The sequence below is a fragment of the Castor canadensis genome, chromosome 8, assembly GCF_047511655.1.
Source record: "Castor canadensis chromosome 8, mCasCan1.hap1v2, whole genome shotgun sequence".
Taxonomy (NCBI): domain Eukaryota; kingdom Metazoa; phylum Chordata; class Mammalia; order Rodentia; family Castoridae; genus Castor; species Castor canadensis.
The window spans coordinates 36,369,884-36,441,972 of NC_133393.1; positions in this window are offsets into that span (position 1 = coordinate 36,369,884).

A 72,089-nucleotide genomic window follows, 5' to 3' on the forward strand; every position below is an offset into this window, starting at 1 on the left:
ATGCCTTAATTACTCCTATCTTTGAGCCTTGAGTCTTAAAGGGGTTTGAGATAGGTTTGGTATCATCAGTTTTTAGACAGATAGTCCTTGAATGATTTAACATGTCTTCTTGCAGGAGTCTGATCCACAGTTTTAAGACAAAGGAGGCAGACTCAAAATAAAGGCAAGAATGCCAGGCTATTCTCTGCCTTTTAGGTAACTTTTATGCCCAAGTGAGGAGTCAGTGCTTTTTAGCTAAAGAGGTTTCTATTTACTTATTATATAAACATATAGAAGATAAATGAAATAATAAGTCAATAATCTTAGCTATCATTTATTCATAAGCAATCTTAATTAAGTCATGAAATGTTTATAAGAATTGAGTTTTTAAATTAAATTTAAAAAATTTTGAAAACTATATTTAATTATTTTGGCAGTACTGGAATTTGAATTCAGGGCCTCACACTTACTACTCAGATGCTCTACCACTTAAGGCACATCCCCTAGTCCATTTTTTTTCCCTCACTTAGTTTCCAAAGAGGCTCTCAAATATTTCCCTGTGTTGGCCTGGACTAAAATCCTATGTACACCTTCCATATAGCTAGGATAACAGGTGCATGGCAGCACTTATTGATTGAACTTGGGCTTAGATAACTTTTTGCCTGGGCTGGCCTTGAACCATAATCCTCCCCATTTGTACTCATGAAAAGCTGGGATTACAAATGTAAACCACAATGCCCAGACTTATTTTAAATATTAAAAAAAAACCAAAATACTAAAAATAAAATTACCATATGATCCAGCATTACCACTCCTGGGCATATATCTGAAGGAATGTGCCCCAGGGTATGATAGAGCCACTTGCACACCCATGTTTATTGCCAAACCATTCACAAAGCCAAGCTTTGAAAGCAGCCTAGCTGCCCTACAAATGATTGATGGATTAATAAAATGTGGTATATATAGACAATGGCGATTTATTCAGCCATAAAGAGGAATGAAATTATGTTGTTTGCAGGTAAGTGGATGGAACTGGAGAACATCATGTTAAGTGATGTAAGCCAGGCTCAAAAAGTCAAAGGTTGCATTTTTCCCCCCTCATATGTGGAAACTAGACCTATAAGTTAAATGCACAGATAAACACATGATCATATATATAATATAGTATGTATTATATATTACATAACATATATTTTCTGTACATGTATATATGTTTTATATATAGTGAAAGAGAGAACAAGATTGTATTAATGGATCTGTCTGAGGAGACTCTGGGAGGTGGGAGATGGAAAGAAAATATTAGAGAATGAAAAATATTGAAAGATCTCATCTATATGAATATAATATGCAATACACTGTAAACTGTTGAATAATAGGGGTGACCCAGAAAAAGCATGTAATGGGGGCATAATCTGATTAAAGCACTATATGTATATGTCTGAAATGCCAAGACAATCCCCCCCTTGGACTACCAATATACACTCAAAAAAATGAAGGATGGGAGGGTAAAACGGGTCAGTTCCAGAGGTGGGAACTGACCAATTAGAGGGCATAAAGAGGATGAATGAGGGTGAATATGGTGATGTATTTTGTATTCATATATGAAAATAGAATGAAACCTGCTGAAATTGTTCCAAAAGGGGCAAGGGGGAAGGAGGGAGAAAAATGGAGGGGGTGAATACAACTAAGATATATTGTAAGATATATATGTATATAAATGTTGCAATGCATCCTTTGTACAACTACTATGTGCTCATAAAAAGAAAATCTTTGTTAGCTTTTCTGTAAACAATGTTCCAGACATATCTATTCATGGTTAGCTAAACTAAAATTTTCAGTAGAATGTGCTGGGATCACTTTATGCTTTCCAAGTGTCAAATTCTTTAAGATGCAATATGACCTGATAGCCTTATAGTTAATCAACTAATACTATATTTTCAAACTGTTCTGTCATTTTAATAAAATACACCCAAATAACAGTCCTTTAACAGAATCCTTTGCTGCCACTGGGACATTTGCTAAAATGAAGAGCTCTTCTTAGATCCTTGACATTGATAGCTATTAATCCATGCAACAGCAATCAAAACCTTTTCTGTTTGGCCTCTTGCTTGAATGTGTAGTATCTGTTGTTTAATCCTGTATTTTGGAAAATAAGCTTGGATGTTTATTTTGCACTTTGCTTTTCTGGCAGTACTAGGGTCTCACGCTTCACAAATACCACTCAAGCCACACCTTCAGACTTTTTGACTTTTGTTTGTTTTTAGATAGAGTCTCCTGCTTTTGCTTGGGCCAACCTCAGACTCCAATTCTCCTACTTCCGCATGGCTGGAATGACAGGCATGCACCCCCATCCATGTACAGCTTGTTTTTTGAAGTAGGGTCTTTCAACTTTTTGCCTTGGCTGGCCTCTACCTGAGTTCTCTTATTTCTGCCTCCAGGATAGGTGTGGCAGAATCCACTTTACCATTACAAAAGGATAACCAGTTATGTTTCCATCAGTATGTGAAATGAAACAAAAGCGTAGGTTCTAGGAGAACCTAGGAGAAGGCTTACCTTCTGCTCATCCTTTCTAGGCCATAAGTTTTCTCTTTCACACCCAAGCGTGGGAGAGTCAAGTACATAGTCAAGATGGACATGGCTCAGAGTTGGTCCCAGGTCCCAGCTCATTAATAAAAAAGCTGTGGGAGCTTTGAGGGGATGGATTTCCCCATCACCTCCCTGTATCATGAAGGCCCCATTTATGAAAGTAAGCTTTCTTTTTGCAATCTGGGCTTTCTCCATGCCACATCTACAAGTTCCCCAACTCTGGTTGCTCTCAGTGTTAATTATACCACAGCTAATTACTAGATAACATTTAATATGAAATTATTAGAATAATGCCTCACATGGGAAAAATATTCAAATTTCCTTAAACAAAAGACGGGGTTAATAAAGTATTGATGGCAGATGTCCATTTCTTCCCTAAGAAAATTAACTGAAATATAAATAAAACTGAATATTAAGTATTTTTACTCATATTCAAGGGAACAACAGAAATGTAGTGGCTGCTGTGGGCATCCTCTGAGCTCCTCAGGTGCTATTCTCATGGTGTCGTCCATTTTTGTAATATCCACATTAGCACTATAAGGTTAAATATTGTCTCCACCCCATTACCATTGTGCTCATAGCATAAAGTTTTGGTTTTTTAGGACGGAGAAGGTATAAATAAGTCTCATGAAGGGGAGGGAATATTAGTATAAAAACTGTCTTCTTATAGATTTTTAAATAATATCTCTAAAGGTCTATTTTTGTTATTTATAATGTTTTACTATTATAAAATGTGACTTATGAATTACATATGTAGTTGGTTACAGCAGAGGGGGGTAGCCCAATGCAAGGAATATAGCAAGTCAGCTATAATAAAAAAAAGAAGAAAAAAGTCCTCAATTGCAGCTCTTTCTGCTGTATCTTCAGAGCAGAAAAGACAAACTGCTTGAACAGTGGCACTTAGCCAATCTCTAAATAAAATCAATTGCTTTGCCAACAAGGAACACAAAAGATGTTCATTATTTGCAAACCGAGTTTCCTGCAAGGGTACCTTTTCTCCAGGCTAGCAAAATGGGAGATCCAGACATTTTCATCTGCTGCTCCTTCTTGCTGTTTCTCTTCTCCTGGTGTTCTGAGACCTTTCTAGAAGAAGGCAAGTCTGCATCTAATCCCAGAGGATAAGGAGACTTCACTTCCAGCGTGATCTCTTCATTACACTGTGAGACCACAGCATGCAATCGTTCTGAAAGACAGCAGCTGATATTATAATTATCTACATAAAACAAACCACGGGGTAGCCTTTGTTTTTTGAAGTTTTTTTTATTTGTATACAGTCTTTTTCTCAACCTGATGTAGCCAGATAGATTTGGGGAATGGGGGGAGAAAGGGGGCTGGAACCTGAGTGCAATTGAAAGGAGCCAACTCTAGGAGGAACAGAATGGGAATGGGAAAACAAAAAGCTCTCCATCACTTTCAACTTCTCCCTTCCCACTCTTTCTTTCCTCTTTCACTAACCAGCAGAGTGAAAGTGAAACTGACAAAAGACTCACACTGCAATATAGCCTCTCTCTCTCTCTCTCTTCCTCTTCCTTTTTTTCCTTCCTCCCTCTCTCTCCCTCTCCTTCCTTTTTCTTGGCACCATTCAGCACATTTCCCTTCTTTGTCCGAATAATCCTTCCCCTAGTTTTTCATCCTTCTTGCCCTCTAGGTCCCTGGGAAACTTGATAACTAAAAGGCCTTCTGGTTTGGCAGTGCCATTAGCTCCATCCTTAAGGCCCACTGGCATCTGTATATTAGTGGGAAACCTTTCCAACATTTACAGCATTGTTTCCATGGCAAACATGCGTCCTGAGGACCAAATTGCCTATCAAGACAAACTTTTTTGGATACATCTAGGTTATAATTTAGAAAAGTATAGTATATCTTTAAAGAAATCATATAAAAGGACTAGATATTCAGTGTGAAAATTATAAAGATATACAGAAATAATTAGAGAAGTAATGGCAAGGTCCCAAACAGGCATTTTAAAACAATGATCATTTTATTATTTCTCTATGATTGAAATGTATTTAGGAGAGAGTATTTCCCCATAAATGGTTTTTGTTTATATGTCAGACATGGATTTATAACACTAAAATAGTTATTGTATAGAATAACAATAGAAGTGATACTTTCTAGTTTATTATTTTTGCACACTTTGAGGAGACCAGTAATTATTATCTGTAGAAATCTGAAAGGTATGTAAGTTTCTAGAATGTTTTTTGAAATAATAAAGCTTTTCTTAATGAATGGGAAGAGGTTGTAAGAAAGCAAATACTTATTTCATTGACAAGTGAAAGGATGTTCATATTATGCTAAAATTAAACTTATTTAATGTAGAATACCATCCATCACTAAAATGCTCTTTTGGAAAGACACTTTAACTTAGTATTTGAGAAATTATTAATCTCTAGTTGATCCAAAATATAACTAGCTCAAAAATTTAAATAATTTCAAAGCTTTCCAAAACCATATAAAATGATGATTGATGTTCAGTGTTGGATATATTTAATTAAACTTGAGTTCTTTGAGGTTGTAAGGAGTTAATACACTGTTATGAAATTTCTACTGATGAATACAAAGACTGAGCAAAGTAGGTCTTGATGCTATTTTTGTCTGTTTATTTGCTGATGTGCCTACCTAATGCCCTATTACTTTCTTATTTTTCCCTTCACTGTGCTACAGTCAACTCAAACCCAACATCCCTAAAACAAAGCGGCCTTTCACATTCTTCTTAAGTTGGTGACACACCTTCTTCTACCTACATGTCTAGTCCAGACACCAGAAAGTTACTCTTTATATTGCATCTAATCACATCTCTGGTCTCCTCATCACAGCCCCTGAATTTGTCTTCCATGGAGCTCTCTTCCTTTTCCATCTTACTTACTCTAACAACTTATCTGCTGGCTTAGCTTCAAGCCTGAGCCTCTCCACCCATCCCAAACACAGCCGTCTGAGTGGTGGCTCTAAAGGAATCTGACACATCGTCCTTGATACTCTTCACCACTAACTCCTTTTTACCTTCAGGCTAAAATCCAAACTACTTAAGATGGCTTATAAAATCCTCCACATGTGAGCACTGTGCCTGGTTCATGTTTTAGCAGCCCATAATCTACAGTTGGACGGCCTGGTAGGATAGCCTCTAGTCATAGGTGGTTGCTTACATGTAATTTGAAATAAATTTAAATGAAATAAAATTTAAAGGTCCCTTCGTCATTCATATTGGCTAAATTTCAAGTTGTTAGTCACAAGAATCTGGTGGCTATCATATTGGAGAAAGGAAAATATGAATACTCCTACCACAGCAGAATTTCTATTGCACACCACTTGGTATGCAGTTGAATCATATAGCCACTCTTCAACTTGGTTAAGAGTTCCCTAACCAAATATACTCTTTTCTCTTCCATGTCATTGCTTATATTCTTCCCTCTCTCTACAGTGTCCTAATTGTCTTTCTCTTAGCTATATCCTACACATTTTTTCCTTATTACTCTCATTCTAACTTGGATTAGGTACTCTCCTTATGGGTTTCCATAACCCATTAAATGTGTCTTCAGAACAGAAAACTCATTGTACTTTTCTGTTCTCTTTACTGTCTCCTTACTAGACTGTGAGCTTCTTGCTATCAGAAGCTATATTGTTTAATATCCAGTGCTGTGCTTGATTCATAGAAAGCACTTGAATCCCATATCTAAGGATGAACCAAACATTAAGTATCAACCGAAAAAGTTTCCTTTCTGATCAGGACTAACACTGATAGTAAACATTAGCATTTACAGTGAAGGGCAACTGAATTATAAATTCCAACTTTCTTCTCTTTCAATTTTTTGTGTCTATTTATCCTATTAATTTATCTTTAAAATCCAATATAAAATTAAAAGATTAAACTACTCAGAAGTAAATAGCTTGTAAAATTCTAACTTGAAGTAAAAAAATACTTACTGCTACTTTGAAAGATCTCTCCATTTTCAATATGTCAGTCAGGTACAAAACATACAGGAACTTCGGTAATAGCTATTATTTAGAATTCAACATGCTGTATGGGAAATGTCCTTTACTTAAAGTAAGAGAGCTAAGCAAATATATATCCCTCTTAACAACTGGATTAATAATATTGCTATATGTAGACTACTTACTTACTTTTGTTTGTATTAAAAAATCACCAGATTGTGCAAGTAAAAAATAAAACAAAACTTTATTTAGTATCAGTTAGTTTTGAAATCGATCAATCATAGGGACAACACAAAGCATTATTTCACTTGTAATTTTCATCTTAATAAAAGACCTAACATGTAGGTCATTTAAAATGTCATTCAAAAATTTTTCTGTTTTCAGTTTTTATTTGTTCATGAAAGTTCAATGTCATATTTATAGCTTTAGAGCTAAAGAAATATGTAGGTAGTAGGTTCTTCATGAGTCTACTCTATTCCTAGTTTACCATTTCTCTTTCTCTCTCTCCCTGGATTGTTTTCTGCTACAATAGACTAACACATCCACAATCATGTAACAACATACTCTAGATTCTTGAAATGTCAAAATCCATGTATTCTTTTCTCATTTCTTTCCCTTTTAATAGTTTTATATTTTTGATTAGCATACATTAATAATACAAGGGGTTTCACTGTGATAATTTCATACATGTGTACAGTGTACCTTGAACAAGTTCACCCCTTCTATTATATTTCCATTTCCCCCTTTTCTTTCCCCTCTCCTCCACAGCTTTCAAGCAGTGTTTGGTAGGTTTCATTATGCAGCCTTCCTATACGTATGTGCAGGGTACTTTGATCCTCTTCACCCCTCAGTATCATTTCCTTTCTCCATTTCCTTACTACTGATCCCCCCAGACCATTTCCCTTTCACACTCATGTCCTAGCATCATCATCATCATCATCATTATCATTTTAGGTCTAGGGTCCACAAACGAGGGAGAAAGTGAGATATTTGGCTTTATGAGCTTGGCTTATCTCACTTAACATGATGGTCATCAGTTCAATCCACTTTCCTGAAAATAACATGATTTCATTTTTCATTATGGATGAGTAATATTCCATGCTATACAATATATATCATATTTTCTTTATCCACTCATTTATTGTGGGGCATTTTGGCTGATTCCACAGTTTAGCTATTGTGAACAGAGCTATACTAAACATGGCTATGCAAGTATCTCTCTTGTTTATTTATTTATGCTCCTTTGGATATATGCCCCAGAGTGGTATGGCAGGGTCATAGGTCAGTCTATTTTGTTTTTTGAAGAACCTCCATTCTCATTTCCTATGTGGTTGCACTAGTTTACACTCACACAAAAGTTTATGAGAGTTCCTTTTCCTCCCACATCCTTGCCAGCATTTGTTGCTGTTTTCCAGTCCCACTCATTTTTAATAATTAAGTACTTGTAATAATGTAATAAATTTATCGATGTTACCGCTAAATTAATATATGTACATATGTGTGGTTATTAAGGATAGCAAATGTGTATGGGTATTCACTGAAGAAGAGAGGATAAATAAACAACAAACAGAAAGTCTTTATTTGCAAAAACAACTTGAGGCAAATTATGTTAGGTTAGAATTCATTATTCAGATGAATAGGAGCTAGTAATAATATTAGGACAATTATAGGCTATCTCTATTTACTAAAAATGTATTTTCTGTCAGTACTGGACTTGAACTCAGAGCCTTCACCACTCTACCAGCCCTACTTTTGTGAGGGGCTTTTTGACATAGGGTCTACTTTTGTGAGGGGCTTTTTGAGATAGGGTCTCAGGAACTTTTTGCCTGGGATGGCTTGGAACCATGATCCTCTTGAGTAGCCTTGGCACCTGGCTTAAAAATGTATTTAAAAAAAAATAGCATTTATAGAAACTATATGTTCACATACATAGTGCTAGGGTGTATTGTCCAATCCACATATGGGAGTTTTACTCACTAGTTTATGACTCAGATTGGATATTAATTTGTGAAATTGGTAGACTACATTGTAATTTCTTCTTTACTCTAGAAAATGTGAGAAAAACAAGGGCCTCAGGTTTGTTTCAGGATTACGGTACCATTCAGGCCTGGCTAAGTTAAATTAGGATAACAAATGATTTCTGAAATTTTTTTTATTGTTGTGTTAGGTGGGAGTACATTGTAGCATTTACACAGGTTTTTACAAAGTATCAAATATATCATACTTCAGCAGGGCACTGTTGGCTCATGTCTGTAATCCTAGCTACTCAGGAAGGAGAGATCAGGAGGAACTCTGTTGGGAGCCAGCCAGGCCAAATAGTTCGTGAGACCTTATCTTGAAGTACCCTTCACAATAAAACAACAAAAGGGCTGGTGGAGTGGCTTAAGGTATAGGCTCTGAGTTTAAACCCCGGTACAGCAAAAATAAAAGAAATATATCATACTTGAATTCACCCCCTCCACTGCTCTCCTTCATACCCCTCCTAATTTCTGAAACCTTTGTGACTTAAACAAAAAAGAGTTTTTCTTGCTTACACTGTATATCTAATGCTATGACATTCATAAAGGGAGGTGGGTGACTTGAGTCTCTTCTTCTGGAAGCTTTGGGAAACAGGTGACACAGGCTGTGCCATGTGGAAGAGAAAGTACATGAAGAACTCATGCTTCCTGCTTTAGCTTTGATTTAAAAGTGATCCTTGCTGCTTCTGCTCACTGCCCATTGGCCAGAGCTTGTCACACGGCCCTGCCATCTATGAGAGGACAAGGGGCATGAAGGGGGAAATGAGTATTGGATAAACATTACAGTTCTGTCATAATCAACTAGATAAAGAGTCAAATGCAAGTTGTCTCAGTTCCCACTAGTGCTAATTAAAATAACTTGGAAATAAAATTTAATTGGAGAAAATTCTATTTTCAAATTAAATGAAAGGTAGATTGACTTTTAGTCAGACCACTTACCCTCTTTAAATACTGGTTTACTGTGACTGGTTTTTGATTCTAGATACCGGTTCAAGATATCTGGCAGGTTTAGCGGAGAGCATTATTCCTTTATAAATAAAAATTTCAATAGTCAGAGGGCATAGTTAACACAAGTATCACAATGGAAAATAGAATCGTGATATGAATTAGCTGTTGGTCCATAGAACAGTAACCCAGTGTAGACTGGGGATCAGACGTGTTGGTGCAGTATCTCCACAATGGGATGTGCATGTATTTGATATGCAGATTGATGTTACATTCACTAGGTCTGTATGCCATAGGACCTCTCATCACACATTGTATGAGAGATTTTCTAGGAAAAGGGTGGAATCAGTATCATGGAGCCATTGTTTTCATTGTATTTTCGTGTCTCCTAAATAACAACAAATTCAAGTTTATGCGAGTTTGTATAATTTTTTCTTAGAATTTTCATCTCTGCTTACATAATCCACCTGTCCTTGCATGTTGTCTATTACATCAGGGCTCTTAACACATTACATGTTGAGCACCCTAAATCAAAAATACAAAATCAGAAATACTTTAAAATCTGAAACCTTTTGAGTATCAACAAGATGCTGTTATGAGAAGAAAATTCTACTCCTGACCAAATACAACAGGTTGAAATCAAAACCCAAAAATATTACAGAAAATTTTCTTCAGGCTATGTATATAAGATATACATGGAACAAAATGAATTTTGTATTTAGATGTGGGATTTATTCCCATGATATCTCATTATGAATAAGTAAATATTCCCAAGATTGAAAAAAAAAAAACCTTGAAAAAGTTCTGGTCTGGAGCAATTCAGATAAAGGATACTCAATCTTCAGTCATGCTATTTCAAAATTCTCTGCCTGGTTATTCCAAAATCTATGTTGTATCTGAATTTGGCTCTTATAATTGCTTTATCTCTCCAGACTGCTATAATTTTTATGTTTCTTTACCTTTTGGTGTGCTTTATTTTTTTTGTTAAAAACTAGATACAATACATGAGGTACCAAAAACTGAAGGAATTATGCCTTTTGTGCAAAATTTATGGAAATGTGGCCGGGAGTTGGACTGTTTTTGACATCTGTCTCAAAAACCAGAGAGAGCAGATATCTATATATGTATAGTATATACCTGTGTGTATATGCATATATATGATACATATCTGTATATGTATATATGCACATATACACATACACACACATATATAAATGTACATATAAACGTATATAGATTCCTTAGTCTTCATGTTTTTTAATCCCGTTGGACTTTCTACTTCCTAGGACCTCCCCTTCAGATAAAATTTATGCATTATGGTCTGAATGTCTGTGTTTCCACAAAATCTGTATGTTGAAACCCTAGTCCCTAACATGATGATATTGAAGTTGGGGCCCTTAAAAGGCTTTGCCAACATGGTTGGGATTAGCGCTCCCAGAAACGAGGCCCCACATTTCACTCCTTCCACTATGTAAACAGACAGAGAGAAAAACATCATCCTTAACCCAGCAACTGAAGCCTCACCAGAGAGTGAATTTGCTGGTGCCCTTGCCTTGGACTTTCCACTTTCCAGAACTGTGAGAAATAAATGTTTGTTGCTTAAGCCACACAGTTTATGGTATTTTGTTTTAATAGCATGGATAAACTAGGACACTGCTTTGCTGCTTTTCCAGTCTCCTGTTGATGTGTTGAGGTGGAGAAGAGAAGTGTTCTGGACCTATGTCTCTGGGCTTTGAAATTCATGAATGGTTGTTAGCATTTCTGCCCTGCTCAAATGAGACAGGAAATAAAGCCCTCTGAGGAGAATGTTCTTCCTGTAGGTGGATAATGCGCTAGTAAATACCTGGAGAGCAGGTCTTTCTGGCAGTATTGGGGTTTGAACTCAGTTTGGAGAGCAGGGCTTTCTGACGGAGAGTGTGCTGTGTTTCATAGTTTGCCCCTGCCAGAGCCATGAGAAGATCTTGTCATTTCACCACAAAGACTTGTTGGGGTTCCTAGATGTAAAAGTGAGCCCCTCTCCAAGACTACAGCTATTGTGATTTTCTCACTCCAAATGCAGTACACACTTAGCCTGTGGCAGTTCATCAGCATTACCAGTGAAGTGTTTCTGCTAGCATATGGCTCCAGTGGTTCCCGCTCAGATAAGCAGCTCTTAGCTGGGAGATTTGGAGACTGGTTTACCCTTACCTCAGTTCTCTATTGCATACCAGGAAAGTCACTGTTTTCACTTTGTTCAACTTCATCTTGATGAAGGGATGACAATGATGACTGAAGCTCTTTATATGTCAGTGCTAAAGCTAGAGGTCTTAGCTGATTTGTTAATAATATAAAATCGCAGTGTCTTAATATCTTCTGATTAGTTTGCAGGAATAATTAGCTGAGGTCAGATAAGAGAGAAATTTTAATAGAAAATATTGCATGGTTAGTGAATGCACTTGAAAACAATTTTCACAACTTCATCAGTATGATCAACAAGGCACCTCTACTTATATTTACATATTAATGTTGGGTGGTAGTTTCAGTTTTTTTATGGCCATAAAATCAAGTGAACTGAATTAAGAAGAACCAGAATTTCAAATTGGCAAATTACGAGTTTTAAATCAAAAAATTTTGAAAATAGAAAAGCATATCAAGTTGTGTTTTTATACTAAAATATCACTAATATATTTCTGCATGAACAAAACTTTTATTACAGTGATAAAACTGTAATTTTAAAAAATTGGCTATTTTATCTTTATCTGAACTTTTAAAATTCACATTTTGTAAGTTTTATAGCATATTCAACATGTTAATGAAGTTATCGTGCAAGTGAAATTTATAAATAAATACATGTATGTATATGAAAATAATATTCTGATTTTTACCATTGATATATGAGATTAAAACAATCAGTTCACTAATTGTTACTGGGGTAATTTTGGCCAGATTACGTTATTTCATTGTATTTCAGCTTCTAATGTATAAAATGGAGACAGTGATTTCTGCTCCTATGCTTGTTGTGGGATCAAATAAGATAATGCATGAAAAGCACTTTGTAAACTGTCAAGTGCTGAACAGATGCAGCTCTCTATACCTTAATTTTTCTGTTTTTTTTTTCTGTGACTCCATATGGCAGCAAAGTGGAATAAAAGGTTTTTTGTTCAGTTAAATAATTCACAAACTTGGAGTGGTTATAAACTATAATAAACTTATCTACAAAGAAACACAATGAGGGTTGGGATGTAAGTCAGTGGTAGAGCTCTTGCCCAGCACATACAAGTGAAATTATAAATTTCACTTATATGTGAAATTTATATTTACATATAAATAATAAGTGAGGGCTGAATACCTGGCACTAAAAAACAAAAACAGAGCAAAAAGCACTGGAATTTCTCTGAGAACATGAAAAACTATACTTTTCACCATGGAGTGCAGCATTACCAGACAGTACCTAACCCTCACATTGCTCCCTGCATAAAAATTTGAAAAGCAGAACTTTAGGCAAACAGAAGACTGCCAACGTGGGCCCCTGATGGATCTGTTACCTCCACAGACACATGACCTTCAATTCACTGATTCTCAGATGACAGCTTTTCTTTCCCAGAAACCACCAGGGAATTCACTATGAGAGTTGGCTCATAGTACAAGGACATTTTGGTGTGGAGGAAAAAGGACTGGATTAAGATCCTAGAAGATGTAGTGTTCTATTACTGCCTCTGGATCAAATCAGGGATCATCTTCAGAGACTCACTTAAGTCTCCTCACAACTAGAAAGTAGAGGTTCTCTCTACCTTGGAGAACAACACATTTAAGAAAAGAGATGTCTATGACATGGGTTAATAGTTTGAATTCTTCATGGACTACACTTCAACTGAAAACATGAAAACTTTTTACCATATATCCATTGATAAACAATTTTTGTTAACTGTTTGTTCTATAAGAACCAAATACATTTCCCTCCATTAAGGACTAAATATGATGTTACAGAGTGAAGTGGGAGATTCAGAGGACTCCCTGTTTTTGCTCTTGGATTGGTTCAGGAAGAACAAAGGTGAGTGGATCATGCAAACTCAAAGTGCTAAAAGTAAATCATGCCTTGAAGGGGTAGAGACAAGGTAGGTGACTCTGAAGGGAGTTAATGGCCTGTAATAATCTTTTTATTGGTTTTAGACCATACTAACATCAATAAAATTAATGTGATTGCTTAACCAAAAGACCAGTTAATGAAGGTATTATGCACAAGAAAATACATAAAGCTGGGTGTGGTGGCTTACCCCTGCAATGCTAGTGGATGGAAGATGGAGATTGGGAGAGGCACTGTTAAAAGTCTGCCAGGCACTATTCACAATAGCCAAGTTATGGAAACAGCCAAGATGCCCCACCACTGACGAATGGATTAAGAAAATGTGGTATCTATACACAATGGAATTTTATGCAGCCATGAAGAAGAACGAAATGTTATCATTCGCTGGTAAATGGATGGAATTGGAGAACATCATTCTGAGTGAGGTTAGCCTGGCCCAAAAGACCAAAAATCGTATGTTCTCCCTCATATGTGGACATTAGATCAAGGGCAAACACAACAATGGGATTGGACTATGAGCACATGATAAAAGCGAGAGCACACAAGGGAGGGGTGAGGATAGGTAAGACACCTAAAAAACTAGCTAGCATTTGTTGCCCTTAATGCAGAGAAACTAAAGCAGACACCTTAAAGCAACTGAGGCCAATAGGAAAAGGGGACCAGGAACTAGAGAAAAGGTTAGATCAAAAAGAATTAACCTAGAAGGTAACACCCACGCACAGGAAATCAATGTGAGTCAATGCCCCGTATAGCTATCCTTATCTCAACCAGCAAAACCCCTTGTTCCTTCCTATTATTGCTTATACTCTCTGTACAACAAAATTAGAGATAAGGGCAAAATAGTTTCTGCTGGGTATTGAGGGGGGTAGCGGGAGGGGGTGGAGTGGGTGGTAAGGGAGGGGGTGGGGGCAGGGGGAAGAAATGAACCAAGCCTTGTATGCACATATGAATAATAAAAGAAAAAAAAAAAAGTCTGCCAGGGCAAAAGAATCAGTGAAACCCCATCTCAAGCAAAAAACTGGGCATGTTGGTATGTGCCTATTATCCTAGCTATGTGTGAAATGTAAGTAGGAAGATAGTGGTCCAGTTATAAACACATCCTATTTGAAAAGTACCTAAAACAAAATGGGCTGAACATGGCTCAAGTGGTAGAGTGCCTGCCTAATAGACACAGGTCCTGAGTTCAAACCTAGTACCAACAAAATGCCCCCCAAATACATAAGGCCTTTAGGAAAGAATAATAAAAGAATGCCTTTGAAGCACAGAAGCAAGAAAGCAATGTTCAAATAAAAATTATGAACTTGGGAGAAGAAAGAGAAAGGCAGGCAAAATTGTGAAAATTTCATTCACCTGTTCCTCAGTCACATTTTTCACATCTGTAGAGGGGGATGAAGTCCCCCCCTCACCAGGATTTTAGCCACCAAACATAAAATAAGAATAAAGTCTCCAAAAACTACTCAAGTCTCTGTCAGTTTCAAAAGAAATCCTATGATCAAGCATGTCAGTCATTAAGTTGACTGACATTTCATTAGCAAAATCTGTCACTGAGATTCAATGAAAGAAAAGGGAAGGAAGGAAAGGAGAAAGGGAGGAAGAGAGGGAGGAGGAAGGGAGAGAGGAAGAGGTGGGAGGAAGGGAGAGGCACAAGGAAGGGAGAAGAGGGATAAAGGGAGAGAAGGAGGGAGGGAGAAGATTGCAGGAGAATTTCCTCAAGAGAACATGAAGTGTCTCTTGAGAAAGCACCACAGTGGGTAAGGAAGCCACTTTTCTGAGTATTACAACAGAACATCCTTGGTAAGTCAAGACATCTTTTTTCTTTTCTTATTATTGTTGGGTTGGTGTTGTGTGGCTCAAGTGGTAAAAGTGCCTATGTAGCAAGTGTGAGGCCCTGAGATCAAACCCCAGTTCTGTCACACACACAAAAAAAGCCAAAAATTCACAGCTCTTCGTTAATATAGAGGCTAGTATCCCATTTGTCAAGACATCTTTGGGTCATCATTTTCCTAACAATTTACTCAGAGCCTAGAGAAGGATAGCAATAATTACATATGCCCAGAGTGAAGTAGACATCAGCAAAAACAATAAATTGCATATTGAGCTTATGTTGAAACAAATTTTAAACATCCTTACTCATAAATATATGCTCAGAAATATGGCAACACCAGTGCCTACTGTATATGGAAGAAAATAAAAATAGCAGTTACTAAATAACCAATGTGTACCAGGTGTTATGCTCGACAACTTTCATGGAATAGATTGTTACTTTTTATAATATTTCAAGTTGAATATAGGTTGAACACCCCTAATGCAAATACTTGAAATGCTCTACAATCTAAAACTTCTTGAATATTATCATGTTATTACAAATGGAAAAATCCACATCTGACTTCATATGGCATGTTACAGTCAAAACACAGAACAGTAAAACTGTATATAATTTCCTTCAGGCTGTGTATATAGGGTGCATTAAAAAACATAAATGAATTTCTTTTGTAGATTTGGCTTTCTTCCTTAAAATATCTTATGTATATGTAAATATTCACAAATCTGAAAGGTTCTGAAATGCAGAAGTCTTCAGGTCCCAACCATTTTTAATAAGGGATACTCAACTTGTATTATTATTCACATATTAATGAATAGCAAACTTGAATATATTTAAGACAGTTTCTGAAGTCCTCAACCAATATGTGACTGAGCTAGGCTTTGAACAGATGTCCATCTGCAGACAAACTACTCAAAGACCTTTGTGAGTCCTGGGCATTCTTAGTTTTGGAGGCTCCAGTCCACATTCTTTCAAATATGTTTAAAATAAATAATTAAAATATAATTTTTAGATTACCACATCTATTGACTAACAGTTAAAAGAGTCGTGAATTTTGATTTTTGCAATTTATTTTGAGTTTTGTAGCTAACAGTTATTTTGCCTTTGCTTTGTTTTTTAATCAAGGAGCAGACATTTTTATAGGCTCTTGAAAAATTCATAGGTTCTCATTTCATGGCTGTAGTATTTATCAGATTCAGAAGTCTGAGAATAAACTTGAAGAGTCTGCTCTTTCCACTAAGGAGCCTAGAATGGCCTTCATAACTCACAGAGGTCATCCTGTTCAATAGTGTACTTGTATTGAGGTGGAAGTGGTTGGGCTGCACAAGCCTGGTGACATTGCCTTTGACAGTGTGAAACTTGGTGTAAGAATGTGTTTCTGTTTCTGCTACAAAATTTAATAGACATTGCTGCAACTATAGACATTCATTCACATAACAAGCTTCTCTGTTGCTTGTCTTTTCCTTCAGACTAGGAAGAATTTGAGACTGCTTGGACATTCTCATTAATTATTGCAATACAGAATATATCACTTTTTGTTAGCAGAGTAATAAGCATTTTAAGACATATTTACTGAGTAAACCTAAGAAAGAATGGCTGGGTAAGATAAGGTAACTATGATCAAAAGTTCCCTAGTGAGTTAGTGACAGCTCTCATCTTAGAATCTGGTTTGTTTACACCTACTTCAATTATTTTCATACCTGATTGTATTGTTTCAATCACTTATATAGATGATAGTTCATTTTGCTAAATGCCAGTAGATAGTCCTCAGACTATTAGGTAATGACAACAGTAAGAAAATACTAGTATTTTTCGTGATCTTTCTCATGAGCTCTTGTTCTACTGACCTAACTGGGGATGACTGGAAATGCAGAAAGGACAAGAGTTAGACAAACATGCAAAAAGCTGTGCTGGGGGCCTGGATGAAGTCTCACAACAGCATTGTTATTTCTTTTCTCTATTATTATCTTCTTTTACTTTGCTTCTTTTCTGCTCTATTCTTTAAGGCCTTTCTTCTTTACTATTCTTTGAAACCTTGCTTTTTTCTATTCTTTAAAGTCTCTTTTCCTTAGACTTGCACTGTCCCATGGTTTCTTTAATCTCTCTTAAAATCTCGGCCCCCACGTTTGCACTGTTCCATGTTCTGTCCTAAAGTCTTGATTCTTAGACTCACAGACATACAACAGCCAGCATCAGCAGCAGCATCCTCACAAGCAGCCCACCAATCAAAAAACCCCATCAATCCATTCCATACCAAATTCCCCATCAATTCTTCATGTCCTCCTTCAGCGAGTCTTTTATATACAGTGGTAAACAAGGAGGTGGAGCAACAGTTCTTGGGGAGGGGTGTGACATTGTAACAAGAGAAACCTGAATTACTCTCAGAATGTAAACAACTTAGGAAGTGTAGCTGTGCTGCGTTTTGCCCTCCTCTGTTGGGCCATGCCAAACTCAGCTTGCCAATTATTTGACACAGCTGTGCTTATGTCTAGTTCTCAGAAGCTTCTCATAATCCACTCCTCACAAGTAGTCACCTGCCTGCCAAAGCACAGAGGTTACACAGACTTAGATAATTTCTCCTCCATTCTAAATTTCTCATTTCTTTCCTGATTTGATAGCTCAATAGTTTCATATTAGCGATCATTCACGTGTTTGGCTCTACTTGGTCTTCAAGTTCTTTTTATGATTTCCAAGGCTAATAAATCACAGAATCCTTTGCATTCACCATTACAGTGATTTCCACTCACTGTACACAACATTACGTGGGCAACTGTGGAGAGATATTAGTGAGTGAAAAGGAGTAGATTAGCCATTCAATTTATGAACAGAGGAATAAATGGAATAGTTTCCAAGAAATAATAAGTGACATGTCTGAAATCTTTTACAAGCCATTCCTTTACATTATCAGAAAAACATGATAATTTTCTTTGTATTGAAACATCAACAATCATCCATTTACATCAATTTAGAAGACATTACTTAAAATATTTTTTCTTCCTTCAGAATCAATGGTCAGTAAAAGACAAATCAAATTCGTCTGGAATAGAAACTTAAATCATTTTGCAATTCATTTTTAAAACATTTTCTATGTGCAAAGCTATTGTTCCTTTTCAAATGCATAATACACATTAACTAATAAGCACTCACAGAACATTACCCCTGTGATGAATGTGGTTTGTTTAGCTAGATATGAAATGTTCTTCTTATTTCATCTCTATTTTCAAGGTCTGAAGGAGCACCAAAGAGTTCCTTCCTATGATGCAGGAGAATGACGATACTGGCAATTCCAGTAGACTTCACTGTACACTAAATCCAGCACTTGATAGGATGAGTTGGTACATTCCACCATATGCATCTCTGAAGATGTTGCTATGCAAAACTGTATGACCAGGCCTTGGGCACGGCTAGCATCTGAGAAACCATCCTACTTGTGGGAAGCCATGGAGAAGAATGGTCCACTGTATTTAAAGAGGAAATGCATTTTATAGCAGGTTAAGTGAGGAGAGTGATGGGAGAAAGCAGCAAAAAAGATTTGGGCTCTGTCTTTTCATTTGGAATTGAAGAGAAAATGCATGGCCACAGCTACCTTCTAAAAGGGAAATAACTATAAAAAGTGTCCTTTATTCTGCTGGTCCAAGGAGGTTTTTGTGCTGAATTTGGGGATCATTACTAAGGAAGTCTGACTCATTTATATGATGGAGAAGACTTTGACACTTTGAGGGAAAGGAGAAGTAATGCTGGAAAGAATATGCGAGGAAGAGGGGTGAGAGCAAAGCAAAGAGGAGCATTATAGCTGAATGTATTGAGAGGTTGAGGTGCTACAGGTGTGAAGGGCACAGGGCAGAGAAACTAAAATCACTCTTGAGAGCTGGCTACCTAATATTGAACTTGAGTTTATTCAGGTGGTGAACATAAACAACCCCACTCCCCATCTCTCCAAATCTTCAATGAACTCTTAGCATGTCTATGAGGAGCTTTAAAGCTTCACTTTGCTTGGTGAAATTGAGTAGAGTCTAGGTAGATGTAATGTGGAAGGGACCAGCTTTCTTGGGAGTCTATAAACATGTTTATTAACCTAGAATAATTCAGTGGAATTCTGAATGGAGAACCAGAGGCAAACTCCATATCAAGAATTAGTAGAAACCCAGGAGAAAACTTTATTCAATGTCCACTAATTGTGGAATAGGAGTTAAGCAATCTTTTGAATATCACAAGAGGCAAGGAGATAGCAGATAACATCTAGGCTAGATGTTTGCATTAAATCAGCATTTTTTCTTATTACACATGCCTTTTAAAAAAATTTAGGAATGAAGCTAGGCATGGTAGATCACATCTATAATCCAAACTACTCAGGAGGCAATGATCAAGAGAATAGAAGTTTGAGGGTAGCCCTGGCAAAGTTAGCAAGACCCCATCTCATCCAATAAAGTTGGGCATGGTGGTAGATGCCTGTCATCCCAACCACTCAGGAAGCACAAATAAGATGATCATGGTCCAGGCTGTCCAGGGTAAAAATGTAAGACCAAATCTCAAAAATAACTAAAGCAAAAGGGCTGGCAGTGTGGTTCCAGTGGTAGAGAGCCTGCCTAGCAAGCATGAGGCCCTGAGTTCAACCTCCAGTACCACCAAAAAAGAAATTAGTAGTAAAATTTAAAACAAATTGTTATAAACACTTCTATACACATTGTTTTTTAATTTAAATATTTATTTTAATATAATATATAATTATATATTAAACACTTATATAAGATTGTATAACATATATAAATATATATACATAATATATGTAACATACAATTTACCATCGTAACTATTTTAAAATATACAACCCAATAATACTAAGTTCATTCACATTGCTATACAACCATTACCACCATTCATCTCCAGAACATCTGTCATCTTCCCAAACTGAAAAACAATGCACACCAAATAACAATTCCTTTAGTAACCATTGTCCTACTTTCTGCTTTGACCAGTCTAGGTACCTCATGAGTATCATCACATATCATGTATGATGTAATTGTTTGTGTGACTTATTTCACTAGCACGAAGTCCTTAAGGTTCACCCTATGTTGTAGCACATGTCAGAATTTCCTTCCCTTTTAAGGTTGAATAGTATTCCAGTGTGTGTGTGTGTGTGTGTGTGTGTGTGTGTGTGTGTGTGTATCAACATTCATCTGTGATGAACACATGGATTGTTTCTACTTTTAGCTACTATGAACAATGCTACTGAGTTGAGCATATAAGTATAAAAATATCTCTGAGACCCTGTTTTTAATTCTCTGGGGTATGTACTCAGAAGTAGAATTATTAGATCAATAATAATTCTATTTTTAATTTTTTTGAGGCATTACCATGTGATTTTCCATGTCAGCTACTCTACTCACATTCCCTACCGTGTACAAGGTTCCAATTTCCAATTTCTGAACATTCTTTCAAATACTTGGTACTTTTTGTTAGTGTTGCTATTAGCAGCCATCCTAATGGGTGTGAAATGGCATCTCACTGCAGTTTAGAATTGCATTTCTGGAATCATTATTGATATTGACTGTTCTCTCATGTGGTTACTGGCCATTTGTATATCTTCCTTGGGGAAATGTCCACTTAATTCTTTTATCCATTTGAATTGAATTGTTTGTTTTTGTTTTTGTTGAGTTATAGAAGTTCTTTACATAATGTATGTATTAAACCCTTATCAGGTAGATGATTTGCAAGTATTTTCATATATATTTTTGTTATCATATTGTTGTACTGGGGGTACATTGTGATATTTACCAAAGTCCTTATCATAGTTGAATTCACTACCTCCAATATTCTTTATTCTTCCTCCCCTCATTTCTGGACTAGTTTCAACAGGTCTCATTTTTCAATTTTCATACATGAGTACATAATATTTCTACCATATTCACACTCCTCCTACACACTTTCTTTGTATCCTGCCTCTTTCATATATTTTATAGATTGCCTTTTTATGGCATTATGATCTTCAATTAAAAGAAAATTTGAATTTTGATGACCTCTAAATTGTCTATTTATTCCACTGTTTATGCTTTACTGTCATATCTGAAATATCCTCATCAAACCCAATCTCATGAAGGAGTCTGTTTTCTTCTAAAAGTTATATAATTCATATCTTTTTATATACATTTTGATTAGAGCTATTTTTCTTCAATAAAATATATAAATCTTTCTACATCCCAAAAATTCTGTCAAAATCATGTTTTATAAACACATTTCATGTCATTCTTGCTTAAATCATATTTTCTTAACTGGTACATAAAATTGTACATATTTATGAGGTAACATGATGCTTCAACACACATGTGCTTTATGAAATGTTCAAATTAGGTTGAACATGTATCAGTCTATTCAAACATTTATCATTTCTTTTTGTTGAAAACCTTTAAAATACTTTCTTCTAGCTTTTAAAAATACACATTATCATTATCTATAGTTACTATGCCATCTGTTTACTTATCATCTATCTATTATGTAATAGTCTGTTTCCTTTTTTATCTAACCATAACTTAGTATCCAATAATCAATAATCAACCTTTCCCCTCTACTTTTCTCAGCTTCTGATAACTACCATTCTACTCTCAATTCATATGAGATTAACGTTTTTATATATTACATATGAGTAAGATCATATGGTACTCTTCTTTCTGTGCCTGACTTATTTAACATAAGAATATCCTGTTCCACCTATGCTCTTGTGAGTGACAGGATTTCATTCTTTTAATGGCTGAGCAATATTCCATTGTGTAGATATACCACATTGTTCTTTATCCATTCATCAGTTGATGAACACTTAGGATGTTTCCATTACTTGGCTGTTGTGAAAAGTGCTACAATGAATATTAGGTAGAAAAGTCTCTTTGACATTGATATCGTAGTTCTCAATGTCATAATTAATTTTAAAATAGGCCTTAAGCAGGATAGGTTAAGCTATGATCACCAATCAAGTCATTTTCTCCTCATTAAGGTGTTTGAAAGAACTTCAATATAATTCCAGAGGAAGATGAACTGGTGTCATTGAAGAAAATATAAGTAAACGGCACCTTATTCTGTAATTATAAAAACATGCTATTTTCAAGTGATTGTCCAGCTTATGTTGCATACAGTTACAGCCTCCATTCGTTCCCTCAAATTTCTTCTTCACAGAACCTAAATTTTGCTCTTATATCTCCACATTCTTCCCACAGCCCTTGCAATTCATGAGAGACTCCTTTTCCAGCTCTAAGTATTGGTCATGATGAATCAGTCAGGTCCTTCTTTGAATCCAGGTCTAAGTCAGTCTTTACATAGTTCATTGTGGACTGGTCATAAGGTATGGAGGGGAGGATTTTTATCTTCTCTCTAGATATGAACCAAAGGGCTGTTACTTGAAGCTATTTTATAACTAGTAGAGGAATAAGCATATGGATTAAGCCAAATCTCCTGACAACAGAAAGGTAAGAAAGAACATGTGTTCCTGATGATGTCATGGAGTTACTGAAGCCATCAATTCTGAAGTTTGCCCTACCTCTGTAAAACATGTAATAGGAAATTAGTTGACTTTTCAAACAAGTGTAAGTTTAGTTTTCTCAAAGCAGCTACAAGCCTGCTAAGTGCACACAGGCATATTTTTATTGGATTCTTATACTATAGCTCTGTGACATAGGTAGAATGGTCTGATTATTGCCATTTAAAAAATAAAGATACAAGTTCAGAAGTGAGGAAGGGCTTACTGGGTTCCTAGGCAAGAGAAATTTCAGAAACTACTCTGGAACCAGGTCTTTTCTGTCAGTCCTAGGTTTGTTTCTTTTTACCTTGTGGCCACCAGAAAAAAATAGTAACAGTGTCTACTTTAATTTGATGATTATTCCTTCATAGAGTGTTCTATCAATCTCCCTTAAATTTCCACTTTAATTTTTTGAGATGAAGTGGGACGAGAGGGAGAGAGAGAGAGAGAGGTTTCATATATTTTCAGAGTATGTTTCTTATATATCCAAATAGAACTATTTATATCTTGCAAAAATAGAGTAATTAGAGACTTTATTTGAAGTGAAGAAAAACTTTGGTCCTTTTCTTACATAAGAAAAGTTTTTGCAATGTCTTGACCATTAGAGGCTGATTATACCTGTGAAATTTGCACATTGGTAGAGATTTTCTTTTTCTTGTACACTTTAATGAGCTATGACATAAGCTAGTTGACACCATTTTGTATTTTCATTCTGTATTCTTGGAGTTAAACTGGAAGAGACAAGGAAGGATAATGTTAGTAGTGTAGAGTTGGTAGCACTGGCTTAGGTCCTAGAGCCATGGAAATAAAAGTGGACTTAGAGGTGTTTCCTCAAGAATCAAAATGAGGCTTCTGCTTTATACTTTAATCATGTCTTTCTTGGGTTCTTAATTCAGAAGAAACTACTCCTATCTATGGTGTGAATCATTTCTGCAAGGTCAGTCATGGGCTACCTGTTGCACACAAAGAAGGATTTGATGTTCTGTGTGGGGCAGCTGTGGTGATTCATCTGGGCATGGACTGAGTATAACTAAAAAGATTAAGCACAACTTCCATTGGAATTGAGTTTTTTAATTCGTCCTCAGTATATAAACTAAGGTAGTTATTGAGCTCTGTGCAAGATTTTTCTTTATAAGAAGCTGTCTTCTTGATTTTCAGAGTTCTTTTGAATCTTACAATAGAAGATGAAAAACTAGGGATGAAGTATTTCAATAAAAAACTTAAGGTAATTTTTATGACAGTAGGTTGTGGCAGATTAAAGATAACACACAAGTTCTCATCATTCCTCCTATAAAGAAGTGACATCCTTGACTCCTCCTTTGCCCTTAGTTGGCTCTGTAGCCACCTAGGGTTGAAGGTAGGGGGTGTAATGGCTGATGGGCACAAATTTTCTTTATGGGATGATAAGTATGTTTTAAACTTAGATCGCAGAACTCTGAATATACTGAAAACTATTAATTGTAAACCCAAATCAGTGAACTATATGATATGTGAATTATAGCTCAAAAAAGATATATATATATATATATATAATATACCTCATATATAATATCTCATATAATTATATATTTCATATATATTATACCCCTCATATAATATATATTTCACTTATAATTTCACTCATATAATTATATGTCTCCTATAACATATAATATGTCTCATATAAATATATCTCATATATATACATACACACACACATGTATATTTCAGGCAATCACTGAACTTAGAGACATTTGTAATGATCTAAAGGAAGCCAGTTGCCATGAGTTCTAGAGCTGCCACAAAATGGATTCTGTCAACCTGTGAGTTTGTCAAAGGACCTTGGGCTCAGATGAAACAATAGACCTGGTAACACACCAGTCACATCCTCATGAGAACTTGGATAGAAGACCTGGCTAAGCCATTCCCAGGGTTCTAACCTATAGAAACTAAGATAAGAAATGGCTATTGTTTTAGGCCATTAAATGGTATTTATTTGTTACACAGCAATAGGAAACTAATTTACTTCCTTTGTTTCTTGGAACATTTGCATTTAGAGTCTAGTTGCCATGATCTGAGAAGCCTGAGTTCCATGGAGAGAGCCTACCTGGTTTCCAACCAACAGCCAGCATCATCTCCCAACCATGGGCAAGAGCCATGTGGTCATCTAGTCTAAATGATGTGAATAGCAACTGCCCAAGAGTCCCCAAGCAAGAACCCCTTGTCTGTGTCAGCCAACCCAAAGAAATGTGGTAATATGAATAAATGTAACTTTTAGGTTATTTATTATGTATGTATAGATAACAATCATTTTTTTAAAAAATGCCTACTTATTCATTTAAAAGTGTCTTTTGTCTGTTCTCTTGATCAGGGAAGTTCTGCTTTCAATTTTCTCTGTATTGCTCTTGTGACAGGTAACCTCACTTAGGAAAACATACTTTCAATTTTAAAATAAACACTTATTTTAGTGGAGTGGAGATATTGTGATTCCTCTTACATTAAAAGAAAAAACATGAGGGTCACAATGGGAGTACTACAATTAGTTGAAAAATGCATTCTCATTATTTGGTAGGTATAAATAAATGCTTATGTGAAGAAAGAATTCAAATCAAGAAAGTACAATAAATATTACTTAAAACACTCAACTATAACATTATCAATAAGGAGAAAATGGCAATAACATGAAATTCTCAATATCTTTAGACTTGATTAGCATTCTAAATAAAAAGCACTTTTTAGTAACAGTTTTGGCTCTTTGTCTATGTATACAGACATAGACATTGTGATTAAAGCCAATTTGTTCATAAGTATGATAATTATCTAATTCTGGATAAGAAAAGCTCTCTTTATCACTGAAATAAAGTTTCTAATTCCAGAAAGAAGAATTTTTAAATATTCTTGCACATAAAGTGTATGTGCTTCAAATGTGCTTTGTTTTACTAAAATTAGAATCAACATTTTTAGAGCTTCAGCTTCATAAGGAAGTCACCGTATGAGTCACTCTCCTGGCACTACATCGATATTAATCTTCTCCTTTCATCAGCCTCTCTGACTCTTGCACAATTTTATAAGGTTTCCCACAAAGCCCAATTAATAGTGCTTCTTTCTTCAAAACCTATGAATGTACAATTAATAATCAATGATTTGGGATAATAAAAGAAACAACTTTAGAATTTTACATCATTTTGACAGGCAGCTATATTTCATGGAATATTTTGAGTAGTTGCTTCCTACCTGTTATATTTTTATTACAGGCAAATTATACTGAATATTTACCACACATACTAAATAGTTGTGTTATTATTAAGTTTATGAGCACACTTGAAACTTAAAAAATTCATTTAAAATTATTTAACTTGTACTAAGAATCATTAAAGCTGTCTTTGACCATATAAAGTATCTAACTGCCCACACCCCTTCATTTCACCCTGGTTTAATTATCTGATATGTTCTTTATTTTCTTTCTCTTTAATGCATTGTTTTTCCTTCTTAGATTAAAAGCTCTGCTAGTGCAATGGTTTGTTTGACATGTTGTTGTGGAATCGCCAGCACCTACAAGAGTCTCTGGCCAACAGTCAGAGTTCAGCAACTGTTTCTCAAGTGAATAAAAGTCTATCATTCTTTTCATTAATAATAACAATACAGAGTAATAGTAATAAATGTGCTATTGGCAAGCCAATCTGATTGATAATATTAAATGCAAAATCCCTCTGGTTGAGGAAGTATGCTTAACCAGCCCCTCCAAGTCACAGTTACAGATAAAAATCACTGATTTTACCAGCTTTAATTCAAATAAAATACTCCATCTTCACCGCAAGCTGGTTGGGTATTCTCAACATTTAGCTAAGTAATATGTTATTTTCTTATCTTTAGGACCAAACTCAATTTCTGTCTCAAATCTAACTTTGCCATAACTGTCATTAAAATTTATTTCACATTAAAGTGGGAATTGGAGGAAGAAAGTTCACATGTAAGAACTTCCTATGGGTAAAGCATCACATCAAATACGATATTAAGAGTATGGAGTTTGGAAGCAGACTGGCCTGTGTTTTAATCCCAGTCACATCACTTTCTAAGTTAAATGACTTTTGTGCAAGTTATATAACTTTTATTTATTTGTGAAATGAGTATGGTATTACCTGCATTCCAGTATTCTTTTCAGAAAATTAAATCAGATAACCCTGTGTAAACTAGGTAGCTTTTTATTTGATATGAAGTAGCACTCAGTTATTGTTGTATCACTAATATTAGTTTTGCCACTTTTGATCAGTGGTGAGCATGTGATTGCAATAGACAAAAGCTTATTTTCATTGCCTTTAAGTCTTCCTTCTTTGTGCTTTCCCCATTGAAGCTGGAAATTCCCTTCTCCACCCATTCTAGAGGTGTTCCTTGCCTTTAGATCTCCTGATGATGCTATTCATCAAAACATACTTTACAAAAAGTTCTGGTTGTTTACTAATTCCTGCTGAACATGTGGATAAACCAATGTGCTATAAATGTTCCTTCCTAAGTTGGGTTTTACACCTTTACCCAACTGTGAGAGAAGAATTTCTGTCTCAAATTGAAGGGCTTAATATCAAGCCAATAGTTGAGAGGAGATCCTCTTCTTTGACAGAGATTGATACCTATGGATGCTTAGAAACTCAGCCCTGATGAAATTGAGGGACTCCCCTCATCAACCTCAATATGGCAAAAGACCATGGATTAGCACTGGGTCACAAGGCTCCCACATGACTATTGGAAAGTAGATCCCAAATTAAGATGGTAGTCCCTTTATATTATCCATTCAGTCAAATAGGAAAAGTAAGTCCTATGCTCTTCTCTCAGGTTAATTTCAGATCAAATAACATGTCTCTATTAGGTACTTCGGAAGAAAGGATACAATCTACTGAAATCATTACAAATGCAAGGCACTTGCCATATTAGACATAAATAACAAAGTCAAATGTGAGCTGAAATTCAAAAGGACAACTGTGATCTTTGGTTATCTGCACATGCAATCTCTATTCTAATATCTTCAAACAACATAGTATTTTGAAAATTATTTAGTTTCAATACTATTAGATATAGAACCAACTTAGTTTGTTTTGCTGATGGAATAAATGAAATATAGACACACATATAATATATTCTCTCATACATCTATTACTATTTAGTCAAGGAATTGTAATATATCAAAAATAGAGAATAGATAAATAATTTACAGAAAGAAAAAGTAGAATAAAGGTTATTGCCACTCCCACATAAGTGCTCAATTATGTTCACATAGTTTGAAGTCCTTGCCAGGTCATTTTTCATTTAACTGTAGGATTGAAATTGTACCAGTTGTAACTTATTCCTGCTTAGATAAATGACTGTAGCAAGTACTGGGGGGTGTGGCTTATGTTGACCTCATCTGAAACCACTTGAAGGTGGACTTCTTAGAAACTTAGAACTCAAGGTCAGAAAAGTAAAAATTGTACAAATAATTCTCAAAGATATAAAAACAATCTGCTAACCACTGTTGGTCTCTTTTTTCAGCTCTTTGCCCTATTCCATTGCAGACCTGAATCTTAGTAGTGATGTTTTGGTCACTTTTTTTTTTTTACGGAATAGTGAGGTCTTCTAGAATTTTAGTGCAAACATTTTTCTCATGCTTCCACTTCATATTCAGTTCTGACATAGCACTTCTACTCTAAATATTCAGAGAAGAACTTGCTTTGAAAGATATATGGAACAGTCATTATATGCTACACTCTTGAAACAGTGGTGCCAGTAAAAATGACATCAGTATGATTCACCTATTAAGCAATTCATAATGAACAAAGTGGACATGAAATAAAAAGTAATATGAAAATTCTTTGAAGGAATGCTGAGAATGGTGAAGGGCCAGCAAGAGAGCAAGAAACTGCAGGGAATAGAGAAAATTTCACAAATGAAATGATATTTGATTTTCCCTGCCACAATACAAGAAGAGAGGAAGAACATTCCAGGAAAGGAGAATAGCATGATAAAATTGATGGGAAATGAAACTGAAGAACATCCTCTTAAGGAAAGTTAGTATGGTTCAGAAATCTAGTTTCTCTCACATGTGGAATATAGATCCAATACAAATGCAAGTAATATTATGAAAAACAAGTCACATTAAGGGAAGGTCATGTATGAGAGAGAGAGGGTAAAAGAAGGAAGTTAAGAAAGTAAATATTGTTGATGTACTTCCTGTACAAGAATGAATACAGAATTTTTAAACCTATTGAAATCACCATAGGAATAAGGTAGAAAGGAGAAAAATAAAGGGGATAAACTAATTTGAGTTATAATACATATATACATGGAAATGTCACAATAAAACACCTTGTATACCTATCTTAAACAAACAAAAATGTCTCTTTCTTTTTTTCAAAATCAAAGAACAGGAAGGCAAAAAAATGTCCTGTCTGGGGGTTTGGAGGAGGGAGGATACAAGGAAAGGGTGTAGGAGAGTGAATGTGGTAGAAATATGTACTCCATGTATAAAAATGGGAAAATGAGACCTGTTGAAACTATTCTAGGAAAAGGAGGGAGGGAGGCTAAAGGAGAATGATAGAGGGGATGAATTTAACTATGACATATTATAAGAACTTTTTATATAACAATAAAAAGGTGGGGGAAGAATGAGCATTGTGTTTAAGAATGGGAGCAAGTCCAATTGGGTAGAATAGAACTTAAGGTTCGTAATGGAAAAATGACAGATGGTGGGAAGCCAAACACTTGGGCTGAAGAGCATGTTAATGAGTTTTTCCTTGCTCAAACCCCAGAAGTTTTCCCTTGAGCAAAAGTTTTCCCTTGATCATACTTTTATTTTAGAATCAATGCACATAGCAATGAGAAGGATGGACCATCATGAGAAAACAGAGAGAACTAAGAAGTCTATGGAAGTGACAATAGAAACGGAGAAAAAAGGATGACTTCCAACATTATTTCTGGAAAGAACTACAAAATTTGGTAATCAAATAGGCAATAGAGTAGGGGAACAGAATGAGTCAAGTATTTATTAATCTATTGCTTACCTACTTATTAAGCCTCTGAGATAGTCTTGGTACTTTGCTAAGCAATAGTTGTATAGGAACTAGTGAAACAAAGTTCTTGTAATTATGTTTCTGAGAGTCTAGTGGAAGAAACAGAGTGTCAGTGTCTAGTCCAGTTTATGGACTACATATAAATATTTTTAATTGTTTTTGGAAACAACATAGAAATAAATAAAAGCTAAAGGGCAATGGCAATTTGAGTTTGGTTTTAGACTCGGTATGAAAATCTTTCTGAAAGCTGGCCAAAAGAGTAGAGACGATTGCTGGGCACAGTGGTCCATGCCTGTAATTCTAGTTACTCAGAGGTGGCCATCAAGACTGCCATTTGTAGCCAGCCAGAGCAAAGTTAGTGAGATGCCATCTCAAAGCTGGGCATGATGTGTCTAATCTGGCCAGAAACCCAATTCAAAAAATAAAGCAAAAAGGGCTGGGAGTGTGGCTTCCAGGTGGAGCATCTATCTAACAAGCACAGAGTCCTGAGTTCAAACCCAAGTACTTACCACTTCCCCTCCACAAAAAAAAAGAAAGAAAAGAAGAAGAAAGAAATAAAGACAGACAGACAGACAGAAAGAAAGAAAGAAACAAAGAGATGAGTAGGAGTTTATAAAAGGGAATGGGACTAATGTTATACATTGATTTGAGAACTATGAGTTTAGAAACCGATCATGACAATGTATTAAATTACCTAAGAGAGCAAATAGAAGAAAAGAGAGTAGACAATGTAATGCAATGGAATAATTATATTTGGCTAAAGGAAAGAAGTCTAACATTTGAAACTTAAAATGTTTTCAGAGAATTAATAGACAGCCTTGGAAAATGAGGAAAAAAGTTAAAATCAAAACAAAACATACCAATAGCCAAGTGTGGCAGGTGTCGCTAAAGCTTCTGCTATTCTTGCTTCTGTTTATGGATCTTCATTTGCTATAAATTATCCTGTACTAGAAAGGAAATTCACATAATTAAAAAGTTTTTTAAAATGAGGAAACTTGTCTAGGAATTTCCCAGACAACTTGCTCAGTGCAGGTGGTTAATTCTTACTTCTTGTACAGTGGTGAAGCTTAACAGTGCAGATTTAGACAGGAGAAACTATTTAGATTGGATAAAATCTCTAATCCAGAGAGACAGCAAGTAGTGTTAGAAATCTTGGGGCTATTTTCTTTTGTTCCAGAATTATCAATAATTTCCCATCCAATGTATATTCAATAGAATGTATTATATAATTGAGTACACAAAACTAAAGAGTCTGGATATTTCCTGCAGTGATTATCAGCTGTCATTTTTTGGAATGATCACTGTATGTATCAGTATTTGAATGTTGCAGGAACATTGAAATAAAAAGATAAAAGACATCAAGTATGTTGTTTTTCTTTTATTTAAAATAGGATAGAAATGTTTCAAAAGATAGCAAGGTTTTCTTTTTCCACTGGCCTATATGCAATGACTATTTTTCTGAATTCCAAATAATACCCAAAGAAGACATTTGAGTATTTTTTTTGTTATGAGAGGAATACTGATAAATGTACTTTAGATACTTAGTATATTTCACTGTTTATAGACAATATGTGACATTGAAATAATTAAGTGTATAGACTATGGTGATAGTATACAATATGTAAAACTGAGACTGTCTTAGAAAGTTTTGGCTAGATGGTGACTATTTGAATGTCATTTCTGCACTGGACAGGAGAGCAGTTGCTCAACCTCTGGAAATTCTAACTATTGCTTTGGCAAAAAAGAGAATTATTCTAGCTAATAAAATTCTCTTTATATTAACTATAACAAATTTGTGTACACATGGTGCCAAAAGTGAGCCACCAACACCTCCTTTTCTCTATGTGATATATTTCTTAAATTATGATGTACCAAGTAAGCAAACTCACTTTTTCTTGAAATCTGAGATCACTTGAATGGTTTGGATATAGAGTTTTGGCATTGGGCCAAATAGGATTACTTTTCTGAAGTATAAAGCAGCCACAGATAATATTGTCTTGGTTCCCTATACTTGGGAAATGGAAAGAAAACTGAGATAATTTTAAATACTCTTTTCTATGCTTTTTTATATGTGATATAGCCAGGTGGTCATATGAAGAACAAACCATGTAATTATGGTAAATGCCCCTACTTGCATGTCAACAAAATTTCATAAATAAAGCAAATTTCTGTTGTTTTTAAAATAAGGGACCTGCTTTTTAGAAGAAAGCAGGATCCATTTATTTTAATTGAAGTAGAAAGTGCCTCTGTAAAATAAATGGGGCAAGCTACGTCTTCTCCCCTTCCTCCACTTTAGCTTTCAAAGAAAACTCTATCTTTGGAAGAACTTTTCATTATTGCTCAGTTCTTAGTGTTGGTGATCCCCAAAGGTGGGCCATCTGGTACTCTTAAAGTAATGATGTTACATCATGACTAAAAAGGCAACTTGTCGCTTCCATCCACTCCTTCTCAGGTGTATAATGCCTGAGCCTGCATCTTGTAGGGAAAAAAATTGAAAAGAATTTGGGTATGCGCCTGCACAGGTAGAAATTCTCCTCAATAATGGATTGAACAGGGAAAAGATGGGGCAGGACTTTTGCATCTTATGAATGGGAGAAAATTCTCATTGTTTTTCAAGATAAGAATTAGGATGCTTAAAAACATAATGATTTTCCCAACTGCTATCAGAGACTTGAAAAAAAATCCTAATCTTTCTAGCATCATCCATCTTTCCCAATTTTGAACACAAGGACTTACTGTGAATTTAGTACCAAACTGCTTTTTTATTCTCCCCCATAAAAAGGTCCCACCATTATAATTCTCTGCATGGCACACAGTACTTGGAAACAATACATAAGAGTCAGTTTGAAACTATCCTGTTTAATCAAGAATGAACGAGAATGAACTAAATGTCAGAGACTCAATGTTCTAGATCAACAATTTTTAGGATTGATACATCTTAATCAAGTAATTAGGTGACTTTTTCGGTGGTGTTTTCCACACCAGAGAGAGGAACAGATTTGCCGCTTTGCTCCGATGGCTGCTAGCAGCAGTGTTGGTTGTTAACAGAGACATTTACACGGAACCACCAGTTGGCAGGGGCTAACACTTTATTACTTGCTATTCCCACATGCTGAGGATTGTGGGAAGGCTGCCAAGCTTTCTGTCTCATGTAGCTCTTCAGTATATTAACAACAACAGCAACAACAAAAAAAAAGCCTTTCAAAAAAGAAGAAGAAAAATGAGTAAAGTAAGCAATGGAATGAAATTCCTGACTTCATATTAAACAGAGGTAGAATGGGAAAGGCTTAGAGGCACTTCTCTTTCCTTTCTTCTTCCTTTGTTTCCTCACTTATTCTGTCCCTCCATTTAACAAGCACTTTAAGTTGATGTTCATGCTTCTCAAACTTTAAAGTCCTTTTAAATCACCCTGGGAGCCTGTTAAAATACAGATTCTGATTCTACAAGTTACAAGTGGACCTGAACTTCTTCCTTTCTAACAGGTGATGCTGGTACTGTGGTCCTGGACTATTTCTCAGATCACAAAGGCTTCAGCAGGAGGGATGGCAGAAGGAATATACGTGCCCAGATCTGGTAGTGATGATCCTGGCTATCTGGTAAGCAAGTACTCAAAAAAGTGACAAAGATGACTTTTGATCCATCTTCTGTACTCCTGGAATTGACTTATTTTTTACATTATGACCCCAATTTGTAGCTTCACCTGTATTAGAAAAAATATTAGAAGTCAGAACATCTTGCTTCTACTCCCAGCCCTGATACTAGTTGCATTATAACAGGCAGCCAGGTTTCCTTCCAAGATATTGTTTGCTCATCTGCAGGGATTACACGTTGCACTTGGCAGTTCTCTCAGTGCTAACTTCATGAAATGTCATGATCTATTTGTTGAAAAGGTTGTAGAATCTAGTGTATTTCAAACCAATAACATCTGAATTTGCCTTTGGTTACTTTGCCTTTCATAAAATATAAAATAAAGAATGAAAGCCTTTTCCACTGTTTGTCTGCATAGAACAGTTGAGCCTAGGTAACTGAGGAAAGACCACAACAAAGACCAGACACTGCTGACCAAGCTGCCTTTGCACATAGGTAAATGATACACAAGCCCCATGCTGAAAATACAGTGGCTAAAAAAGGGAGGAGCATATCTTTTAAGTGTCAAAGATCCACGCTGGACACTGTGGATTGAACATGCAATAACCACCCCCTTACCACCCTTAAAGCTTTCTGTTTTGAATGCTTGGTTCCCTGGTGGTGCTATTTTGGGAGTTTCTGAAAACTTTAGGATGTGGGACCTTAGTTGGAGGAAGAAGATCACAAATAGCAGGTCCAGGGAGGTGTTTTGTCCCTGGCCCCTTTTATTTCTATCTTTCTATTTCCTGTCTGCCAAGATGTGAAGAATAGCCTCTGCCACACAATCCCACAGCCATGATGTTCTGCCCAAGTGTATGGAGCCTAGTAACTATGGAGTAAAGTACTGGGATATAAAGCTTATTCCTTTCTTCTGTGTTATGTCTATCTCAAGTAATCATAATCATTGTTTATTTGTTATTCAATATCACTCTAAGTGCACAAAATTTAAAATTATAATTATTAACATGAATTTTGCTACTTTAAAAATTGTGTAATAATAGTTTTAAATGCAAATTTAGGTGTTTAATTTGTATGTAGAATCATCAAAATGACACATTTCATAGTTCATACATTGCTATGTACTCAATTCTTGTGATAACAGTGAAAACATTGTACAACATCATTACTGACTTCTTGATATGCACGTGTATTTTCTGTGCAAACTCTCTATCTTTAGTTTACTGATAAGTAAGAAGTGATTTTAAAAAAGAATGAAGAAAAACAACATGAGTGTCCTATCACTCCCTTTTCCTTCTGTGTCATAATTTTTCAGCATGAGTAGTTGATTGATGCAAGAAAGTAGCATGTAAGAAAGGACTTGTGTTTCTTAGTATGACAACACCTCCTTTTTGTGTTGGGAGCAAATTCTGGCTAGAACAGAAAGTGTGATCTTTTGGCATCAGTATTCTACATCCCCTTACTATGCCTTACTCAGTTGTGGATGTAACATGTTTTATTTGCTCTAGGTCTTGCTGAACCCTCATGAATCATGAGTCTGGCAGAATTTCATGCCCTGGTGGCATCATGGGGAGGCAGAGGTGGTGAACGTGAATTTTGTACATATTTCCTCTGTTCATAAAGGAAATGGACTGAATGCATTTCCACCAAATTCATATGCTAAAACACTAATCCCCATGTGTCTGCATTTGGATGTGGGATCTTTAGGAGGTAATTCGGTCATGAGAGTGGAGACCTCATGAATGGGATTAGAACTCTTTTTAGAGCAGGCCAAAGAACTAGCTTGTTCTCTTTCTACCTTGTAAGGATACATAAAGAAGGGTTGTGGGCAACCTGCAAGACTACTCTCACTGGAATTCAAACCATGCTGGCACCCTGATTTTCAACTTCCAGTTTCCATAACTGTGAAAAATTGTACACATTCTATTGTCCCAAGGGACTTCATTCATAAAACACAAGTTCAAAGATAAAATTAAGAATTTCAAGACACCACCAGCAAAGCATTAAGCCAAATGGGGTACTAGGCAATGCTTAGGTTGGGTGGAGTTAGGACAGGAACACAGATCTCAGCAGTGGTTGGACCAAAAAGTCAAGAAAAGAATCTATTAATCAGAATTGCATTGTAGAGTCATAATGAAAAGAGAGATTACACAAATTTAATATGGAGCGTCTGAGCTCAGAGATTAAGAAAAGGGTTGATCTCAAAATTGGGGGCTATATATGCTATGAAGTTTGGAAATATGTGGCATAAGTGGAGATTCTGATGTAACTAGTCACTGGATTTCATTCCATGAATGTTTGTGTAATTATTTCCTATTGCAGAATGAGAGAGTTGAAAGAGACACTGATTTTATAGAGATCCTGGGGGATTAAGTGATTTAATTTAGGACACATACCTTATTAGTAACAGAACCATGATTAGCCTCAGTATCAAGAATCCTAATTCAATGTGCTTTTGAGTCTCCCATTCTGGTTATGTCCCTCCTCATTAGGATGGCAAGAGGTCTCTACTGGTAATGCTGAAATATGCCCCATGGCTATAGAAACATCAGAATAAAGTAAAGAGAGAATACATTTTCTCCCACTCAGGCGCTGCAAGACAAATCTTCTCTCTTGCTCTGACTTTGGTGAAATGGTTTTTGAGGGATCATTTTCACTCTCTAATAGTGACTTGAAAAGTAAAGGATCATCAACTGATATAATCAGAAGCAGTGACTAATTATGCTTTGCACTGAAGATACGAGTACATCAAGGTCACAAAGTCAAATGTTATGTGGGTAGTTACTGGTGTATTAATGTGACATGAATGAATGAGGGCTTTCAATGGCAATGAAGGAGAATTCTTTTTCTTTTATTATTGTTGTACTTGGGATACAGTGTGACATTTACAAAAGTTCTTACAATCTATCATAGTTGAATTTACCCCCTCCATCATTCTCCTTATTCCCCCTCCCCCTACTCCTAAAAATAGTTTCAACAGGTCTCATTTTTCCATTTACATACATGTGTACATAATATTTCTGCCCTATTTACCCTCCCATACCTTTTCCTTATACCCTCTCCCTCCCATTGGTACCTAACCCGCAAACAGGACCTGTTTTGCCTTCCTGCTCACTGGTTTTGAAAAAAAAATAATAAAATGACATTTTTGTTTGTTTAAGATAGTTATGCAGGGTGTTTCACTGTGAAATTTCCATATATATATGTATATATATATATATACACATATATATATAATAACCTGAATTGGTTCATATCTTCTATTTTTTTCCTTCCTACCTTAGTCCCCTTCTTATGGTGCTTTCAACAGGTTTAAAAATTCTACATTCATTCCTGTATAGGAAGTACATCAACCACATTCACCTTCTTAACTTCCTTCCTTTACCTTCTCTCTCTCATATGTGACCTCCCCTTCGCATGATCTGTTTTTCATAATACTGCTCATATTTGCATTAGGCGTACACTCCACAAATGAGAGAAAACACGTGGCCTTTGGCTTTCTGAACCTAGCTAACTTCACTTAAGATAATGTTCTTCATTTCCATCCATTTACCTGCAAATGACAAAATTTTATTCTTCTCAAAGGCTGAATAAAATACCATTGTATATAAATACCACATTTTCTTAATCCATTCATCTGTAGTGGGGCATCTTGGTTGTTTTCATAGCTTAGCTATTGTGGATAATGCTGCAAAAAACATGGGTGTACAGGTGCCTTTATCATAACCTGACTTACATTTCTTTGGGTATATCCCTAGGAGTGGTACTGTTAGATCATATGGCAGTTCTACTTTTAGTTTTTTTTAGGAATCTCCATACTGTTATCCATAGTGGTTGTACTAATTCACATTCTTACCAACAATGTAAGAGGCTTCCTTTTTCCTCACATCCTCGCCAACATTTGTTGTTGTTTGTGTTCTCGATGACAGCCATTCTAACAGGAGTAAGGTGGAATCTTAACTTGGTTTTGATTTGCATTTCCTCTATGGCCAAGGATGGTGACCATTTCTTCATATGTTTTTTGGCCACTTGGACTTCTTCCTTTGAAAAAGCTCTGTTCAGGTCCTTTTCCCATTTCTTCATTGGGTCATTGGGTTTTGGGGAGTTTAAGTTTTTGAGCTCCTGTATATTTTGGTTATTAATCTCCTGTCAGATGTATAGCTGGCAAAGATTTTCTCCCATTCTATGGGCTGCCTCTTGAATCTGATGACCATTAGTTTGTTGTGCAGATGCCTTTTAATTTCATGTAGTAACAAAGGAGAATTATAACAGCCTTCCATCTTAAAATATCAGATAAGATAATCTCTGATCTTTTTCCTAAAATCCATTAAGACATAAAACAAAACAAAAAAGACAACAAAACCCAAAACAGAAAGTACCTGTCTACTTTTGCCATATCGAAGAGAAAATTCCATTTACTGAGATTACTATGACTAATAAGAGAATGCAATAAACTCATTCTTTCTCCAGAAACCATGGAAACCTACCAACCAGAGAAGGTAAATGACTGATTCTGAGGCTCTGGGTTCTTACCACTGAAAATAAGTTGTTGCTTCATGAAGGCAGTAATTAAGTCAAGCAGAGTATTCATACTTGTACCTTCTCTTATGTATTCATTTTGAAACTGAAACTCCCAGAGAATAACATGAGAGGGAAAAACAGCTGGGTTAGATGGGAACCAGGATTAGTTACAGTATATTGTGTCTTGAGAGGTATGGTACAAGAAGTAAGCCACAGTTATTAGAATACAAACAAAAAGATCATTGAGAATTGATAATTTGGGACTTTTTTTGGCATATTTCAAAAGGCTGAGAATGTGGAAGAAAGAGTAGAGATATAATTAAGTCTAAATAATTTAACAGAATAACATGAGTTTGATGTTTATTAAATGATAGAACTTTTACTAGAAGAGTTCTCATAAATATGTCTTCCTGGTTCAAATTTAAGAAAAAGATTCTACCAATACCTAAGAAGACCTTGGTTAGAGTCAGGAAAAAGATGCAAACTATTACTAACAAGTTATACTATTTCTCACTAGAAATCTCCTAATTACAGGATGAGTAAACTGAAAATTAATATCCATCAAGTCTGAGGATGGAAACTTTGGTAGGTGATTAAGTCATGAAGTAGAAGCCTCATGAATAGGATTAGTACTCTTATTATAGAGACCTCAGACAACATTCTCTCCCCTTCTACCATGAAAGTATATAGGGAGAAGACCGCCATGTATGAACCAGAGAGCAGTCCCTGACCAGACACTGAATCTCCTTGATGTTGGACTCCTTGCCTTTCAGAACTACAAGGAATAAGTGTTAATTAAACCGCCCAGTTTATGGTAATTTTTGTTATAGTAGCCTGACTAAGACAATTGGTAAATTAATAGTATTGTTAAAAAATAAAAAAAAAAAAGGAAAAGTCATTACAAAGGTTCAAAACAGTGGCCTATCTTCGAATATAACTTCCTAGAGAAGGCAAAATAAAGCTTTAGAAAAGCACCAGAGTCTCAGTCAACTGCATAAATGGTACATGTGGGGGATATGTGAGAGAAATTCCAAAGAACTGAGCAAAGATGCATTGTGATGGAAAAGGAAAGTGAGTAATGAGTGTGACTTAAAAGGATTGCAAGGACACAATATATAAATAGCAGAAATAAAATCTTTATCAAAGAGAACAAGGAGCCACATGAATATCCAGGAAGATTGAATTTTTTGATCCTGAGTACAAACTGGAGAAGCTCTCTAAGAAATAGATTAAAAAGACAGATGGTTAGAAAGAAGATTATAGAAATTGAAGAAAAAGAACTTATATCTATAAAGTATTGGTATTCCTACAAAAGAGAATAGAAAAAAGAATACCTGCAACAGTTCATATAACCAAAAAGACACTTTGGGGAAAAGTGACCAGTGTCTTCACATCAATTTTTGTAAGTATCTTACACATATTACAAATCTAAATGTCAAAAATTATTTATTTAAATGGTACATATACATATTATATACAAAAGTATCACAACACCTTAGATCATGTTCTAAATACTGTAAAATGGAAGCATAAGAAGTATGAGTGTGTTATTCTCCTAGATAGTAATGTGCTAAGTAATAAATTTGATTCTTGCTTTTAATATTTAAAAATAGAATTATTTCAAAGATGTGCTAAAATAAAACCTCTAAAATTATAAAAATAATACTAATAATTATCCAAAACATATGATATATATATATATATATATATATATATATATATATATATATATATATATATATAAAATACTTTTTGGACATAAAACGGAAGGAAGCCCTGTGGTTCACAATAGCATGGATGGACCTGGAGATCATTATGTTAGATGAAATAAGCCAGGCACAGAAAGACAAGTACCACATGATCTCCTTCATATGTGGTTTATAAAAAATTTTACCTCATATAAGTTGAGAATAGAGTGATGGTTACCAGAGCCTAGAGAGCTATAAAGGGGAAAGGAGGAATGGGGAAAGATTGATCAATGAGTACTGAGTAGCAATCAGATAGTTCTGCTGTGCTACTTCACAGTAGGGTCAACTATGTATAACAATTATGTACTATGTATTTCAACAATGTAAAACCAAGAATTTTGAATGCTTTCATGATGAAGAAATGATAACTAAGGAGATGGACATTCTTAATTTGATTTAAATATTACACAATGCATACATGTACAGAAATGTCACCTCATACCCACCAATATGCATAATTTTTATGTTTTTATGTATCAGTTAAATGAAGAAAAATTTCTAAATTAAAAAATCCCAAAAAGAAAAAGAGTTTTTGAAAAGCGGAGAAGTCTGCATAGGTACAAAAGAGATGATGCAAACCCAAGGAATGGATGAAAGAGATTCTGTAGGGAAAATCAATGGATGAAGTACTCTGTGTTTATTTTGTATTTATACTTACCTTGAAACTAAGAGATAAAGATCATACCATTTTTGTTTTTTGATCAGTCACACCATTTTATTGTTAACTTCCTATATAGCTACAGTACAAAACTAGCTGGGAGGAAAGAAATTTTGAGGGAAGACTTATTTTCTATAGTTACTTGGGAGTGCATATAGTAGTGCTGTTAGAAGTGGTAAACCGAGAATGTCATCCCAGGTATCACCCTCCTTCTCTTCCACCATACCCTAAGGCTTTCTGACATAGAGTTATTTTTCTTCCTTCCTTCCTTCTTTCCCTCCTTCCTTCCTTCCTTCCTTCCTTTCTTCCTTCCTTCCTTCCTTCCTTCCTTCCTTCCTTCCTTCCTTCCTTCCTTCCTTCCTTCCTTCCATCCTTCCTTCCTTCCTTTTGGCATTACTGGAGTTTGAACCTGGTAGAGTGGGGACAGGCACTCTACCACTGAGTCATGCCACCAGTACTTTTTACTTCAGTTATTTTTCAGATAGTCTGTGCTTTTGCCTAAACCCAACCTTAGGCAGTGATCCTCTTATCTCTGCCTCTCCTGTAGCTGGGATTACAGATGTGTGCCAGAGATAGAGTCTGTCTTTTGATTCACAATGGCCTAAAACCACAATCTTCCTATTTCTGCCTCCCAAGCAGTATGACAGGGGTGAACCACTGTATTGTGCCTAGAGTCTTCATGTCTTAATAAAAGCCTGAATTCAAGGTGTCTATCCTTTTAACTTACCTGCTTGTTTGTTTGATTGGGAGAACAGAGGTAAAGAGCCTAAGGGCAATAGAATAAAGGCAGTGGATATTGGTACAAGTCATGGTAATACACAAGCAAAGAGAGTGTTACTTTTTTCACATAACATTTGTCCAGTCTCCTCAATCCTCACTTGTAAATCCCCTTCTGTACCTCGAGTACAGAAACTTCATTCTGCTGGTCTTCTTTTCCTGTAACTGCTTCCTATTTCCAGACTATGAAGTTGCCTTTAAATAAATAAATAATGTTGCCAAGGTATAACTGAAATAAATAGCCACAATGTCTCAATACTTCTCTGATATTCTATGCTAGGTACTTTTAAATTTTTTTAAATCATTCACTTATCATAGTCTGTACCTAGTGCTTTATCAGTTCACAACCAGGTTGGGCAAGATTTGGATCAGGTTGAAGCTGGAAGCTAAGGGCAGAAATCTTCAATATTGAACTGCAGAAAGTGAAACCTTTAGGAAAACGGGTACTGTCTGAATGAAAATGCCTTTGGATGAACGGAAAAAAAGACTTTGGTCAAGATAAGATTTTAAGTTGTATTCCCAAAGCTCATCCTCTCATCTCCTGAATATTAACAGAGAGTAGATTCAAGTACATGTGGCCCTCCCTATTCATGGGTTCTGCATCCATGAATTCAACCGAGTACAGATTGAAAAAATATTGTTTAAAAATTTCATCTGTATATGTTGAACATGTACAGTCTTTATTCTTTTTATTCTCTAAACAATGCAGTATAACAAATATTGACAAAGCATTTGCATGTTTTTAGGAATTCCAAATAATTTAGAGGCGATTTAAAATATGCACAAAGGATGTGCATAGGTTATATGCAAGTACTGCACCATCTTCTGTAAGAGACTTGAGCATCCATGGATTTCAGTATCCACAGGAGTCCTGGGTCCAATGCCCCAGGAAAACAGATATGGAGGGATGATTGCATGTGCAGCTATGTAATTCCTGTGGATCAAAGTCACCTCCTGAGTTGCACTCAATAATTGGGCAGAATCTATAGCCAATGTCACAAATAAGAGTCCACACTTTGGTTGTTTTTCTAACAATCACATCTTTGTGCAGATTCTTGGAATGACATTTTTTTCTTTGTAGAGGTGGAGAAAAAAAAGATACTGCAATGGAATGACAAAATGAGAAGGGCAAGAGAAGTTTGCTAGGCTCTGAAATCTTGAGGAGAGAAAATAATGCAACTGTCTTAGTAAATGCTTGTTAACACTAATCATTTGGAGCACAGTTTCACAAAGATTAGTTTGGATTTGTTGTAAGCCTATCTCAGTAGCAAAGCCATTTGTATTTCTTGCCTATGGGAACAGCTGCTATTTAGTTACTTGATTGGAGAGAATCACACCCCCTCTGTCCTTTCCCCCTGGGCTCTGAAACCATCTCACCAGGGCATTGGAATCACAGCCAGATTCTTCATATTTTATTACAAGCCAATTTACTGTCCAAACAAGGGCTTTAAAAAGTGGCACTGCCTAATGGCACCATTCATCTTTGGCCTGGAAATGTGACCTGCCAGGTTGCTGCAGCCCCAGTCTTGAAATAGAGGTGTCTGTCACCACACCTGAAGGGAGGTCACTGTACTTCTGGAGTGTATCCTGTTCCACTCAGTGAAACCATCCAGATGTTCTTGGTTATTTGGCACATCTGTGCTGACTCCCCAGTGTTTTCCTAGAGCCCCAAACAGAAATTTAAATGAACCAGGAACTCAGTGTTTGAAGAATGGTCTTCTGTGGACTGTTGTCCTCATTGACATGCTAACACAGGGCTGGGGGCAGGGGGAGTCATAGGCTATGGACACAGCCAAAAAGTGTTTCCACACAAAAGAGGTGGGTTTTATGGGGTGAAGCCATTCTCGGGTGGGAATGTTCTGAGTCTGATTCCCAACGCTCTGCTGTGCGGTGAGCATATAATCTAAGTTTTCAAATTTTCTATTCCTTAGAACCAAAGGGTAACTATTACAGGATAACCCAAAACTAACACGGGCTTCCTTTCATCTCTCCTTCCTCAAATTTAAAAATTCCAAACTTGTTACATGAGGATAACATGCAGAAACACTCCAGCTGTCCGTGACTTTGTGATAGTGAATTCAGCATCCCCCTTTTATTCCTTTGCTTCTCAGGGAGTAGTTCTAAAAGGACCTGTTTGATATCAAGGACTTTATCTACCTATAATCCCTCTTCATCCTTACCTTTTCTTCTCTCATTGCTCATATTTAAACAAACAACCTTTAATTTCCAACTATAGTATTTGATTCAGTCAAGCTTCCAAAACCTGTAGTAACCCTAAGGAAAATTCCAACTGCATTTCCAAAAAGCACTTGACAACACTTGCTTCTCTCAAATGGGGATATGGGATATGTATTAATGTAGACATGGCCATACAGTGGAAAATATATAAGAAACAAAATTAGACCAGTGTGGTTCAGTCAAAGCTAACTTGGTTTATATCTACAGACTTGAGCAAGTTATTTTTTTATTCAACTATGAGAAGTGGGAAGAAAGACCTAATAATTAACTAAGAAGGTTGTGAAAATGGAGTAATCTAGTATGTATTTTACGTAATGCATAAAATAGGTAATGCATTTGGCCCTTAATGGAAGATCAATAGATCTTAAGGTGTTTCCTTTTTGTATGAGAGAACTCTGGCTCTAAGTAATTGGGAAAAGTGCTGGATCACAGGTTTTGAGTTACTTTTTGTTTCTAGTATCTGTATTGTTCTTTAACATATATCTTGCTTAATAGATGAAGCTATATATCAGAGTTGAAGGCGGAGTTGCCCTGGATTTGCACACATTGAAGCTCTGCCACATTAGCCTTCTGAAAACACTTATATCCACTTCTAATCAACCCACAGGAAACTTTGGGGCTGCAAAAAGTTACTCTGGAGGTCATCAAAACAAGAAAAGACTTGCACAAAAGCAGAATCACATAGTTTTAGAGCTGGAAGTCACCTTAGGTATATCTAGACCTCAAATTTCTTTTTGACACACATTAAGAGATACAATACACTGATGTCTAGCACTCAACTTATGTGTGCCTCTATGTACCCAACTGAAAAAAATTTTTTAAGATACTTATACTATGCACAATATATTCTGCTATTTTCTATCTACTTTATTTAAAAATCATATTTGCTAGGGCCAGTATTTTGATTTCATGATTTGAAAAGCAGTGATTTTTATACCTTTAGACCCATGTTGAAGATGAAATTAAAATCTAGAATGTTTCCTCTTTTATCTCTTATTTCTACTCAGTGGTTCTAAATAGTATTTCTATTATTCACTCATACTGTTTAATATATAAATACAATGAAGGGTTTTAGAGGTTTAAGTCAACATGTTTTGTTCCCCATGAGCTTATTCCTATCAAACTCCATGTTGTCAACAGAACAGAACACGGTTTAAGGTGCTTATGTGAAAATTTTCCATGTGGTCAGTCTAGATCTTAAGTCTTTATTAGTAACTGGTGTCTGATGTGTCACCAAAAGCTAAGGGTGTGTCTTGATCTCATAAATAACCCAGTGATGTAACATGTCTGAATTATGTATTCTTCACAGAAGCATTTGTCCATATCCTAAAAAAATTCATAGTTTCATTATTCCTCTGAATAATGATAGCTGATAAGATGAATTATATAAAATGAATGTTGATAAGCTCTTTCCAGCATCACCAAGCAGCTTATGGTCATTCCTGAGTGTCTCCCTCTGCCCAGGGTCTTGTCTGTTTCTGTCCTAACTTGGAGTTCTTAACTTTCCTCTGGAAGTTGCCTTGTCACAATAAAAAATTATCTCCAGGGAACTGGTGAAAAACAATTTTAAGTAGATATCACAGGCAAAAAATATCATTATCAATTGATTTTTAAAATCCACGTGACTTTAGAATTCCACTTAACATGCAACTTGAAATTATTAGTCACTTGGCTTACTTTTTTTCTTCTTTTTTTGAATTATTCTTTGAGTATCCAATTCCTGGGCACTATGGTGAGTTCTCTCAGTGGAATATAAATTCCATGTGGAGAAGCATGAAGGAAAAGACTCCGACTGACCTGGGTCAAATCCCACCTCTCTTCTTAACCAGCACTTTGAACCAGGCAAGGGACTTTATTTCTCACACCTTCAGTTTCCTCATGACCAAAGACAAATAATAAAGTGGTTATGAGAATTAAATGGAATGATTAATATGAAGTGGTGAGCATTTTATATATGGCCAATAACTGTGGATCCTTGCCTTATCTTTTACCTTTTTCTTGGTGGAGGAGATAAAACATGCAGTACAAAATATCTCATTAGTTATATTTATTTTAAAATCAACCAGATTGTTAGATGATATGTGTACAGGTAGTAAGTTGTTTTGATAGTTTATAATCCACAGAACTTGTAAGTGTATATGATTATAAACTGTTATTTGCAGTGACTTTGTTCATATTAACATTAGAGGGTGACAAAAGCTGGCTAATGGGATGGAACTGACAGGTTTATCATTGGTGATAAAATGTGAATTTCAAACACACGCTTAAGTATTCTGGGTAATAATTATTGGGTCAAATAATCTCTAAGAATAGATAAGCTTAATTATTAAGATTTAATAATTATTACCCATCAAAAATCCAACTGTGTTTCTGGCATTTATGTCTCCGCAAGGTGATAGCATGTCAATTTCATCCTGTTTGAGGTAAGTCATCACCTTGCTTCTTGTTCCAGTGGTCTTTCACTTACAGAGCCATTCTACTGCCTGCCTGGTCAAAAACAGTGATGCAAAGGGAAGAAAAAAATCATACCCATGTCCCAGCTGGGTTAGCTTATCCACAGCAACTTTTTGAAAAGTAGTTTCCATGAAAGTAAAATCTTGTGGTACTTATGTCAATCACGTTGATCCCTAGTGTGCTCTGAGAATAATAAATAATTCAAGGTCAAAGACAGATAGAAAGGAAGAAAGCTTATTCTGGTTCTATTTATATACATTTTCTCCTGCTATTTCCAGTGTCATAGAGGACAGAGAACATGATGTAGCTGGTACTCTCTGGTATGTGACTATTGATACTGCACAGAAATTCTACCTTCGTTATTCTTTCCACCTTCTTTTCTGGAAAAAGTAAATGCCATTTGAAAAGAGAAACAAAGATTATTCAAATTATTCCAGGCTTTTCTTTCTTTCTTTTTTTTCCCTTTTAGTGTTCCCTAGATTTTTTTTTATGTTTTGCACAGGGACTGGGTGCTGATTTGTGTGATAGGATCAAGTAATGTAAGTGTAGCTGGGCATGGTGACACATGACTGTAATACTAGCACTTGGCAAGCTGAGGCAGGAGGATTGTGAGTTTGAGGTCAGCCTGGGTTACCTAGAGAGTTTGAGGCCATAGCTACATAGTGAGACCCTGAGTTATATAGGGAGATCCTGTTTCAAACAACAGCAACAATAAAACAAATCAGCATAACCCCTCAAAATAAGTATAATATGATTATGAGTGCCATTAATTAGTCAATATTGAAAATTCCTGTTAAAGAAGAACAGATAATGAAAAAAGAGCCATTTCTCTCTGGCATACAAATACAAGAATGATCTATTATGGAGTAGATAATGCTAATGCAGACTACTCTGGAACTCCAGTGGTACATTGAGGCCAGAGAGCCTAAAGGAGTGAAATGACCTAGGAAGCTTTTTCCAAAAACATAATGTGCTGTAATGCCATGGAGAAAGTTTTAAGTGCATAGTGCTATGTATAGTGCTCAGATTGTCCTCAACTCTTGCATTTGAACTGCAGATTTAATATGGTATTTTAAGTAGAGAAATATCTGGAAAATAAAAAGGGCAACAGAGAAAATATTAAAAAAAGAAAAGAAAACTCTCAAATCTCTTTAAGATACTGAGAGCTCAAGCTGCTCACAGCATTGTGACATGTCTTCTCTTCAGGGAAGGACTGCCGAGGCTGCTAAAGGACAGAGAACCTGGAATGAGTAGGCATGGGGAGGCGGCAGCCAGGGCGGAACACAACAGGCTAGGCTGTCACCCAATCATTGATGGGCCAGGACTCCCCCTCCCCTTAACATCAAGAGCAAGACAGAAGAGCGTGGGAAGCAGAGAACTCTTGTCCTCCCAGCTCCTGGGATGCTAATGGGAACCACGATCAGGGGCACATACGGTTATGCAAAATTAGAGAGCAGTTGATGATAAGACCTAGAGATGGAGGAGATGGTGGCAGGGCTGAGTGATGGACGGAAAGGCATAAGTTAGATCGCTGGTGGGAATGTGAATTCTTCTTGCTTATGGAAAACTATTCTAGAAATATTTGTTCAAAAAATATACATACCTATTGCCCTAGCCATTTCTTGTACATCTTCATCACTTTAAAGATGCAAAAACTCTGTATATACAGGTATTCAAAGTTTAGGAAGAGCTTCGAACTAAGTTTAGGATGATAGCAGAAGAATGTTTATGATAGCGTTGTTTATAGTCACAAAAAGTTGTTAAAAATATGAATCCTTATGAACAAGGGAATGGTTGGATAAATTGCAGTATAGCCACATCACAAATATTATGTAGCTATTAAAAAGGATGAGCTATATCTACATTTATTGGCTTGGGAAGGAGGGTAGAAAAATACATACGGTATGATTTCCTAAGTGAAGTCTTAATAAAAAGCCCAATAGATTTGTATCAGTGTATATCAAGGCTATGGGGCTACTCATTTTGTTTGCTTTTAATGGGAAAAGTACAAGGTCGAAATACTATTTAAAGTATTTCACAAAATAGAAAAAAAAATCTATGATAAAATGTTAAGTGAAAATGTAAGCTTTCAAAAAGATTTATGATTTTCCTCCATATGTCTGTCAGCAGTTGATCTATAATGAATATAGCAAAATGGAATGGCTCAGTAACAACCATCAAATATTTTCCACACATCTGTAAGTGAGTTGGTGGCTTCACTTGTCTGGATAGGACTTAGCTAATTTCAGGTGGGTGCAACTGAAAAAAAAATATGATTCAGCATCTTAAGAAATGATTTCCAAAAGACTTAATTTTATATATTTCCCAACTTTCTTTTAAGGATTACATTTCAATTCCTGATACTGGGATGTCTAGTACTAGTGTAATAGCAATTACTACTGCTACTATATTACTGTCACCACAACTATTATAAAAATTAATCACTAAAAAAAGCTATCACTTATTGAACACCTACTGTATGCAAGAAACTAGAGAAGAAGCTTTCATATACATTTTCTCATTTTCTTTATAAGCAGCAATATGAGGTACAAATTTGAAGTATCAATTTATAGATAAGCAAATTGAGATACAGGGGATTTTAAGTAAACTTACATAGCTGTAATGAAGCAAAACCAGTTGTTAATGTTCTTCATCCTGGATATTCAAATTATCTTCAGTCAAGATAACAAAGATATCTGCTTTAGCAGATACCTTAAAAGCAACTGAGGCCAATAGGAAAAGGGGAACAGGTACTAGAGAAAAGGTTAGATCAAAAAGAATTAACCTAGAAGGTAACACCCATGCACAGGAGATCAATGTGAGTCAATGCCCTGTATAGCTATCCTTATCTCAACCAGCAAAACCCCTTGTTCCTTCCTATTATTGCTTATACTCTCTCTACAACAAAATTAGAAATAAGGGCAAAATAGTTTCTGCTGGGTATTGAGGGGGGGGGTGGGGAGAGGGCGGAGTGGGTGGTAAGGGAGGGGGTGGGGGCAGGGAGGAGAAATGAACCAAGCCTTGTATGCACATATGAATAATAAAAGAAAAAGGAAAAAAAAAAGATAACAAAGATAGTGAGACAAGAGCAGACATAATTTGTCACATAAGGATAAACAATATGTGAAAATCCTAACAAAATTCAATAAAAAATGGTGGCCTGTATATCATATGTGTACTATTGCCTCTACTCTGTTTTGTTCATGAGCATTCATGTTAGGGTTGGAGCATGGGCCATACCAGGAAGTAAGTTTTATCATTAATAACATCTGGTGCATAGACATTACTTTTGAATTCCAAACCTGATAAAAAGTGCCTTGCTTTTTGGTGGGAGCAGACAAAGTCATTGCTGGTAGTGATTTCACTTTTCTGGTCCTATTTCTGATTTTTGCCAAATTCTCCCTCTCATCTCCTCTTACTTTCTTATGTTGATTTAGGAACAGATATTTTCCCTTTTAGATGTACCACATAATCTCATAGTTGTTCCTTACTACATTAAAATGTATTTCTAGAATTGGATTACCACCTTAGGAAAAGGTCCTATATCCATATCCTCTGCTGAGTCAGTTATGAACAGAGCTGAGGTTCCCATATTTTTTTCTGTGACCAAGAATTCACTTTTATAGTAGCCTTCCTAAAGCAAATCAGATTGTATTAATAAACTTCAAAAATGCCAAGCCAAGGACCTTGTAATCAAGAGCACTTTTCCTAGGGAATGCTAGACTGGTTTAGGCACTTAAATGCTTTAAATAATGTCTCAGTGGGAAAGTGTGCAACCTGGGCCAAGTTGGTGGTTAATGGACATTTTGGTTTTTTCCTGTCACCTGTAGCTAGTATTCTGCATGTCACTTTCCCTGCCACCAGCATCTTTTCCTAGCTGGATTCTTCTCTGTACAGGCTAGCTGAAAAACAGCAGTTTCTAACTTGTACTCTCTCTCTGTTTGAACTGCAACTTTTTCTGTTTTTAGGATTTTTTTTTTTTTGCTGTAAGTAAATACAATAAAATTGAGCAACTTTGAGCAACAGTAACGAAAACAAAACAAGAAACCCCAAATATTGGGATAGTTACAAAGATCTCAGAAATCTCAAAATAGAAACTATGAATCAGTTGTTGGTCTTCATTGAATTACCCATGGTTCCAAGCTTGCCTTTCTTAGGAGCTACTCTCTGACTCCCTTTTTCATAATTCTTATGTCATGATGGGTCCTCTTGTGGAGGGAACACTAAGACATTCCCCATGAGGGAATGGCTGTGATGTATAAAGGGCAGGGGAATAGGAGTAAGAGGCTTTAGACACATTAGTGAGTAGATCTATATAATCTGTGAAAGAAGAGAGGAGAGAAAGGAGGGTTGGGTAGAAAAAGCCTCAGGCTGTAGTGCTGCTCCAGAACCATCTCCACCAGGCTGATGGGGACCACTGGAGTAGAGACTGAATGCTGGAGGAACCCTATGCTGTGCAGAAGTTGCCTGCCTTGGGTACTGCTCAGTCCTTACCATCATGCTTAGTCATTGTCTAGAAGCTTCCTGGAGAGAGGCTGGCATTGATGTGACCAATATGATGGGTCCTGAAAGTGCAGCAACTGGAGACTGTCCATTTACTACACTTATTACAACAGGCTTTCTCTCAGAGGGGAGATCTGAGCACCTCACCTCCTTGGCTAGATCAATGTGATATTCTGTTAGATGTCTAAGATAATCTAGATGTTTTGGATTGTGTTCTAACAGTGCACAGTAAAGTGAACTTAAGGTTGAGTGCAAAACTGTAAAAGAATATTGCTATCTATTTCACATGAATGCAATATGCTTCTTAGCCACTTTGTGAAAAGAATTTATTTGCTGTATCAGTAGTAAGGACTCAGAATGTTTTAATGGGATAAATGTCCTTTTGCCTCCTGTTCCCGATTTTTCCTACTTATAGTTACACATGTTAAATGGCACTTTTGGTGGCTGCTTGTCTGTTTTAATCCTAGTGACACTATATTTTATTAACCATTTCCACAATGCAGGTGGATCAAGCCTGATTTGCTACTCCTCTGATCTTGCTGGTCATTATGATAATTGAAGCCCCCTAGCTTCTTCTGACAATTTTGTGATACTCCTTACTTCCTTTCCTCTGTGACTGCTGTCTTTCTTATCACTATTGATAAGCTTAAGATCTATGACCACTTATACCATCTACCTTGACCTGCAAAAAACTACACTGATCTTACGAATGGTGGCAACTCTCACCAACACAGTCCCAACAGCCTTGATGGATGGGTCCCTCCTGAGGCATGCCATTCTGGTGGGTCTTCTGATATATCCACTCTAGCATGCCCATTGTCCTTATCCTTTTTATTTCTATTTGTGCTGTCTGCTATGGCAACTCACATATTTCATCTTTGCTCAGCATGGACAAATATGAGTTTCTCCTGGCTTCCAAGAGCCATCTGTCCTTGGGATCTTTGCCAGAGTACTGTATCCTGTGTTTCAAGTGTTCCCATGTAAATGAGTTCTTGCTTCTACAGTCTTACATTTTGGTTCCTTTGGCCAGATTCTTGCAAAATTCACCTCTTGCTCCTGCTAAGTTTTGAAGCTTCTTTGGAGGCATACCATATTTCCTTCCTTATCAATATGAGCTATCCCCAAGCAGGGCTGTGCTGGAATTTACCAGCCTAATAGCCAACAAAGAGATAATAGGCCCTGAGGGGGCTCCTTTTGCCTTGCTAGGGAGAGTTTTCAGTGTCTTCCCCAACAGGGAAAGTTCAAGTTCTCAATAGACGGGAGTGGGGCACACTTTCAGACCCAGAATAAGCCTACAGAGACAAAATCAAGGCACTCGCTCATATTCTGTGTTTCAGAAGCCCAAGTTTCCAACCAGGATTCTGACTTTAGCAAAATAGACTTGTTCAAGTCTCTTGTTATTAAGTATTACATTTGCAATTCAGCTGTGCTGCTTTTCTACTGCAAGAGAAAATAGCCTAAAAAAGCTATGTGGGGAAGCATAAATAAGAGGGTCACAGTTCAGGCTGGCTCAGGCACAAGGGCACAAAGCAAGACCCTATCTAAAAAATAACCAACACAAAAAGGGCTGGCAGAGTGGCTCAAGTGGTATAGAGGCTGCCTAGCAAATGGGAAGCCCCAAGTTCAAATCCACAGAATCACCAAAAAACCAAAAAAACCAAAACCCACAAATGTTGCTCTCTAACCCAGGCATGGTGGTATACAACTGTAATCCTGGCTCTGGGAAAGCAGAAGCAGGAGAATCTGAGTTCAAGTCCAGCCTGTGCTACTTAGTGAGACCCTGTCTCAAAACAATAAAATAAAACTTTGCTTCCTGTTTTACCTATTTCTATATTTATGCTCCATCCTTATAAAATGTTTTTAGATATCAACTCATGTTTACATCAGAAAAACTTTATACTACATTCCACAGAAAGAATGAATCCACAGGACACAGGTGCCCAACTCAGAATCCATTACATCTCTCAGAACCCATTGACCTGCCTGCCATCTCCTGGCCTCCTAAATAGATGCAAAACATTGTGATATTAAAACACTTTACACCTCCTTAAATTACAACTGTCTGTTTAAAAAATATATTTTTAAGGAAGAGATTTGTTGTTCCTTTTCTTATTCCTCCTCATGCTTGTAACTCAAAATACACATGTTCCAGGCATATGCCAGCACAGGCACACAGACATACTGACTTTAAAAGAGGCATATTTTTGCACTCCTTGACATCTGCTTGTGTTGATCAAACACATAACTCTTCTGTTCATGCTTCAACATGGACAAAAACACACTTGAGTGTGTCAAAGTCTGTCAGTTTCCTCCTCAGTAATTGATGGGGATTGTTGAAGACTCAATCTAGCATCAGTTGCCTAGGTCATTCAGGGACTCTGGCCACCATTTGTTGAGCTGTCGAGTGGTTACCAAGAAGAGACATTCTTTCTCATACACTACCTCACCCATTTTCTTTCTATCTGTTTTAAAAAATTATTCTTCCAAAAAATTAGGTCAGCTTTCTTTCTAAGACTCAAGTAAATTAGGGAAGAGCGGAACTGATTTCTCACTGTGGAAAAATTGAGCTATGGAAATAAAGTGGAAGTTATGTTTTTTTGCTTCTCTGTTCTTCCATTTCACTACCAGTCTATGGGATAATGTGACCACTCTGACTATATACATTTGAGGACAGCATTATTGTCATTTGAGCTTATATTTTGCATATTTCTGATTTTGGAGCAGCTAAATTTGCAACTATTACCCCTGGCTTTTACACACAGAGAGTAGCACAAACTTCTTCCATTTTCTTCAAATTGCACGTTGAAATTCTATCCACAACAATAATTCATTTGCATGCATGTATTCAAATGGTTGTTGGATTCTTTTCACTGCATTGCATTTTATGAGCAGGCTACCTTCATCCATATTTTATTACAAGGAGATTACCATTATTATTAGACATTTTAAAATCTGAGCAATGGTTACTTGTAAAACAAAAAATTAAACAACCTAAAGCACACAAAAATAACCCATCAAATTTAGATGACTAAAGGTATAGCTGGAAGGTTACAAATCCTCTTCCATCTAAACCCTTTAGCAATGGTTTCATTGCTTTTAATTCTGTAAATGACAGTCTCCTAGCAGCCTGCACTATTCTGATCATCTTCACATATTCTTTCTAATTAGCTGCCCATGAACCCCTCCTCACAGACAGCCTTGTTAGCTCATGAGGAAAGAATGGTATAGGCAACACATCAAAACGTTGAATATGGAAAAAGAATGAAAGACCCTAACAGCCTGCTGCATCTTGGTAATTGAAGAGTAGGAGAATCCTCTATGTGTGTATATGTGCACATGAGAGTGTGTGTGTGTGTGTGTGTGTGTGTGTGTTATGCATACAGCAGTTCATATATTGAGGATTGCCAAATGAGAAAAAAATAATCAGGTGGGAGAACAGAGACACTATGAGACAAAAAAACAACTGACTGCATGCACACTGGCAGAGAGCGCAGATTTCACAGAATAACCTCCCAGTCTTCAGATGAAACCTGTCACTGCTGCACTGAACACCTGTGCCATTATTGCCTGATCAAAGTTATCAATGGATTTGATCATTATAGTCTAGGGGCTCTGAGGCTTTGACTTTTGTCTTTTCTTTAAAATGAAATGTGTGATGGAGGACAAAAGCATTTGCAATTATAACTCCAATTTCCATGTGAATTTGAAAGCGTGGGATAGTGTAAAGAAAATCACTATTGCAGCCAGAGAGCTGGGTTTGATCCGAGGTCTGTTGATTCTTGGTTGTGTAATGTCAGGGAAAATTATCAGCCCTCCAATCAGCAGTTGGTTCAACTATTCAATAGAAATAATAATACCTACTGTACAAGGCTTTCTGGGAATTAAATGTCTTGATGTAGTAAACACCATGCATGCTATAAAAGACATGCCTATTTCTTAGGAGACAATGAATTATAGTTGATAAAATTTGTATTTGCTGTGAGAAAACACTTCATATGCACTGAAAATAGCAGAGATGCCCTTTAAACTGACTTTGTGCCCAACTTTAGCATGACTGAACAATTGACAATATCCTTTCTAGAGAATAAGAAGGATCTTCCCAATGTGAAATGAAAGCACAAAACATAAGGAATAAATACGTCTAACTCATACAAGGCATACTCCTGATATGTGGTGTATGTCTTATTCAGTTATTTTGCTCATGGGACTTTCTTCTTCTGACTCTTCCCCTAATACCAGAAATATGATCTATTTATCCATAAGTTTTATAAAAGGTGATATCTTCCCTCTATAAAGGGCCCAGAAATTATTAGGATTGTTCTTTAATCAGTTTTTACAGTAATTTTCAGTTTCCTCTTTGAAGTAGAAGCTGTGTATTACTAGATTCTCCCCCTTGGGGACCAAGGCCCTTATTTCCTCAGTAGCCAGTAGTGTTTGCTGCTAATGGCTCACAGCTGGGTCTTTCCCTAGACATTGCCCTCAGCTAAAGGGAGCTGACTCACCAAATTCTGTGTCCTTCTCTTGCCTTTATCCAATGACTCATGGATGCAGGATAAAAATGATTGATCCTCTTGTCTCAATTTGGGACAGTTCTGAAGGACCATCCCAGGTTCCAAACTCCTAATGAAATCACACAATCCTTTTCTTACAACTGCACTGTAGTTGAACTTTTCTCTCTGAATTCTTCCTTTTTTGAATCTCTGATAGGCATTGTTCCTGAGAGACCTCCTGAGTTAGAGTCCTCCAGAAAGATGTTAAGTTAGAATTAGAGGTCCAAAAATGTACTGGGGAAAATAAAGGAAAGGGGACACAGGTGTCAGCAAGAAAGCCTTCAGACTGTACTGAATGTGGACATCTGTGAAAAGAGAGGAAGAAAGGAAGTAGGTTGGGATTAAAAGTTGTAAATAGCTTGAGAACATCTTGGCCACAGTGATGGGTGGTTCAGAAAAATGACTGATCATGAAAGGACACCTAGGTCACGTGGAAATGGTCCTGCTTTGGTACTCTTGCTATGACCAACCACTGACTTGAGAAGTCAATTCTTTTTACAAAAAAATTTTGAAGTATGGCACCTGACAACTCTCAACCAACCTATTTGTTTCAGGTGGTTTTTTGGATAAATATGTACCGCACACTTCCATGGCCACCAAATTTCCTTGATTATCTTTTTGCAATGAAAATCTCCATTCTATAGTCTAGTTTTCAGGGAATTTGAAATAGATTCTAAAACAAGATTTTGGATGTAGATAATGTGTTTAGTAGTTGGTAGTGATGACTCCATTACAGGTGATCACAGTCCCTATCATGGCATAGCTGTGCAATTGTTATAACTTCATAGTTTTAAACTGGGATGGAATATGGATGGAAGGGAATGCACTGGCAGGTGCACTGTCTTAGGCATTTGAGAGGATGGGATAATAGTACTCTAATGACAAAGGAGTCAGGTGGCTGTGCAAAGCACAATTTTTGTATTGGAGAAAGGCAATGAAAGGTTGAGAGTGATTAATCACCAATTAAAGGTGAAAAGTGGAAATCAGAGGGTCTCTTTGGCAGCACATAAAGAGCTGCTTATCTCCTATAGCCAGAGGGCAGGATAAGCCAAACAGCAGTACCAAGACTTAATTATATGGGTAACAAAGCTCTAGAAACAGGTGAAATTCTCAGCCCTGGAAAATATGCTCTCCCAAGGTCAGGTCCTTGCTGAGAAAGAGTGGATCATGAAATATCTAATACAGAACACTCAAAAATATTTAAATATTAAATATTTAAGCCAGATATCCATGAAATGTTGGGTCCAGAAGAAGTGGCCCACCCTCCGTACTGAATACTATTATTTCCTTCTCTCTTGAAGACACCACTTACTTGCGGGACAATGTCAACCATATTATAATATATCCCTCCCCTTTTCTCCTGATCACTAGGCAAGATATTAGATTTAATTCATTACATAGTATGCTAGGAAGTCCAATGAGTGGTGTGGAAGGAAATAACTATATCCTGAAAGAGCTACAGAACCTAGCCAACATATAATACCAAGGGTTAGGAAAGTATCATAGAACTTCTTCCTGAGGGTACTAGGTCACAGGATGACCAAACAAGATTAAAAAGGGAGAGTTTATTAACATGGAACACTCTCCTCTGACATAGGATTTAAAACCATAGCAAAGTCCCAGGAAATGATGCTAGCATGCTGGTGGGGTGGCTAGTCAAGCTTGGATTTAGCAATGACCCACTCTTAACAAAGTGAAATTCCAGTGCTACCTTGGCAGATGATGAAATAAGAAATTAAAAGATTCTGGGAAGTGGGTACAGAAGACCAAATATGGTCACATGACTAGCAAACCCATTAGCCGATTATGCTCTGCAGAAGTGCTCATAGGAGATACCATTCACCAAAGTGGCAAGAAACATTCAGGAGAATGTCAGAATTGTTAAGTAGTTCCTATAGGCAGGGACTAATAAGAGGAAATGCTGTTTCAACAGGACTCCCTGGTAGTAGTGGGGCAGATGAAGGGCCAAAATAATGGAACCAAATTGGCAGCACTTAACCATTAGCAAACAAATGTGGGTACAATCATCTCAATGAATTGCAAAGTTGGAGTGGCAGCCAGGGATCCCAAACCACAGAAAGGCATGGAGATTCATAAAGAACTTGGCATCTCAGGGGCAAGATAAATGACTAGGTCAGCAAGGTACTGCTCAGTCTATGACAAGAAACCGATGACAAGTGATCAGGAGGGTGAGGGAGTTTCTTCCATAACAAGTCATTCACTTGATTCCATACCTGAGCTGGATGTTAGACTGAACATATTGATTGAGAAAATATGGGTTCCCAGAAGGGAGAATGTTGCAACACCATGGCAGTTATATACAGAAAAATTCTGCCAGTCTTTCTCTAAAGAGATCCATAGCCATTTTCTTAGCCATTTACAAGGATTGCTCCACTCAGAATCCAAATTGATGCTAATTTTCAGAGACCTGATATGGCAGCCTGAGCTCATTTTTAGAGCTAGGGTATGTAGAGGCTGAGTAATACCCTTAAGTAGTACTAGGTTCTACTAGGTTCATGGACCCATGAACTGGTCAAATTTCCCAGTCCTTCCATGTATTATGGGAATAGGTATGCTTGGTAGAATAGACACATCAGTTCCTTGATTAGTTTAGGCTATTGTAGAGATGGCCAAGTGGAATACTTTGAGAATGGCTCCCACCAATACCATGATAATATATGTTGGAGAAGAGATACAATCACCTTAATGACCTAGAGGATATATGTTGATGTATCCATTTTATTCCTGTTAGTTTTCAAGTTGCCTGGATCCAACAGCATGAATTCACATTCATTAAGACGGATTTAACCACTTTTACCACCAGATATCTGATGCACCAGCAACAGAGACTGTTTCAGAGCACTGTACCTTGAGGAGACCAATCAGCCGCTTAGTATTATTACATTGATTTCTTTTGGATCCCTTATACCTTGGAAGATGTTGTCATTAATTCTGAGTGGAATGTATTCTAGTTATGAACTTGCTTTTTGTGATTTCAAAGGCTCAGGCAGTACCACTATCCAAAAACTTAAAGAGTATGAGAGACATGGACATAGGATATTAAATAACACCTCATTGGAATAACTTCTTCATTTTATAGAAAAGGAGATATGGCAGTGTGCACATGGCCATAAGACTTCATCATCTTACTCCACCATCCAGAAGCTGTGGGTATGATAGAATAATGGGACAGATTTACTAAGGGGTAGTTGAGGTGCTAACTGGAAGATAATAACCCTGCAAAATTGTAGTGCTATCCCTCAGGACACTGTAAGCTCCTTATATATGCTTTGTCGTGAAGAAATAGAATGTTTCTTCTTGACCCAAGGCACCAAGGGCATGTAAACAAGAATGTGTTTATATACTGCCCCACTCCTGATAACCCACTTATGGAACTATATTTCTCATTGCACATCTCTGGCTTCCACAGGTTTACACATGTTAGTGCTCAGAGGGGCACCAATTCCCCCAGAAGTCCTATTTAATCTCAAACTATGATTACTTCCTAGTTACTTCAGGCTTCTAATATTAACAGACTAGGAATATAGGAGATACACCACTTCCTGGCAAAGGTAAGTGACTATGATTCTCAAAATATGCAGGGGTAGGGATATAAATTGGAGTAAAAGTATTATTTGGTACCTGAATAACTCACAGGTACTCCTTAGTTTTAATGGTTTTAGCAGGTACTCCTTGAGTTTTTATGTTAAAAATATAGTTAGCACCCATAATCTTAGAAGCCCTGATGTTCAGAATCACACCACTCAGGAATGAGGGTCTGTGTCCTCTATCAGGTAAGCCCTCTAGATAAGAGTGCTAGTGGATAGTGGAAATGTAGGGCTGGAAGTAGAAGGGCACTCTGAGTGACACAGAAGCTGCAGCAATGAGGGGTGAGGTTCATCTCACTAACACTTTTTTTAATATATTTCCCAACATAAGACCATTCAGAATTCTGAAGAAACTGCTCACAGATGAGATAAGCTTATTCACAGGAAGTTGAGCTGAGTGACACAAATGGATTGTAGTGGCTACCATGGCCAACTTCCCAAATCCCTGTGTGGTTGAGGTGCTCATTTCCCCAGCTGCCAGCAGTTTGGGCATCTCATAGATGAAAACAGAGTCCCTTCCTGGGAGGTACCCTTGGCTGATTGGAGTTGTCTTTCTCAGATTATGCCTGCATCCAGTGACTAGTTAATGTGGGCAGGATGAGGTTTTGAGTCTTCTTACCATAATGCAGGATTATGTTGATGGGACATGCAGGTTTTATATGATCACCTGAGACCTGATTTGAAGCTGCATCAGATTTCAACCATTTCTCTGTCTAATGCCACTTCCTTCACTTTTCCCTTCGGTACTGGTCAAGTGAGAATTCCCCAATGGTCTTATGAGAACTCCCCCGTATATCTTCTGCAGATATAGAGCCTGTTTTCTTGATAATCTTACTGAGAAAATCCTACTTCCCATGATTTGTTCATCACTCCTTTTCAGGTTTATTTCCTCTTATACTTTTTTCATTTTCCTTTTCTAAAAGGAGAGTTAAAATTTACATTCCCTGTTGTCCTATATGCAAGGATATTAATACTCCTTATATATGATGAGGACTATGAAGATGGCTAAAGAATAGACAGAAGAATTGGGTTAAATTCCTGAAGAAATAATAGAATACTTCCTTTTGGTAGGAAATATAAGTTGGCAAAATATTTTAGGAAATCATACCATTTGAAGAACATTTAAAATAGAAATCAGTTTGGAGGCCTCCGAACATACCAAGACTAGCCCCTTGACATTCATTCACTTGTGCTTTCAATTCTTCTTTGCATTCATCTGCCAGTCCTAAGCTAGATAGACAAATGATATTGTTTGTCAGTGGACACCAGTAAGGATTAGTGTGGTAGGCGTTGAAAACTCAGGAAGGATCATGGTCTCTTTCATTGCCTCTCTTATACTGTGGCATTTCTATTATTAAAAATTTGTTTTTCTGCCAGACACAGTGGCACAATCCTATAATCCTAGCACTCAGGAGGTTTAGGCAGGAGTATGGTGGGTTCAAGGCCAGCCTGAGCTCCATAATTCCAGGCCAGCCTGGGTTATGCAGTGAAACCCAGCCTAAATAAAATTGTTTTTCTATTATTTTCCATGCTGAAGGAGAAGGAAAATAAAGGTTAAGATGAGAAAACCTGGTTTTGACCTGAGTTCTAATATTATCCAGTTGTAGCGATCCCCAAGCTTTAGTTTTGACATCTATAAAATAAGAAGTGTGTTTCAGAATCTGTGCCTCTGAATCTGTTAAAAAGCTGTGGTCCCATTTTCCCCCCAGAAAAATGTGCAGGCACTACTTTATACACATTTATCTTCTCTGAAGTCACTGGGTACATGATCACATCTAAAGTGACATCCAATTCTGACATCTTTAAAACTGTAGCTTCAGTTCTTGTACAGTCCTTCTCTGACTTATAACTTCCTTACATTTGTTACCAGATAGGTGGATGATAATTGTTTATGAAGGCAGAGAGTATTTGAGCACATGATAAAAGTGAGAGCACATAAGGGAGGGGTGAGGATAGGTAAGACACCTAAAAAATTAGCTAGCATTTGTTGTCCTTAACACCGAGAAACTAAAGCAGATACCTTAAAAGCAACTGAGGCCAATAGGAAAAGGGGACCAGGAACTAAAGAAAAGGTGAGATCAAAAAGAATTAACCTAGAAGGTAACACACATGCACAGGAAATTAATGTGAGTCAACTCCCTGTATAGCTATCCTTATCTCAACCAGCAAAAACACTTGTTCCTTCCTATTATTGCTTATACTCTCTCTTCAACAAAATTAGAGATAAGGGCAAAATAGTTTCTGCTGGGTATTGAGGGGGTGGGGTGGAGAGGGAGGGGGCGGAGTGGGTGGTAAGGGAGGGGGTGGGAGCAGGGGGGAGAAATGACCCAAGCGTTGTATGCACATGTGAATAATAAAACAAACAAAAACAAACAAACAAACAACAAAAAAAACCCTGTAGCTTCAGTTCTTGTACAGTCCTTCTCTGACTTACAACTTCCTTACATTTGTTACCAGATAGGTGGACGATAATTGTTTATGAAGGCAGAGAGTATTCATTGAAATGAATAATTGCTTAGGCTCAAGTATTAAAGTAGTTTCTGGAAAGTAATACTGTGTAAAGCAGGGCTTGATTAGTAAAGCAGAAATACTATGAGTGACATGGAAGAAGGAACTCATTCTAGGTATTAGACCTTACTCAATTGTAGGCACTGGTGAAGAACTCCAGGGAAGGCTGTTGTCCCTGTATCAGGTGGTGGGCATGTAGCATGGCAGGATAAGACTTCAATCAATTAGAAAGCAAAGCTTGATATGAATCAGGGGAGGACAGGGAAAAACTGAACTTGTAAAAATGACATAGAATGATATGCATGACCAGCAGAATAAGCTAGTATCTTTTACCATGGAGCCAGAAAAGTGCCTGGCCCTGGGCTTGGGAAAACTCCAGGGGACATTTGGCAGGACCTGAAGGATCTATAGCTTCAGGTGCTTTCTCCTCACAGTATGAGCCAAAAATCAGTGAGGATGCTCTGAGATGCCCCCAGTATAGGTCCCTTACTCAGGCGTTAACAGATGAATAGCTACATTTATACTTATGCTTCCAAATCTTGTGCAATCTTCATTTATGCCAACTAAGAACAGAATCATGTAGGGGGTTCTGGGACTCACAATTCTAACTACACCAACTTGACACGATGCAAGTCCACCACAGACACGAATGATGCATTGTCCTCTCAAGACTGGGAATGAAAGGAGAAGTATAACACAAATAAACGTAGCAAAAGGTACAATATAGATTGCTTTCTCTAGAGAAGAGTAAGTGGCCAAGTCCTTGAAGAGAAGTGGATATTTGATAGAGGAGAAAACTCTAAATATATAATAGGCAGAGGGAAAGTTGGAGAAGTATGAAAATAGGGGTTGAACATCAAAGCATTTTCAAAGAACCAGAAATATTTTCTTGGGAGGTGGTGGTGGGTAGAGCATAGAGATAAGGATGGGAAGACAAAGTTGGAGAAAATATTCAAGGATAAGATTACTGTAGGCCATGTCAATGTTCTAAGATATTTGCCCTTGATTCTGCTTTATGGCTGTTGATTTGAATTTTATATTAAGTTATACTTTAAGCTATTTTAAGAACTGTAATAAAAGGGATTAGATCTCTCAAACATTAAGAAACCACATACAAACAAACTAGAAATGGACAACACAATTAACTTATGCTGCTATAATTCTTTTGCACAACCCTCAAAATAAGTGTTCTCGTGTTGTTTCTATTTAATTGAAAAAAAGCCCATGAGATTGCAAAAAGTAGCTATTAAAATCCTGCTCCTAATTCTAAGTACTTGTCAGTGTAAATTAAGATTTATTTTACGTTTAGTTACCCTAAATTCTAAACCAAAGTCAGAAATAGAATTGGATGTTGAGGGTAACATAAAACTAAAACTTTATACATAAATCTGATTTCAAATTTTAGTAACAGTTCTAATATGTCGGTGTTCTCATAGACTGACACTATAATAAACTAGTCTGGACTCATAAAGTAAATTATTGTGATACAACACCCATTGGTTCCAACTGCTTACTATGTTGAGGTTCCTCTGTGTTCAAAAAGTATCTCATGGTCTAAAATGGAAATTCTAAATAAATAATGGTGAGTCAAAAAAAGATGTCAAAAGCAATATGATGATATTTTAATTTAGGAAAAAATCATTCTGATTGTGAGATTATAAAAGAAATGTAGAGAGACAAATCCAAGGCATAATTATTGTGATTCAGGGGAGAGTGGGTTCTCTGACTTTAGGGCAATGGTAGGAACAGGAAGAAAAGCAGAGAGAATGGAGTGGCAGTTACCAAGAACACAGGATCCAGAGCACTCAGGGGCTGTTCAGCTGCAGAGAATGAAGAAGGGATTGGGAATATTGACTTCAATGACTGGGGTGATTGGAGTCTTCTTCATCCCTGATTTTCTCTACAAGCCTATCACAGTAGCTCTCACATAAAATAATGTTCAGTAAATATTTTTGGAGTGTTAAAATACATGCCAAGTAACAGTGCTTTGGCTGGCTCATGATACTTTGAGAAGTCCCCACCAACAGAATGTTTTGATCCACAGAGTGTCCTTTTTTTTCTTAAGGGGTTTTGTCAAAAATAAGAATCTTGCTCTATGCCTGCAAGATTTTTTCTCATGGTGGCTTCTGAATGAAAGGATGCCTTCTACTAAGAAACCTCCCTTTTAAGAAATCCTTTTTGCCCTTTAATTTGAATAGTACCTGAATGGAAAATCTTTCACTGTAAATCTAGTGGGTAGTATTTCTAGTACTACATTTGGAAGGTGATAGAAAAGTTTTAACCACAGATCTAAACAAGCTTTCTTGTTCTCTTCTATGAATTAGGAATATTTAGGGAAAGATATTTACTTTTAAAGAATTACACATTCACAGGAAGTTGCAAAGAAATATACAAAGAGCTTCTGTGCACCCTTTTCTGGGAAATACAGTTTAAAAATATCTATGAATTAGTTTCCTAGTGCTGAGGATTTTTTTGATACATATGAAGGCTGGATGAAGCAGGGATATTAAGGCAGAAAATAGCAATATTGGCAACATTAACGACTCATTAGCTTTCCCCAAGAGCAGCTAAGTGTTGTTATCTTTCTAAAGGTGTCCTGTTTGGGCCAAAGTCAATGACAAAATCTTTACAAGTGTGTGGAAGTTGAGACAGTAAACATATTTCTTTGGTATTTAATTAACTCCACAGAACATAAGGCAAGTAAAATCCATTTCTAAAGAAAAAGTAAGAAAGCATCATTTAAACATACACACAATACTCACACATGTGTGCATACACACACATGCACACAAGCAAAAATTAGTAGCTGACTGGATTTTAAATTGAAAATATACTCAGCTTCTCTTGTCATTGCATTTTTAATTGTCATTGGGTAAACAAATATTATGCAAGAGACTGATCAAAGTTCTGGCAAAATTCCTTAGAAGTACATGACTAATGTGTGACTGATGTCTGATTTTTTGAACCAAAATCTTCCCTTAATCACAAATAGTTCTTTTGTCACCAAATTTTCACCCACATAGTGTTTTTCAGACTACCCTACCATTACCCATTAACACATCCCGAACAAGTGTGAAGTGGTCATATTCTATATATTTTACCCTCTATTTTTATGGCATTTGCCAAGTCCAGATGCATTTCATATATTATATATTATTTCATTGGTCAGTAACCATGTATGTTATTATTTCCTTATTTAACTGCCTAGAAAAATGAGAAGAGGGATAATGAAAGATTTTCATTAAATTAAACAGCTGGTAAATAGCAAGATCTGAATTAAGATACCTGAATTCCTAAATCCAGTGATCCCTCTTTTCTACCATGGGTAGCTATGACATTTGTAACCTGAAGTATTTCAGCCCCCTGGGAACACCCTCAGTGAATATTTTAATAAAATGGCTGGATGCCCCAAATTCCATACTCTGGGAAACAGCATGCCCCAATATCTCCCAGACTGATAAAGGCTTTCTCTTTTGGTTCTAGCTCCAATTTCCTATTTCTACTGCCTTCTGAATCTCTGTTCTTCATTATATCTCTTCAGTTCAAGTCCTCTTTCTGGAGGATAGGTATTGAGCTTATCAGCAGAATTTGAGTGCAACTGACAGTTTCCCCTTCCACACTTGGTTCATAGATTCTCATATGAGTGCCTTCCTCCTTCCCCAAGGTCAGCATGACTACATATTGGAAGATGTAATCTTGATGACAGCAGATGACCTCTGACAGGGTTCATGAATAATCAAGAGTAGGAGAGTCATACCCTGAGCTATGATACACTAGACCAACACGTAAGTGGGAAATAAACTTCTATATGTCTTAAATAGCTGAGATAAAAGTTTCCTTCTTTTTTTGTGGCACTTGAATTTGAACTCAGGACCTACATCTTGAGCCACTCCACCGGCCCTTTTTTTGTGATGGCTTTTTCCAGGTAGGGTCTCACAAACTATTTTCCCAGGGGGTCTTTGAACCATGATCCTCCTGATCTCTGCCTCCTGAGTAGCTGAGATTACAGGTGTGATCCACAGGTGGCTGACTACAATTTTCTAATTTAATCTTCTTAACCAAATATATGAATTAAAGTGGTTTCTCAACTAAAAACAAAGTTCTAAGAGGAATCTTAGCATTACCTTAGTTCGGTCAATATTCTAAATAATGTTTTGTATCCCCATTATATTATGCAGGGTGCAAGATATAGGGAAAAGCATAAGCTCAGGGTTTATCTGCATATTACACACTTTTTATGGCTGTATTGTTGGATAAGTGATTTAACCTCTAAGCCACAATTTCATTATTATAAATATGGGATGAATTAAATGTGATAACATGTATAAAATATTACAGGTTTTCTGAATATATCAGAACACGGCCAGTGTTCAGTAGTTATAAGGAACACAGACAGCCAGTGAACATTAGTTATAATTGTTCCTCACGGATTATGTATCACAGATTTCTCCTATATATATATATATATATATGTGGATTATGTTCCAAGAGGAACGGAAGGTTGATCCTCAGAGATCTTACCTTTAATCTCAGAGAAACTGGCCTTATAACTTTCTCTGCTTATTTTCTCCCAGATTTTGGTCTCTTTTAAATGTTGTTTACCACCCCACACTTGTTTCCAAACCATGTCTGCCTAATGGCCTCTTCAGTCCTTACTCTTCCAGGAACTTTGCTTTCCAGCCTTGAAACCTTGTTCAAAATAAGTATTTGAAGCATTTCATTCATGTTAACTCTACTGAGTGATAATTTAACATATCATCTGACCTACTAGTTTCTTCATTTTTCAGCTTCCAAAAGGTAAAGACAAAAATTTTGGTAGAGGAGAGAGTTGAAATAGTTCTAATTCATGGCAAGATGGCACAAAGATGGATGATGTTCAAAAGATCTATTTTGTATTTTATAGTAAACAAAGAAGTATTAAAACAAACTGGGCTATCTTCAGAAGGCTGAGGCAGGAAGATTACAAATTTGAGGTCAGCCTGTGTTACATGATGAGACCCTGTCTCAAAAAAAAGACAAAGCCCAAAACATTTAAACATTGAAACTTAACTGTACACCATCTTACCATGCATTGTTAATATTTTGGTATAATTACTACCAATCTCTCTGAAAATTCCTGCTTTTTATTTTATGTTGTCTTTGTTTCTGTTTTATTTTCCCAACTTGAGTCCATATTATTCAGCTTTGTATTTTTTTCACTGAATAACATGTAGTAAAGATTTTTCCACCCTTAAAAGTATTTTAGGGTTCAATTTACATTTTTAGGACCCATTTCTATTCCTGTATTATGTTGTGAAGTCATTTAAATATACAATGAAATGTGGAGAGAGTTTTTGGAATTCCTATATTTTCTTTTGCGGCACCTCTTCTATAATTGTTAGAAAGGTTGCTTTTGTTAAAATTCTGTTCACCTCCATCACCTGAACTTCTCTTATTCTACAGAGTAGCAGAGCTATTGGCAAGATGGGTATCCAATCATTCTCTCTCTGGAACATATGGGGAGTGATATAGTCCATTATTGATAGTGAACAGACCTTCAACTTCCCTTTCAAATGTAGCCCATACAACTCTTATGTCCTTTGCCTATGTTTTGAACCACCTTTGACTTTTCTGTCAGGCGTTACAATTTAAAAAATCACCCTAATACCCATAATATTAAAATGCACTAAAGGCATCTTTGTTAAGAAAGGGCAATGATTCCTTCCATAATCTGGTGATTTGGATATTCTGTAGAGAAATGGGACATGGATTGGACCCTAGCATGTCCAAAACAGATTAAACCTTCCGGCAACACAGAGGGTTTTGGAGCCCTCTTGGAAAGCTGAGGGTTGTAAGCTAAATGTGGATGTGTGTTGTATGCAAGATGAGAATCAATTATTGCATTGCAGCCAAACATGCAGGGTGAGGACAGGAAGGAAAAGACTTATATTTTGAACCAACAGTTTAGACTTTCTCTCTCCCCATGAAACATGCCAAGAACACTTAGTAGATTCATAATACTAAATTGGCAACCAAATTTGTAAGCAGGGATATGGAAGGGGAAGAGTAAAACCAAGGGATTCTACTAGAAATTACCTAAGCTACCTCATTAATCCCTTACAGCAAATAACACATGTGGAACTAGGGTTACTGAGGTCTACAAAGAACATCATTTTTGTGGTGCTATAACAAGTTAAAGAAATAAATTAAGTCATCAGCCCAGCAGGGAAGTGCTTAAAATCCTGGGCTTTGTAGTCTTACTGCTGTTGTCAAATTAAAAGAACAAAGTAGCCTTGGCTTGAAATATATCCATTTAGTAAATAAAAATATAATTATATACATGTAAATTGCTAATGTATTTTTCCATTTTGTTTTGAAATTAGCCTAAGCAAGCTCCAAAGTTCCTTCTGTGCTCCTAATCTCCAAACTTGTCCCTGTCCTTACTAATTCCAAATAAGGAAAAACAAGGTTTAGAACAGAATGGGAATTGAAAAAAATGTATAGAAATAAAGATATAGACACTTCACCTTTGGGTTTATGCATTAGACACAGGGTACATCACAAAACTGCCTGATTGCAACACAGAGAGATAACAGACATGAGGGCAAAGAGTTCGTGCCACTCTGAAGAAGGATGAGTTGTTCTTATGGGGAGGACCTGTCTGCTGGTGTATGTGCCTCTGTGTGGTTCCACATTTTAGGGGCTGTGTGCTCCACAGAGCTTGCCAGCAGAGCATATACACACATATGTGTACACACAGATATATACAGGAGGACTTATGAAAGCTAATATACTTATAGTTTTAAGTACATATGGCTATATACCTGAATGACCTGCTCAGAGTAGTCTTACCTAAAAAGTCCTGAATATCTACATATTGGTAAGGTGTACTATATAAGTTAATATTCAAGTTAAGCCACTTTGAAATGAGCTGCTAATAATTTCTTCAGAACAGCAGCAAACTGGAATTTTCTCTGGTGAACAAGGACTTATCATCAACCAGGCAATGGTATTGTGGAGCTCACAACTTAAGTAGCGGTAGGAAGGGAAGAGGTAGAATGAATAACCTTTCAGATATAAGAGAAGCTTAAGAAAAATGGCCAAAATTAAGGATATTAAAACAGTATTGAAATGATATACATAATAGTCAAGCAAGAAAAATTAAGATTTATATGAAACAGCCTGTTTAGCAACAAAGAAAATAGGAACTCCACTTTTATTAAACTGTGACTTTCTACTTTCTTTGGATTAAGAACAGTGTCATATATAATCACAGAGTTTGAAGAAATGAATAAATGGATGTACTTTTGAAGAAGGATTTTTCCTTAGGGATCTGATTTTTTTCTCTTCCCTCTTCCCTCCCTTATTCATTCTATACAGTCTGTCGCCTATTTTCAACAATGATAGTGTGCCCCATTTTTCACATATTATAAAAGCATTGGGGCTTTAAGGTTGCCCTTAAGCAGTTTTTCATCTAGCAAGGGAAATAATGAGTGAACAAGTAGCACACACCAGTGCATAAGGTAGAGTTTAGTGTGATATACTTAGGGAATATATAAGATAACTTGAGAGATGAGTGAAGATTTTCTAATGCAAAAGAAATTTGTAAGTGTCTGACCCCATTTTTTTTGTTTGTTTGTTTGTTACTGTAGGCACCTGTTAGGTTACCTCTTTCATCCCCCTTTGCCTTACACCTGGAAAAGCTCATGATAAATCCCAGATACTCCTTCTTTGGTACTTACAGGAATTTCAAGTCATCTCTACCCATCCTACCATAACCTAACCACAATAAAAAGTCAGCCCAAGTCAGCCTTCTATCTCACTGTCCAAGCCACTTTCAGACCACCCAGGGAAGCTTGCCCTGACATACTCCAAATCCTACAATATAGGAATGAAAAGACCTTTCAGACCCTCTTGGGGTATGTGTGACAGCATCAGTCTCAACATTTAAACCAAATTTTGGCTCAAACTTTTTATGGTTGCAGGATGGACAGAAGAGCAGCTTTATTAAGGTATAATTTATAGACAATAAGATTTATACTTCAGTGTTCTTTAATAAACATAGAGTTTGACCTACTATTGCTAAAGTCAACTTTAGAACAGGACCCCCTGTGTCCCTTCTTCTATGCCAGGTCCAGCCAACTACTACTCTGCTTTCTATCTCTGTAGATTTGTTTGTTTTTTTCTGGATATTTCATATGAATGGATTCTTATGACTGTAGTCTTTTGTGCTTAGCTCTTTTCACTTAGCACAATATTTTGGTGATTATTCCATGTCATTACATGTAAAAGTAATTCATTCTTCTTCTTCACTACTGAAAATATTCCTTTGTAGGATGTACTATGTTTTGTTTATCCATTCAGTACTTATTGAAGATTTGTATTGCCTATACTTTTTAGTCTATCATGTTATGAACAGTGTTAGTCTGAACAATCAGATGCAGACCTTTGAGTGGATATGCATTTTATCTTTAGTAGATGTCTACTAGTGGAATTAAAATCACATTGTGTTTAAGTTTATTAAGCATATTAAATTTATATTAATTTATATGATATAGTTATATTATAGAAAGACATATTTTATATAAAATAAATTTTATTATTAAAACATGTTTAACTTTTTAAAGAAATTGCCAAACTACTTCCAAAGAGGCTATAACAGAAAGAAAAAAAAAAACAAAGCTGTAAAAAGAATGATGAATAAAAAAAAGAAAATGTGAGGATAAGTATAAATTAATATTGACTATGTGAAGCATTAGTAATTATGATGTCTTCTGGGATTTAAAATATATAGAATTATAATACATAGTAGCATAAGAAGGGAAGGGAATCCACGGAACTACAATGCTTAGCACTTTGTATTGTCTAGAAAGAGGTAAAAATGTCCTTTCATACTATACTTCTCTAAGTCCAAAGAAGCATTTTTGTAAGCTCTGAAAATAATGTTAAGTCAATTTTACTAAGTAAATGCAAGAAAACGTGTTTCTGAACATCTATTCCAATTTAAAATTTTAAAACATTTCTTCATATGATGTATGGAAAAAGGAAAAAAAAAAATGACCTTTCAAGGAAAGTAAAGAATCAACCAAAATCTCAAATCCAATTTCATACTTATTTTAAGTAACGTGAAAGTGACTTTGAAGTAATGGCAGTCCTTTTTCAAGTTGGAAATTTGGGGAGAGACACAGCCATTTTAATTCATTATGGGCTGAAGAGTGTCTGGTATAATCCCAATGACTGTGCTTCCAAAGCAGTGCGTATAAAATTCCTTTAGCAAACCACCTTGATTCACATGCTGTGAACCAACCCCTAAATCTGGATAATATTATCCACCTTAAAATGAAGGCAGGTGCAGATGAGATAATAGAGAGAAAAGGGGTTCCCATAACTTGACCTTCTTTGAACAGTTCTCTGGGCCAGCTGGGATATAAGATTCAGGAAGATGAGACTCAGTCCCTTGTCCACTTTTAGCATGAAGAAGGAGCTGTTCTGTTAGGCTTACAAAATCTTTACAAGCATAATTTAATTGCACAAAAGGGTTTTGTTGTGATATTTGCAACCTGTATGTAATGTACTTTGATCAAATTCACCCCATCCATATTACTCTGTGAAAGTGTTTTTTGGGAGTTTCATGTCTTAAAATAGGTCCAAGGAAACATGCAAAAGAGAATGCTAGCATGACCAGATTTTCAATAATCTGTTAAATAGATTAACCTTGAACTTTCTTTCTCAGCAAAGACTACATTAATTATCAGAGGAAAAAACTAAATATATGTATTTGAATGGCATTATATTTATGTTTAAAGCAATTGATGGTATTCTGGAATAATGGATTACAAAATTTTTCTGTTGAATTATAGATAAGTGTAGGGAAGTTTGTGATTGAGAATGTTAATTATGAATTTCTGAGAAAATACAAAAATGTAAAATTTAGCTGGTGATTGTGAAGTTTCCAAGAGCCCCTTCATGTTGGCCTGTAGAGATGTCTATGTGAGGAAAGGTAGCCTTTCATGATGTCCATGTCTAATGGCATTTTACAGACAGAATTGGAAGTGGTTGGTAAGGAATAAGACAGAAGACCAGATTAAGAGATGAGCAAGACACCTTCCTATGATCATCATTGCAAAGCCTCTGTTTTTAATTCAGAATACTTTTAGAAACAATGCCAATGTAAATGATGTCGGAAATACTATGACAAAACAGACCTAATGAGGTTTTTTTCTTTATTAATGTCACACAGAAATGTGTGCCAAGTTTAGGATCTTGTGATACTAAGTTGCAATCTTAGATCATAATAATACTTTGATTGGAATTAAATAGGTAACATGTTTTAATGAGAGATTTCAAGAGATAGGTGAGACCCTGATAATGGTCTTAGAGGGTTTATGAACTATAAAGTCCTATATCAGCAATAAAAAGAAATAAGTAACACTTATTTAAAAATGATAAGCTTTAAGAAACAATTTTTTAAGTTGAATGTTTTTCCCATCCCCACAGCTTTCTCTCTACATGTCTTTCATGCCTTCCTTTTCCCCCCTGCTTTCCCCTTCTCTGTCTTCTCCCATCAGCCATTTGTATCTTAGCTCCTCCTGACACCCTCCAGCTTCTAACAGTCCCCTTCTCACTGCTTTTTTAAGCTAAAACAATTACATTCTGAGTCAGGCTAATGGGATGGTAGGTGATAGCACAGTGTTTTCTGGATCTGTTACAAAGTCTTATCTTCTCCTAACTTAATCACCTAATTAACTTCAACTTTCCACTTTGTGTGTATAGATCTGACTACAAATAAAAATTAACAGGGGATTTTTTTCCCTTCTTTTTGGAAAGAAAGAGAAAGAAAAATAGAAAAGGAAAATAAGAAACCATAATGTTCAATGCTTAGATTGTTGGGCAATGTGAGAAAAAGGTGTATAATGAGCCTATTTATACCTAAAAGCCCAATCAGTTTTCATTGTTATATTATTAGTGGTAAAATTTCAAACAAAACACTTAATTTATTTTTATTCATTTTGGTATATTTTCTTTGGGTAAAAGATATTGGGGGTTAATCCATGGATAGAAAAGCCAGAACACTATGATATTGGGGTTGGGAGGAGA